This window comes from Pleurodeles waltl, chromosome 4_2 (assembly GCF_031143425.1).
Source record: "Pleurodeles waltl isolate 20211129_DDA chromosome 4_2, aPleWal1.hap1.20221129, whole genome shotgun sequence".
Taxonomy (NCBI): domain Eukaryota; kingdom Metazoa; phylum Chordata; class Amphibia; order Caudata; family Salamandridae; genus Pleurodeles; species Pleurodeles waltl.
This window is the reverse complement of record NC_090443.1, coordinates 804383755-804455843: the sequence shown is the minus strand read 5'-3', so window position 1 is coordinate 804455843 and position 72089 is coordinate 804383755.

Sequence of the window (72089 nt, the reverse complement as noted above, 5' to 3'; positions counted from 1 at the left end):
CACCGCTGAACAGGGCCCCGCCGTGAGAAGCACCGCTGAACAGGGCCCCGCCAAGAGAGGCCCCGCCAAGAGAAGCACCGCTGAACAGGGCCCCGCCAAGAGAAGCACCGCTCAACAGGGCCCCGCCGTGAGAAGCACCGCTGAACAGGGCCCGCCGTGAGAAGCACCGCTCCGCTGGGCCCCTCCTGTCAAGCACCGCTCCGCTGGGCCCTTCATCTCAAGCACCGCTCCGCTGGGCCCCGCCGTCTCTGCACCGCTCCGCTGGGCCCTTCCTGTCAAGCACCGCTCCGCTGGGCCCTTCATCTCAAGCACCGCTCCGCTGGGCCCTTCATCTCAAGCACCGCTCCGCTGGGCCCCGCCGTCTCTGCACTGCTCCGCTGGCCCCTTCCTGTCAAGCACCGCTCCGCTGGGCCCTTCCTGTCAAGCACCGCTCCGCTGGTCCCCTCCTGTCAAGCACCGCTCCGCTGGGCCCTTCCTGTCAAGCACCGCTCCGCTGGGCCCTTCATCTCAAGCACCGCTCCGCTGGGCCCCTCCTGTCAAGCACCGCTCCGCTGGGCCCTTCATCTCAAGCACCGCTCCGCTGGGCCCCGCCGTCTCTGTACCGCTCCGCTGGGCCCTTCCTGTCAAGCACCGCTCCGCTGGGCCCTTCCTGTCAAGCACCGCTCCGCTGGGCCCCTCCTGTCAAGCACCGCTCCGCTGGGCCCTTCATCTCAATCACCGCTGGCCCATTGGCAGGGCCGGATCTGTGTTGGGCAGGGCTTCACAAAGCACTCTGGGCACCATGCCTCCTCCATAACCAGTGGAGTCTGTAATCCACCTGATGGACTGTGGCTTTGCACACCCCAGGATGGTACAGTGGGCAATCCACCCACTGTAGAGACTTGAGAGACTGTGGCTTTGCACTCCCCAGGATGGTACAGTGGGCAATCCACCCACTGTAGAGACTTGAGAGACTGTGGCTTTGCACTCCCCAGGATGGTACAGTGGGCAATCCACCCACTGTAGAGACTTGAGATACTATGGCTTTGCACTCCCCAGGATGGTACAGTGGGCATGGAGGCCCCTCGTGGATCTGGCGTCGTGGACTCATGTGGCTGAGGTGCCCCCCCTTCCCTTCCCCCTAAGGTTCCTGTGGTTTTATTATCTGATGCCCCAGCAGTGTTCTCTCCAATGGAATCGGGTCTCGTGTGTGGGCTTTGCCCATGTGTTTATGCACATTGGCCCACGAACAATGGCATGTAGCCAATATGTGCCGGACTTTTGGACTATGTATACATTGTTCATGTTGTAATTTATTTATTTTATAAATTTCATAATTCACTTAAGTTCAAATATGCTTTAATATAATTCTATTTTAATGATCATTTTATTTTGTCTTTGAATTATTCCGGGGGGTTTGGGGGTGTCACTCTGACTTGTTGCTCTGCATTGGTGTGTGGGGATTTGGGGGGGGGGGGTGTTGCGTATGTGTGTGCCCGTAATCTTTTCTCCTCCCCCCTCCCCTGTGTCGTAGGTGCAGTACTCACCGTTGTCTCCTGCGGTGGCGTTCGTGCTCCTGGTAGAGGAGCAGGTAGACAATAGCTGGTAGGATGTTTAATTCGGGTTCCATGTTGTCCAGATTGCTCGTGGAGTGTATAGAGGTGAGCGTTTTCCCGTTCGTGGTCTGTTTCCGGCGTGTTTTTATCGGTGGGGCTCCCGCCCCGGAAAAGGTGGCGGATTGGTGGGTCGTGATAGGGTGGGCGGTACATTGTCTCCCGCCTGTCTGTTGGCGGTGACCGCCGCGCTGTTTGATTGCCCCGCCGTGGCGGTCGGAGTGTTAAAGTGGCGGCCGTGTTGGCGGTTCCCGCCATGGTCAGAATTCCATTTTTTTTACCGCCTGCCTGTTGGCGGGTTGGGCGCCGCTTTAACACCGACCGCCAGGGTTGGAATGACCCCCTAAATATCTGTCACACTTGTGACATAGTAACCCATCCCCCAAACTCTAAATCAGGCCCTAAATCCTTTGGACAATCAGTGTTGTTTCTGTATGCGTATCATTTGATTTTGAAATTAATTTACATGACTTTAGCATTGTTAATATAGGGAAACAAATATTCTAACTTTTACTAAAAAGGTGTGGTTATTCATGACTAAAAGGTAATGTTGCGTGACAGTTACTGACTCTATTGATTATAAATGTAATTGATTATTATTAATTATTGATATTGTGTATTGGTTGTTAATGATTGATCTGCATGTATTGGAAATATGGTGTGATAATCTTAATTGCGAGTCAAAAGGTTCATCGACCTATTCGTGTCCCCTTTTAAATTTACTTATTAAGGTCAGACGCGCTAACATTATCAAACAAATAATGAAATACAGCACATAAATTAATTGAGTTAACAGTTTACCTTCTTGCTTGACTAGGGAAGACTGCAACTTGTCCCAGTCCTACAACAATAGAAGATAGAGCCAAAGAAGAGAGAACAGGAAAGCAGAGGTGTGAAGATGGAGTCTAGGCCTGGTGATATGAGAGGAACCGTGATGCAGGCTGTAATGAGCAGGTAGGTAGAGGAGAGGTTGGTATAAGTCTGTAAATTTCAGTACGTAGGATTAGGAGAGAACCAAAGGTTTATCGGTACGGAGGGTCAGCGGGGAATGGGAACCGAGAAGGAAGAAAAACAATAAATTGTGTGGCTGAAAGTTTGGCAGGCCAACTGATTCGAAAACAAAAACTAGGGACATTGCCAGGCACTTACAGAGTGTCTGTGAGAGTTCGATATACTGATAATGCTCTACCTACTCAAGAAGTACTGTCCATTACCCAGAATTGGACCTACACTACCTCCCGTGCTAGTTTCCATGTCCCCATCTTTCACAGTTTCCATGTCTTACACCTGCTGATCTTATGACGCTCTAAACCATGGAAATTAGTCCGTATGTACAACATCCCATATTCTGGTCATCTCTCAAGGTCCCTGACAGTGCACTCTAGACATTATTGTAGCCAGTGGCAGAACGAAACTTGAGGGGGGCCCCCTGCAAAGTACCTGGAGGGGCCGCCTCCCCCTGGACAAAGGGAGGGGGTCTGCTGCCGGTGCACAGTGCTGAGAAGGCCCCCAGAACCTCAGCTCCCCCACCCCTCACACCGCAGGGGCTGTGGGGGCCTTTGTTACGCCACTGACTGTAGCAATTAATTGGATATTCGGGGTGTCTTTTATTGAAACTATGCCACAGTTTTTAAACTTTTCAGGCTTCCTTGACACAGATTGAAGGTATTGATCAGTAGCACGAATACTCCTTCTGTTTATTCAAAACCAATGGCTTTTTTTTTAAGCAAATGTAGGTGCAAATTATGCTCGAAATGAACTATTTAGATCAATTTTTACATGTTTTTTTCTGGAGAGAAAACCCTCTCCATTTACCTCCTCTGAACACCACTAAATCAATAATGGCCTGCTTGCTTGCCTCACTCCCGTGCTGTATGTGCTTTATACTGGGTGCTTATGTCACAACATTGGAAGAGTTTTCATGCCATCACTGTTCACTGATATTTATCTCACCTCTAATTTTAAAGTTCAAGAACCATGACTGCCCATGGGGCCCCTCAGTAAGCATTTGTTCTCCTTCGGCATAAAAGCCTGCCCTCACTTCTGGTTCCCCTAATGTAGACACAATTTATTTACAACTGTACTCTCTGGCTCACAGGAAAAGGTAACTGCTTTCAACACGCATGCAGATGGAATGATTAGAGGACAGATGTAGCAAAGGATTTGCGCCTCGCAAACGGCGAAAATCGCTGTTTGCGAGGCGCAAATGCCTCTTTGCTATGCAGAAATGCATTTTGCGAGTCGGAACCGACTCGCAAAATGCATTTCCGACTCGCAAATAGGAAGGGGTGTTCCCTTCCTATTTGCGAGTCTGAGTGGTATGCAATACCATTTGCGACAGCGTACGTGGTCGCAAATCGTATCGCAGTTACCATCCACTTCAAGTGGATGGTAACCCACTCGCAAATTGGAAGGGGTCCCCATGGGACCCCTTCCACTTTGTGAATGGACCCACAAATATTTTTTCAGGGCAGGGAGTGGTCCCAGGGACCACTCCCTGCCCTGAAAAAAAAACGAAACTAAAGGTTTCGTTTTTTTTTTTAAGTGCAGCTCGTTTTCCTTTAAGGAAAACGGGCTACACTTAAAAAAAAAAAAAACTGCTTTATTTAAAGCAGTCACGAACACGGAGGTCTGCAGACTACAGCAGGCCTCCATGTTTGCGAGTGCCTATACTCGCTATGGGGCCGCAATTTGCGACCCACCTCATTAATATTAATGAGGTGGGTCATTGCGACCCCATTGCGAGTTGCAGTCGGTGTCTGAGACACCGTACTGCATACCAATTTGCGAGGTGCAAATTCCGAGTCGCATGGACTCGCACTTTGCAAGTCGCAATTTGGCTTTTTCCTACATCTGGCCCTAGATGTTTGGCGTTGTTGGACGGGGTTAAAGCATTCTGGTAAGAAAATGCAGCGTGAGTTCTCTATCTCCTTTCAAACCAGTTTCAGGGCACCGAATATTTGAATTTACAATTTCTGATGCCACTCCCCATCTGCAACCTCCCATGCAGGACTATCACCCTCCTAGCTCCTATAGTATTTCATGCAGCCATAAGCATTCAACAGCTAGCGTCTCTGTTTTCCCTTCTTGTGTTTACTCATATAGGGACACAGATTTCCTCCTTTTGGAAGTATTTCATCTGTTAAACCTGGAAAGTGCCAGTGGGATATGATGCACACATAACCAGACAAGCACCATGGCTGGATGTGTATGTATATAAACAAATGTTTTTTATTGTCTGATTTGTTTGTCTAGTAGTTCATCTTCCTGTGGTTTTCTGTTGGTGAGGTGTAATGCTGAATTTCCACATAAAGGGTGATGGTTGGACTGAGGAGAATACAATCATTGGTCTGTTTGTGTTTGTTTCCCAGGAAATTATTCTTGGCCATCTTAGTTTCTGTGTAGACACAGACCTTCCCAGTATTGTGGCTGTGATGATTTATAAATTCCCTCATGGCATGTTGTGTGTCACATTCACTGTACCAACGCTAATATGATTGCAATGTACTGCTTATATAAAGTTGAAGGTTTGCTTTGAATGTCCATGGTAGGGAGCCTATATTTATATACAACAAGGGAGACCCAAAGGTATTAAGGGACCCTGGGTCATAAATATTTCCAAAGAACAAGGGTCCCTTACTTAACCATTGTGTTGCAATAAGTCACTCTGGCATGCTTGAGGTTGATTACTTCACTTGAATTTTCACTAGTTTGTTTTCCCACCACCATTTTGTTTCATTTGTATTAGTAAATATCAATAATCTATCCACTTGGAGCCCTACATAGACTTTATTGTATCTCTGTGTATAGTAAGCAACTCTTACTGTCTGATAAGGGACCCTTGCTCCTTAGAAATATAGTAGGGAGCCTGCACGGTCAAAGAGGTTTCCAAAATATTGAGATAATTGCACAATATTTCTGCCTGACTGCACACCAGTCAGTTTTTAAAGGCACTCACGACGTGTCAAGTGAAAATACAAAGAGTTTAATTGGACTTTATGGATACAAATCAGGCATGTGGCATACAACAGATGGTGAAACAGGATGAGGAAGAGCAGCCAAACTGGTCTTCAAAGGAGGGAAGGACATTTGGAGCAGCTCAGGACCTCCTCCAGCCGGGTGCCTTTGTGATTAGATTAGGAGAGGGCAGGAGAGGGGTGTGTAAAGGATATTTAGCCACACCAGTGGGTGTGCTCAGCCAGACCTAACCTCCAAAATTTAATTTCTACCATTTTGGACTTTTAAGGAATGTTGCTCCCTGGGATTGATTTTTGCCACACTTCTCAGGAAGCGGTCATCCAAGAGGGTAGTGGCTTGCCTGTGACTGGACAGTTGCCCTCCTGCTTTTCACCCCAGGAGCAAGGATACATTTGGCAGAGCTGCACCCACACATCAGTTCCCTACAAGGAAGAACTACAGAAGAAGAAGGACTGCCCTGCTGGACCCTCGACTTGCTCCTGGACACTACACTCTGAAGGACTGCACCAGCTGCACACTTAGGCTTCACCACTAAAAGGACTTTGCCTGTCTTCAATCAATTCAAGAAGGGACTCCCTGCTTGCTACAGGTGAAAAATAGCTAACTAGAGTCCCCTGAAATAATGCACAGATCACAAGTTGCTAGTGGTCATTTTTGGATTTAAACCAGGTGCATTCTGGGAGTTGGAGTCCTAAATCTCAATGAGCAACTCAGAGCTTCTGGAACCTTGGGGTGCATTGTGGACTCCTAAAAGACCTTCTAAGAACATCTGGAAGAAGATCCAGGAGTTTAGAGAAGTTTGATGAACTTTTGGAAAAAAGCTCTATAAGGGGACCAACCCACTGGGGTTAGTCAAGCCGACTTACTTCAACCTGTGACCTGGCCTGCTTGCAGTTTAGTCCAGCTGAAAGGTTCCGGAGCCCCAGACTTCAAGGATTTCACCGGGGGCTCCTGGAAAGGTGATCCAACGACCTTGCATTGAAATCAGCTTGCTGTGGACAAAGCACTGATGCAGGCAGGGAAACAGATCAAAACATTGCTCCCTCCAGGAAGGTCCAGCATAAATATCTGCTTTCTGCAGGCAGGAGCAAGGCCAGCTTCAGCAGCATGCAGGGAGCCAGCTGGGGCCACGGGGACACTGGGACTCCCTCCAAAGCCCCCAACATAGAGCATGATGGCAGACTGTGTGGCACCAGGGCACCCACCTAGAAATAATGTAGGCTGTGGGGCTGGGGTCCCCAGGACCTTTTTAAGGCTTGAGGAGGGGGCCGCCCAGCCCTGTTCCTTTTTTTGTTCCCAGAAGTGGGCTCGCAGAGTGTATTATGGCTTGAGGTGGGGGCCCCATGGCCCCCTCCCCTTTTTAAAAAATGCCTAAAGAGTCTTGGACAGGGAGGCCACACTGCCCCTCCCGTTTAAAATATGTATGGTCCTAGATGATGGGTCCCCAGGCTATAACAAAGTGAGGTCTTCAGGGAGAAAATAAAGTGGAGGGGAGCCAGGTGGGGATGTGGGGGCCCTAGGGCTCCCCCCATGGCCCCAATCATTGAGCAAGGTGGGTACCTGGGTGAGCAACAGGGCATCCACATTGAAATAATGTGGGTCTCTGAGGATGGTGTTGCCAGGGCCTTTTTAAGGATTAAGGAGGGGTGATGCACGGCCCTTCTCACCTTTTTTTATAAGTTGCAGCCCTGGGGGTGGGCTCCTCAGGGCATATAATCGCTCAGGAAGGGGGCACCATGGCTCTCGTCCCCTTAGAAAATAGGCCCAAGGGATGGGGACCTTAGGGACTAAAGAGGCTCGGAGGAGGGGTCATACGGCCTTCTCCCATTTAAAATATACATGACCCTGGGAGATAAGTCCCCAGGGCCATAATAAAGGGGAATCCCCAAGGCCATAATAAAGTAAATGGACGAGTGGCCTCCCTCACCTTTAATATACATATATACAGTCATGGGGGACAGGGTCCCCAGGGCTTAAAGAGTGAAATTATATATATATATATATATATATATATATATATATATATATATATATATATATATATATATATAAATATATGTACTGCTTATGGCCTCACATATTAAATCACTTATGACATGTACTATGACATAATTTATCACATCACTCATGACATCTCAAAATATATCTTTGATGACATCACTGATAACATCCAATGAGTATGCAAGTTTGTTCTATAGTTTAGATAATGGGGGTAGCTTCCATATGACACCTCTAACTAATTTTGTACTGCCTGTGTCCAGCTAAAGGGTGTAAGTGTTGAAAAATGATGTGATACTAATGCATCATAGGTGTGTATAGGTAATAAAGACACTATAAGTCTTTGCATTGAAGAGTAACTCTGTATGCAGATGACAGTTGACGACTTGTGTCACTGGGGCCTAAGGAGGGTCGGGTGGGGGGGCCATGCACCCACTTCCCCTTTCTTAAAAATAAGGGGATGGGGCCCAGGGCTGTAAAGGCTTGGGGATGGGGGCTGTGCACACCGTCCCTAATCATTTTATAAAAAAAGAAGGGTGTCCATGGTGGAGACTGGGACCTCAAACCGAATAATAAACGAGAAGCAGGAACTGCTAATTTATTATTCACTGCTCCAGCATAGAGAGCCCCGTAATGTGCTGTAAGGGCTTTTTTATGTAATGTTTTAAGCTTTGTGATGCCCCTCTAATAGGGAGTGGCACCACTAAGCATTTTTTTGATGGTGCCGGGTGGCAGCAGGAAGTGAAGCAGCCTCCTATCAATATAAAACAAAACACTAAGGGCCAGATTAATGAAAAGTGGTGCTACATAACATGTAGCGCCACTTTTCTTGTGGCACCTTGAGCCTCCATACCGCAACAATTTGTGCGCCATATTTAAAATACATCACACCGTTTGGCAGGGTAGGGGGCAATAGAATCTGAATTTCTGATACTATTGATGTACTGTTCAGGGTTAGTCCCAGCTTGTAGGCGCTAACCCTGAACAGTACATTGGGACCCATGGTAAACAATGGTGTGTCCCTTTTAACCTCTGCTCTGAGCAGGCGTTAAAAGTGCAGAAAAAATGATGCAAAGAAATCTCTTAGATTTATTTGTGCTATTTTTTCGGTCCCCCTAACAGGGGAATGCCCCCTTTGCATACATTATGCCTGGCGCAGGCATAATGTAGTGCAAAGGGTTGCAAAGTGATGCAATGCATGCACTTTGTAAATATGGCGCGGGAAAAAGGCCACCTTAGTGCAACCTTAGAGTAAAAAAATGATGCCAAGGCCTCGCTAAAGTGACGCTAGGCCCTCTTAAATCACGGCCTAAGTTTCCTGGGTAATTAAAACCAAGACCAAGGAAAGCTTACAATATTTTTTTTAAGCACTTCTCAAGCTGGAACTTTTGTTCGAAAGCCGGGAATGCAGCACTTTCCACGTGCTGGGTCTCTGGCTGTGTTTTATGTGGTCTGAAGATGCCAGGCCTTTGTATGGTTGTTTTTATGATTGAATTTCTTGGGCTGATAAATGTTAAAATAATTTTACTCAGAGACATATATATATATTTTTTTAAATATGCCTTTGATCATTTACTCTCATATTTTTCACCCACAAAATATAATAATAAAACCATGTAAAAAGAAAGATACCCAGATTTGTTTTTAATAAAACTTGAATACACATTGTTTTAGTAGTAAATAATAATAAACATTGCATTGTGTGAATTATTATTATTTGATTAGGATTACTGCTGTTCTATTTTGGTGCTGCAGAAGGGCGCATGGAGTAGGATTGGGTGCTCAGAGGCCAGGTACTCAGAGGGCCAAGTCCTGTGGCAAACTCTGCTCAGAGGACTGGCCCTGCGGCTACCCCGCCCCACCACAAATGGCCAAAAGCCAACCCCTTGCCATGCACGGCTGAAAGCAGTACTTGACAGGGGGTTGGCTTTACGTATGGCAATACAATATCTTACATTCAAAAACCCTAGAAATTCATTGAAAAAAACAAAGGTTAAAGTGACGTCATAGGTAGGTGAAAATGTCAGATAAAAATGCAGCTATCTTAAACATGGCCGACAGGGGACCCAAAGCAGCCCTGGCAAATGTTGTCAGACCAGCCCCCATAGGGGTGCATAGCGAGCTAGCCAGACCACTACAATGGGGCCTGGGAGGATCTCCTCCAAAGAAAATGTGGGGAAAAATGGTAAAAATGGTGCATTCTGCAACACATTTTTCATAATATATTTTCAATTGTATTAGCTATGAAAGCATAATAAATGGTGACCTTACAATGCACCAGGATACAGCAATTTTTATTGAGGCTCTTCGGTGATTCCTTCACCATCACCCTCTAACAGTGTCTTTCATGTCTCCATAGCCCCTTTCTCACATGTGTTTCATTTGTTTTATAGAGCTTAGTACCATTGTAGGTTGTTGGAGCACTTAGCATCACACACATACAGAGACAATGAATCATACTTGTATAAATCAGTGTATAGAAAATGCTACATAAGTACTGCAAGGTGTAGGATTCACGTGTCAGCATACCAGTAGGTATTTTTTAAGAGTCCTTGGTCTGCGAAGCATAAGCTCAGTATTCAGACCATAACACAGTGGTTAGGGTTGATTTTACTAATAATTATGCATTTCTACTCAAGAAAGTCCTTTTTAGCTAAATTGGGATAATCAAAGACTGAGAAAAAAAAAACTTTCAAACCTGTATCATGCTGTTTGCATGCAGCTTTTTTATGGTAGTTCATAGCTCACTGTGCTAGATTACAATTGTAACTTATGAACTGCACAGTACAAAATGATCTCGGTGACAAAAGCAGTATCCCACTGTGCCCTGCACATAAAAAACAGTTTTATGATCTGCAGAGTACATGGCCCAAAAGACATACCACGTGGTAAATCCTGTTATCTAGCACATCATAAACACTTCACTAGAAGAAGCAACAGTCCCTGCTGAAATGGAAACTGGCAATTGTCAAGCCACTACAGAAGAAACCCTTAGCAGACCCGACCATCCTCTCTAATCTAAGGTCTAGTTCTCTCCTCCTAATGCTTAGTAAGGCCCTGGAACAAACTGTCAACAAACAACTGTCAACCTTTCTAGAGAATCTAAGTCACTTCACACACGGCAATCAGGTTTCAGGTCCAACCACTCCACAGAATCAGCACTCCTTGAAATCTCAGAAATGATCAAAATGGCTTTAGACTCAGGGAATAATGCGGTGCTGGTTTCGCTGCATTTGACACTATCTCCCATGCCATTCTAATGCAGCGGATCAAGAACATCGGAATCTCACACACTGCTTTAGCCTGGCTAAAATATTTTCTGACCAAAAGAAGCCAAATGGTTGCTCTTGGACAATTTGTGTCCCCAGAAAGAAAAGTAATTATGGGAGTACCTCAGGGATCCTCCCTGAGCCAGGCTCTCTTCAATGTCCATATGGACCCGCAGATTTCCCTAATTTCCTTATACGGAATTACCACAACACCTACGCAGATGATACCCAACTGAACCTGTCCCTGGAAAAAGACTTGTTTAAGTCAGAAACAAATTTTCAGGATTGCCTGACTGACTTAATTCAATGGATGCAAGATAACCATCTCAAGTGCAAATTTGACAAGACAGAAATACTCCTCTTTGGAAAATCCAACTGCTTTCCCCTATGAAATGGTGGCCAGGCTCTGTACCTCCTCCCCCCGCTATGGTAATGGTCACAAAGAATCTTGTGGTAAAATTTGACACTGACATCTTTTCTCCCACAAGCATGGTCTTTGCCGGTATGTGTTTCATCCTTTATAAAATCATTGAAATCCTTTTTTAATCTCCTGCCCCTGGCCTCTAGAAAAACAGTTGCCTTTGCGCTAATCTCGTCAAGATTAAACTATTGTAACAGTCTGTATGCAGGCTGTTCAAAATATTTCATCCACAAACTCCAGATGGTACAGAATTCTGCCTAGAAGAAGCTCCGCATCTGCTGCACTTAACAAACTGCATTGGCTCCCAATCCACAAGCGGAACCTTTTAAATGTTTGCTCACTGAGCTTTCAATCATACTGGTCCGAAATATCTCAATTAGTGTTTTTGTCATTACTTGCCCCAATGATGGCTAAGATTCTTCTCCGAGAACCTATTGAAATCATCCTTGTTTCGACTAAAATGCTGTGGTGAGGTGTTTTGCATTTTTTAACTCTAAAGCCTAAAACGTACTTCCTAGCAATATGCACACTATCGGATCAGAAGCATTTTTTTAAAAGATCTCAAAACCTGGCTATTTCAGGCTCCCAGCTCCTTCTGAATCTCATTACTCTAACCCTCTCTGGTACTTCTGGAAATCCACAGTTCTCTAAGTATAGTGCCAGGATGCTCTCTTTTGAGTAACAGTTTGCACTCTACAAATACCCCATTCATTCACTCATTCATTCATTCTTTACAGCAGGCATAATAACCCTCTACGTTACCTTAGGTGAGTCAAAACTGACACTTAACAAAACTCTGATCTCTCACCAGCAGATACATTATCTTGGCACTTTTATTGTTACCTGAAAACTGTTGGATACACAAGGAACTCTGCAGTGCTTTTAAAACTGCTGCACTGCTAACTTAATGAAATTATTGGTGAGAAAACTGAGCATGGCAGGAGCGCGAGTTATAGTTACCCATGTTTGAAAAAAAATCACTGGTTTGCCAAAGCCAGACCTACTGGCTTTGCCAGTGCTTATTTTAACTATGTCAGCTGTTAAGTTTCCCATTCCTAGTGCCTGGCAGTCACTAGTCTTATCAGTTCATATTTATTTACTTAATAGTTGCATATAGTATCTAACTCTCGCAAAGGGTATTTTTGACTTAGGTACAGATCATCCAGGACTCTATAGCTTCACTTCTAGTGAAAGATCTGAAATTCTGCCTTTGGTTATGCATCTATAAAAGCTTCCTGTGAAGGTTTAGTGCATCTTCAAGGTTATACACTTCTTCCACTGTGCTCTATAGTATTACCCCTTGGTTCTTTCCGGTGCACTGAAGAGTCACGCTCCTTCACTCACACTCTGTCCTGCTGATTTACTCTTGCTTCATGCTCATTGTGCTTGTAGATAGATCTACAGCCCTGCCAACTCACATTGCGCCACTGTGTATCACACAGTATTGGCTTTCTTCGCATTTTCTTCCGGTGAAGAGACAATATTACACGGTATGCACACAGAATAGCAGATTTCAGTTTATGTGTGAAGACCTTGCACAGCAAAGCCTCAAAAGCCTTTGTAATTTGTTTCTGGGGGAGAATGCGAGTGTCCTACAGTAGCGGGCTCAAAGTCCTTCCCCAACTCCAGGAATAATTCCTTCACAGCCCTGACCCTCCTCTCACACTGTAAAACTATTTTGAAACTAATTTGAAAGTTGGCCAGCTAAGCATTTTCGTGTGCGATCCCTTAGCTGTAGAATACTCTAGGTACCACCTTGAAGACAAGCTGAAGGCCTGGCATTTTTTAGAAATATTTGTAATGTTATTTTTCCTACCTAATAATTATTCCCTTTGCCCAGAGCTAAGAAACCCCACTTATGTGTGCTGTGATTTATAAAACTGCTTAGCGCTAACATGCTACACCTCAGCCACTGAACCCTTCTACATTTACCCTAGTACAAGTCAGACAGAACGGAATTTACTCATTTTTTGATGTGTTACTTTTATCCTGCCTAATTATTACTTGTTAGGTTTTTCCACACCCGGTTTTCCCAGCAGGTAACTTCAAATCCCACCTTTTGTCAATGAGGGAAACATGCAGGGGCATATTTATGAGCCTCTAGCCCCACCAAAGCATCAATTTTCATGACACTCTGGTGGTGCTATGCCCTGCGCTGTGATTACAAGGTGGCTTTAAGCCACTTTTTGTGGCTTAACGCCACCTTGTAAATACGACCCCTCACATGCAGCCCTTTGCGTTGAAGGGGCATGCAATGGATGTTGCTGTGGGCGGGCCACAGCAACACCCATTGCTTTTTGACGCTGCCTCAGATTTACGAGTTTTAATTATGGGCCTCAATGCTTTCCCTGCTAGTAAAATGTTTCCCCTTCTCTCCAATAATTCTAACGCCTTCCCCCTCACCCCCACCTTACATACAGCCCACAGTATGCAATTACCTCCTGCTCAGACCAGATGGTAAATGTATGCGTTAAACCTCACTGGCCTGTGAATTACATGTGGTTTTATGGTTTGGAAAGTCAGGGCCAAATGGTAATTCCCCATTCAATAGGGTTTAACCTTAATTGCACAGAACTAGATGGATTTACAGCACTCTGACGGTATCTTCACATGCAAACTACAGTGTGGTAAACCGCCCCAGTACCGTGCAACTTGCATTTCGAACCCTACTGTGATGAGCCTTGATTTGTAATAAATTCTGCTACATACTCACGAATTGCTCAACCTGCGGAAAATATATTTGAAATAAAAGTTGATGCCTGAATACACCGTGTTCAGTAAAGCTGACATCACTGAATCAAATATGAGTTGCATTATGTTTCTTCGTGAAGCAGGGCGAGAGGTATGTGTATGCTCTTCATATAAGAGACATCTTCCCCTGCATGATAAACATAGGATTTCTTCTGTGTATGATCAGTATGCAGCTGAAGGCTTTTGTTTTGTAATCACCGTGAGTCATCACTTCTGTTCCAGATATCTTTGCATACAGATGCAAGCTGTCTGCGTGTCTGATCTCTGTTGAATAACATTCGATCGTCCTCAAAGAGAAAATCTGTGTTTTGAATCTTTGCTGCTCCAATAGCACATTGCCATTGAGAACCTTCTAGGTTTCCCTGTTCTATAGCACCGCGGCTGACAAACAATGTTAAATGTTAAATTACAAAATTTATTGGGGTTAAGAATATCAAGATACAAGAATATCACAGGTAACTGCATAGAGAGGAAGCGTAGGCTTACTATTTATTCCTAACTCCACATCTACGTACCTCGAAGCTATATATATATTGTCGAGGTATGTGGTGTGAGGAATGGAAAGTCTGCACAAATTCATCTTTCGATATTCTGCATTCCATATGTTGTCCTTGATATTAGTATGCCTCGATATTCTTTCTTCAATACTAAGAGGGCATACTGTGCCTCTGACTGCTACTACCAACCACGTACATTCAAGGATCTGAAAGGAACGGTCACCCATATTCAGTTTAGCACGATAGTCTCATGTTAGAAGATTTTATTCCTGGATCTGACAAAAAATATCCATTAGGCAGTAGACAAGTATACCAATACAGGGCCATCTGGGAACCAAAAGAAGCCCTGGAAATTCTGTCAAACCAGCCAATATGTTGCGCTTTCGGAGTGAGTGAGCTTTTCTACTGCACGGAAAAATTCTGGAGTTATCCTCCCAAATTTTCTTAAAGAAATGGGGCAACTAGAGCGTTTTACAACATATTTCATTATGTACCCAAATCCCATTACTTTTTGAGTATAGTCAGCCTCCACCAACCAAATCCAACAATACATTTTGGCCCGAGACAGATTTTAAATGTAAGTGCATACATTAGGGTGCTTAAGCAGTGTTTTTCATTTGCTGTGAGAATATTATCATATACATTAAAAAGGGAATGAGTATCTCATGGACAGGGTTAAACGAAAGGTATCAGTCTCCTACCCACCCCAGTGACAACACTGACTGAAGTAAAAAATAGAAGCATATGTAAGACACATTTGGTAACTCGCTTTTCTTAGCACCTGGTAAAAACATTTAACGTCCTCCCAACATGTGACTAGCCCTCTTCACTTCCCTATGTGTGGTGTTTGTGAGTCTTATACATTCATAGCTACATTTTGGAAATGCAGTCATTTTGTTCCCAAACATCCACTTCTCAGTTACTGTAAATATAATCAATTTGCTAGCATGTACATGATTTTTATTTTCAATAAAATTCGCCCAATCCAAAACGTATTATTTTCATGCAAATACTATTTTTATGACACAATGCTAACTTATTATTTTTATCAAATACACACTTGGTCTGAAAACATCACTGTGGCACTTTCATCAATTAGCCCAAAACGCTATATTTGGGCAGATTCTGCTTTTAAGCTTGGACGTTGGCACATCTGGTTCTACAACTAAGGGCCTCATTACGAGTTTGGTGGTCCCTGGACCACAATGGTGGTGGTGCAGTCTGACCATCGTCGGGATGGCGGTGTGACTGCTGTATTATGAGTCATGCTGGCCTATGATGCAAAGACCACTGCGGTGCCGCCGTCACCTCCAGGCAGCACAGACCGTCAAGGTCACCAGGCAGCCCAAACAGGCCCGTGGAGCCTGTGTTGCCGCCGGGTACATTACGAGGTTGCACACTGCCAGTGTGACCGTGGCAGGCCAACCACCACGCCTCAGCAGACGAAAATGAACAGCATAAAGGGAGACACTCACCTGCTGGTAGCCTTACATGTCTGATGCCACCATGGAGACCATCACACACGTCCTGCCGCTGCTGATGATCATCAAAGGACCACCAAATCAACGCTGCTGTGGGCGCTACAGACTGTAAGTACACACACCCACCTGTATCATCAACCTTCAAAACAGATTGTAGAGCCATCGTCCACACCATAAGGGGGGCACGCCACAGGCATCAAGTACAAGTTACATCCTGTACACAGTCCGAAACATACGTTAGAACGGACACATCCACAGTCCCAATACGACCCCATTGAGCAGCCCGCTCACACTGCACTGCAACACTACACAAAAACACACGGCCACACATCTCAAACACAGGGACAGTGAAGGCTACACAACATTGTCTCACATATCATCAACAACACACAAACATCACATATACAAATAAAACTCACACACTCACATTCCTCTCTGGCAAGGGACTGTTGTCACATACAACACACATATGTATCAACGTGGCATGTAACACAAACAGCACTACCATTAAACAACCCTGCAATGGACATATCACAATGGTAGGACAATGGCATGCACAATGCACAGAGAAGAGAGACAGATAGACTGAGTACTATGCTAACAATACCTGAACAATAGGGATGGTGGCATCAGGAACACTCAGGGAACGAGACTGGGCACATATTACTTTGCAAGGGCCCCTCAAACAACATGTGCACAAGAAATGACCCTACATATGTCACAGGGACAAACAGTACTAGACCCAGATGTCATGCCCATTAGCACAATGTGGAAGTGCAACTCAACAAAGCATAAATGACTCCAACTGCATGGGACAAACCTCTACAGGAACGAGCTGCAATGTACACACATCTAAATGGACACATGCACAGTCAATTGCAAACAGAGGTAGCACAACTGAACACACTCCATGTCTGCACAAACTCAGACTGCCACACAGCAGATGAATACATAAGCCGCATCAGGGACACAAGTCTAACACCATATATGCTCACGTTGGACAACACAAGATGAAATACTTACCTGAACAAACAATACACAATGCCATGACGCCACCATTGCATTTGCATCCACATATCCATACACTCAACATATACCCTTGTCTTGGGGGCCACCAGCACTGCCCACAAAATCACCTACTGTGAACAACAGCACATGGACCAGCAAGCAGGCTTAAAAACACATACAACTGTAGGCACAAAACACAAGCCACTCAGGAACAACATAAAGGTAGAAAAGGAATTGCAGGACATAGGTGTACCCAACAAAACAACTGTCTGAATTTATTTTTTGAAGAAAATGTTAAATGTCCAAGGCCATTGACCCATCCGTGATCAAATGTTCATGCACATCACTGTGCTCAAACTTAACTTCTTAACTGCCAGGGAACCTCCATAGGAATGGGCATCAAGGGGACAGGCAGAGACCTCAGGGATTACCCAGAGGTGGGTTTGGGAGGGGTGGTCTTCTCTTTGGGAGGGGTGGGCTTCTTCTTGGGGGGAAAGGTGAGGGTACTTGCAGGGGGCAGGGAAGGTGTTGGAGGTGGAAGGGATGGGATGGGCGCCTTTTGGGTTTAGGATAGGGGTAGAGGCAACAGTGGAAAGGTAGAAAACATACTTAGGGACACGGAGATAGTCATCAGAAGGGGGTCGGGATTTGGAAGTTGAAGGAGTGGTTGTAAGCTGTATTGGTGTGGATGTCCTGGGTGGGTGCTTCTGGGAGGTATGATTGTGTGTGGTGAGTGTCTGTTGGGTGGGTGAGTGAGTGTGTTTGTGTGTCTTGGTGGTATGGGAGGTGTAGGTGCTGAGGGATGGAGTGGTAGATGTGTGTGTGTGTCTGCTGGGGTGGTGACTGTGTTGGCTGGATGTGGTGGATATCTGTGTGTCTGTAGTTGTGTCTGTGGGTGTGGTGCTTGTGGTGGATGTCTGTGGGTCTGCTAGGGTGGTGTCTGTGGGTGTTATGGGGGAGGCGGGTGTGTCACAAACTGTAGGTGTGGTGCCCGTGAGTATGCTGGATGTCGTGTGTGTGATGCTGAGGTGGTGGGTTGCCCAGGGAAGTTGTGACTCTTGTTGTGTCTGTGGGTGGCTGTTGTTTGTGTGAAGGGGTGTTGTGTTTGTAGTGCTTGTATGTGTTCCTCTTGGCTGTTAATGTGGATCCCTGCGGATCTGTCTGTGTGCTTTGGGTAGGTATGGGAAGGAGGAATTTGGATTGGGAAGAGGAAGTTAGAGTTGGAGGGGGGGCAGAAGGTGAGGGGTGACTGGCTGCCATCAGTGAGGAGGCCAGAGCCTGAAAGGATCTCAGTAGGCTAGCCATTACACCATGAATGCTTTCAAGGAAAGGATTGGTTTGTTGAAGTTGGGTGGCCAATCCCTGAATGTCATTAATAATGGCTGACTGACCCACAGAGATTGTTATCAGGAGGTCAAAAGCCTCCTCACTAATGTCAGCAGGGGTAACTGGGGCTAGGGCAGAGGCTCCTGCACTGTAGGAGACGCCCACCCTCTTGGTTGAACGGGCACAGCCAGCTTGGTGTGGAGCAATAAGGGGTGGTGGACAGAGATGTTACAGGGGGATGCCCCGATGGGTCCGCCAACACTAGGGAGTGGCCACTAGAGGAGGAAGCAGATGATGTTGAGGGTGTATATCTGGTCTCTCCCGTGGCACTCCCTTCACCCCCTGGGTCACTGGGTCCCTCTGTGTCAGTGGTGTCTTGACCCAAGGTCCCATGGCCAGATGCTTCCCCACTCGGCTCTGACCCATCTCCTCCGCTTGCCTGTGCTGAAGCTCCCAAGACAAAGAGGAATAGTGTCATCACATGTCCATGATGAAACTTGAAGAACAGCTCTGATTAGCAAACGTTACCATGATGACAAGTAGGCCCAAGCAATAAACTCCACCTAAGTGGCCCATACGTGTGCCATCCGATATGCATGCATGCCATCTGAATTATCAACAGTTGCCCACAGGAAAATCTGGATGTCAGACAACTACAATTGCATGGCTGAAATTCTGTAATCCTAATAACCATCCAACAACTAGGAAACCTCATCTCCCTCAAATTGTTGCCCCATGGAGCAGACCTCAGTCACCTGTTGGCATACAATAGTAGGCCAATGCAAAGTGCATTTCCACAGATCTCACACAATGTCATGCACACATCTATTTGTCACATACATAATGAGCCAACAATAAGAAATGATGCTCCAAAATTTAGCCTGGTTGATGAGAAACGTACAATAGCCCGGAGAAGGTGACATGGAAATACCCATGTCACACTAGAAACATATAAGTAATGTACACTTCACCAAGTGATATTTGCCCTAGTGTAGTAAAGGAGATAGTATTAATATTACTCAGAAAGGCCACACATGTGACATGGAAATTAACACTGTAGACATCATGCCCAATATGTCAGGGAGAGAGGTCCCCAAAATACACAACACAATGAATTAGCAAGCCCCAGGGTAATCACCGCTAATGTCTGGCACCCCTTACAATGACATTCTCTGAGTGCTTCAGTAGAAGTCATTAGTCTTTTGCATGTTGAAGAGACACAGAAGTTGCAAGGACTTGTAGAAGGCCATCAACCTGTTGCCCAATGGGAAGCTACATCACTGTCCCCATCTTGATCATGCAAACCCAGATGTCTGTGGATGAATGCCTGTACCCAAACATGTTTCCAAAACATAACTGCAAGTCACTCCATGATGCAGGCCACCAATCAGGCCACATACCTTGACCATTACACACGTGTAGTGAATGTATTCACCTACTGCTACATCAAGGTCATAGCTATTCACATTGTGGCTCTAAACTCTAGGACTACCTGTCATGTCCTTCATTGCTCATGCAGTAATACATGCCAAATGACATTATGAGGCATGAGGGAATGTGGCAGACAGTACACAATGGTGACACACTGCTGTATGTGGGCACAACCTGAAATGTACCCCCATTGTAAATGTACTATTCCACAGTTTGCCATGCACATATATGTGAGGGAATACAGACATCATCCCATCTACATAGGTAGACCATGCATGAAACTGCAGCTTACAAGTGTTTTCTAAAGAGAAAGGGACACATGTTGACATGTAGGCACAAGTATTGTTTGCAACAGTGATGGCACATAATTCATGTAACATTCCTCATTTACCAAGGGAAAGTAGTGATCTAAAGCTGCATCCAAAGAAAATATAAGCCCTGGCACATGTATGTTGGACACCTTCGCTTTACAGACTGCAGTGAGGCACCAGCACCCATCAATACACTGAAAATACAAGCTTCTAGATGGCAGATACATACACATTTACACAGACATATGGCTCAGGACAGTGATCTATCAACTAATTACCTTTGGCCTGGAACACTGAGGAGTAGTGGTCTGTTGCATAGAAAATACATACACTACAACAACAAACAGTACATGATTGATAACTGTACACAGCCATATGTGATCCTTTCAGAGCAAGTGGTTTGAGGATTCCACCCCATTTTTCCAAGGTCAATGGTACAATAGGCAACGCACAAATTTATAAAACACATGAAATGTCAAAACAAACAATCTTTCATCTACAGTGTGACCTGTGGCTCATCCCTAATTGTCAGAGGGAGCAGTTAGAACCTCACTGAATCAATTGCCAATGTGACAGGTAGGAATGTGCCCTACACTCACCCCCTTGTGGCTGCTGTGCTGCCCTCAAACGCCCATCAAGCTCCAGATAGGTCACCGCCACAATGCGGGCAATGAGAGGGTCATGGTCTGATAGGCACCACGCCCACGTTGGAAGGACATCCCCAGCTGGGCCGCTGTGATCTTCCGGCCCCAACCCTCTGGTCCCCCCACCTCTTGCGACAGTGGCTCCGCCTGCTATGGACCCCCAGGGCCCACACCTTTTTGGCGATGGCTCTCCATATCCCATTCTTTTGATGGGCGTTGACCTGCATGGATGCAAAAGACAAATCAAGAGATCATGATCACAATTTACTTCACAAATGGCTGAGTTACATACATGTCAGTTACATCAAACTTGAACTTTCCTATTTTGGCAATCCTCCCCAAGTGTGACACATACAAGCCAATAAGTACAGGGCTATGACTACAGACATACGTTTCTCAATCTGCAGACCAACCTACCATCCTGCTCAGCCCCTACAATGACTAGGCAGGCTTAATGACATCTAGTGGGACATGCTATATCAACCTGACTGAGATGTGAGCCACTATGAGGCAGATCACGACTCTGTGGCTTCTGAAAGGTATACTCCTTAGGCATGAATGGACCAACATATTCAGACTCTATGAGAATGATTCTCTGCATACAGTCCCTACAGCCTACTGCCAGAGTACAAACTCAAACATCACACATGGGTGACAATGAAGGGACTGGCATGGTGGAAACAGAAAGTGTCTAGCCTGTCCTTGTGTGGACATTTGCAATAACAAATACAGAATAGTGCCATTTCAGAGGGTGGGGTACTGTGTTATGTATCTGTACCACAGAACACACTTTTGAACATATGTGTCCATCCTACAGAGATGGCATTCAACAGACGAAGGCATGCATTGTCCAGTTTCTGCTATGTGACCAAGCTACTGAGTCACATATCATGGTCTCCCAGGAATCAATTATTGTGTAAATGTCAGCTATGCAATGAGCCTGCACAGAACAAATATGGCCTGTATAAAGGTGACAACAGGGCTGTGGGAATAAGGGACCTTTCATGAGTCAGAGGCATACATTGAAAATGATGCTAAGTGCACATCTGTCACAGATCAGTAACTCACCCCTGTAGCCATTCTCAATCTGATCAAAGGAATGAAGCATATTACAACAGAGCACCATATTGTCCACATGCCAGGATCTGCTTGGGTACCGGGGGTGGGCACAGTGCCACATTTGCATAGCCACAGTGACTACCACTCCAGTCTAGACTAGGGCCCATACTGGAAGATACATGTGACAGGCACTAGCTCTGCAGGCTGAACAGACATACCCTACATGGCACAGGCTGAACAGACATAATCTACATGACACCACATTCTCATCAGTTCCATGCATTACAGTACATCATGTAGCCAACAGCAAATTGGCATGTGGTGTGTCTGCTCACATGAAGGGCAGAGAGAGTGATGACATGCCTTACAAACAACAAGGACAGATGTGTGAAGAAATCTCTGAGGAGACATACAAATAGCTCACATTATTCATAACTGACACCTTCAACATGCATACTCAACTTGTGCTCTCATGCACATACATGTTGTCTCACATATCCAACATTCAAGAGATGTCAGTGGATGGCTGTAATGTCACCTCACCTAGTTCTGAGCATCCAACACAAGGTGGATCAGGGTACACAAAAAACACACACACACCTCAATGTGAATGAACTCAACATATGGCACTGGCCACCAATACCTGCACATTGACTCTGCCATTGATGCCACACAGACTTCACCTACAGGCACATGAATATTCAACCTGGCATGCATGGGCACAATAAAGCCTGTGGGGAGGGAAAGGATGGTGAAGTACAGAGAAAACTGTGCTCATAAGGCACTTACCTGCTACTCTGGTCCACCGGCTGTCAATACAAGTGTAGGATCTCAGTCACCAACCTTTCCAACTCCTCTGATGAGAAGGCAGGGTCCTACCACCTGCTGGAAATGGGTCAAGTAAGGGATTTTGCTGAACATGGCGGTCACGTTTTCCACGTACGCAGTCATCTTCGCCGGTGGACACAGCCATTGGCCCATGACCGCCACTGGCAACAACATAACCCTATAGCTGTGTCCGTCGCGGTTGCAACCGCCTTCTGCCATGACGACGTCCGTTCTGGACATCCAGTCACATTCGGAATGGAATTTGTGATGCACAATTTCGATTTAGGTCCAGATACATGATGTGTACTCATGTGGCAAACCAAGGGGGTAACATGTGGCCCTTGTATTATTAGCAGCTGTGATGTGTACTGTTTACCATGTCCATCCCTTCTAAATTGTCTTGCCACATGTTGTCCTTGACGTGAATCATGTATGTTGCTGCGAACATAATGACTAATGTCAGAACTCATTTCTTGTCATATACAGGTACCCAGGGAGAGGGAGGATGCGACATTGTCAGACTGTGTGGAGTAGAGTGTTTTGGCAAAACACTGGGGAGCTAATGCTCTGCAATATCCATCCAAAGGGTGCTTGAAGAGTTAGCCATTGACACATACCCACCTTGATGTAGCTGCTTTGTTTGTGAAGTCTCATTGCAATGTGACCTCATTTCCAGATGCTTGCTATGTAATTTGTGTAATAGGTATGTTTTCAAATCTATACTCCTTGTTTTGTCTTTGTACAGGTACCTTCACCATGACATCCTCATGTAGGCATTTCAAAGTTGTGACATTGGCACGTATCTGATGCTGTTCCGACATAGGAAGTGGACATGGCATGTTCCAGGTAATGTAGGTCACAGATTTGGGGTGTATGAGACCTGTGCCAAGGAAGCATGAACGGTTTTTGGGTGGAAGGTCTGAAGTGCAAGCTGTGTTGGACCGATTTCATTATGTGTGTGATTTTGTGGGCATGAAATATGTTGTCAACAAGTGCAAGCCAGGCATTTACCCTTCACGTAGGCTAAACACTTGTCTTGTATGATCTGTATGTAGCTCTGAATATGTTTCATAATTGCAGGCCACAGTGCCTGTGCCACAACACTGACATATCTTTGTGTCATACCACCAGATGCATGGTCAGAGACTGTTGTACTGCCCTCTGTCTGTATCTTGGTTTATGTGATGTTGGATTACTTGGTTTTGGTATGTGATAAGGCTAAAGCTGGTGATACCATTCAGTTCTCCGTTTGCCTATTCTACAGGTCAATGTCTGACAAGGCCTTTCCTTCCATGGGCTGGGGGAATATACCTCCATATATCTACCTTGACACAATATGAGTCAGCCATTCATGGCTATTACAGTCCAGACATATAGACAGCCTATGTGCTGCACAGTAAAATAAAATGTTTGGTGTGACCAGACACTTGTACCAATGTGTTTGTGTATGTTGGTTGTAATCCTTAGCAGGACACTTTACCTGTAACACATCCCTCCTTGCACTACTATCTTGTGTCTTTGTCATTTGCTTCACACGGTCGTAGATCTTTCCGTAGCAACAATTGAAACAGAAGCAAGCAGACACAAGCTTTCTGATAGGTGGTATTTATTGTGAATTTGGACATAGAAAAAAAGATAAGGGACGTGACAAAACAGGAAAGTGAAGGGTTCAGTCACGATGGATGAAATCATTGTAGTAGATCCCACAACAATGGAAGTCCAAAGTCCAAATTACTCCCATAGGAAATAAAGTGTGAACAAAGTGTATGTGTGGCACACAAAGGAGTTCCTTCAGTAAGTGGTCACTTGCTGGCAGTGGTGGATTTCTGGCCACCTGTACTTCCTGTATTCTTAGCTGGACGTCCCCGCTACAGAGGCATGGGTGTCTGTGGTGGGTTCTTCCCCTGCCAGGGCCTCCCTTCCAGCACCTAAGAAGAAGGGCCAGGTGTTGCTCGCCAAAGGAAGGGGTAGAGTGTTGCTGATGATCCCTGATCAGGGTACTGCTAATGTCCCTCAACACCTCTGTTAGGGTGGCCAGGTTGGTATTGGTAGCCTCCCACAGTTGAAGCATATCCCTATGGATGTTCCTCTGCAGCTGCTTCATTCTCCTGGAGTTCAGAAAGTACCAGGCCTGTCACGCCTGGTGACTCCTGATAGAACCCCAAGACTTGGCTGATGGTGTCCTGGCCAGGGGCATCCCTAGTGGCCTCACCCCAGTGGCCCACAACATCCCTCCCATTCTCACTTCTCCCATGGGCCTGTGCCCTTGACAGAGGGTGCCCCCTACTACTTGTTCCAGGACCATCATTGTCCAAGGTGTTGTGCTACCACTCAGGATCCTGGACTGGGGGACACAATATGATTGCCACTGTCCTCAAGACACAGGTTGTGGGCGAATGGCTGCCTGTGAGGTTGAGGCAACCGGACTGGGAGGTCTTGATGTGGTCACAGCAGGACTCATTTTAAGGGTCTGGCCAGGTTGTCCAGATGGGCCTGAGCCATCCCCCACATCCAGACATCCAGGAGTATCATCATCACTGAAGGCTTCATCCAGGGAAATAGTGGCAGTTCCGTCTATGGCCTCTATGTGCCCAGTTGCAGCTCAACCCGTTGATGTAAAAGATAAATGTTACTGGTTGTATTGCGACGTCTACCTCCAAATGTTTACAGTGACATTTTACAAAGCCTATGTAAATAGTGATTTGCAGGTTATTCTATTGTGACAGGTACCCATGCTATCGGCTGTATTGACCTGTCATTTGTGAAGCATGCAATTCCATTTAAGTCAAGCAGCTACTGATTTTAACAGATCTTTTGCACTTAGAAGGATTGGCAGAGAATTACATCTTGTCACCAGTGCAGGCAAAACAGTGGCTGGGCAGGATTTGGCTTTGACCATTTGAGGCCTAGTTGATTGTTATGCATGCTGACCCAGAAGTTTTTTGTATATGTGATTGGAGTCATCATGGGGTCATTGCATTGTGAATGTGTCTGCAACCAATACCATTCTGATGATGCATCTTAAGGTCTTGATCATTTCTGTTCCATATTGTGTGAGCTGTCCTTCCTGTCCTCAATAGTTTCATATTGGCTTAGCAGTTCAGGATTGAGGTAGGTGACCAGCCACATCTCTGAGTTGCCCAGGATCTGTATCTTCGTCTCTCCGAGGTGAGTAAACATCATTTGAGAGTGATCAGGCAAGGTTTTTGGACAAGTGACCACTTTTCTGCTATTTAGAGTCACTTAAACAGTGCCTCCTAGGAGTTGCATTCAGGTCACTCACTTCCCTAGTTCCCAACTTGAAACAACTCTAACTATAACTATAACTGCTGCATTCCTATGCTTTTGTATGTGTAAATTCAGAACCTAACTATAATGCCCCTGTAACCTTCGTTTTTTCAGTAAATATATACAGGGATGTTATAGTTACGAAATAACATTTAAAACAAACATGGAAATTCACTTAAAAAACAAAGGTTACCGGGACATTATAGTTAGGCTCACATTTTAAACATACAAAACAATAGAAATTCACCTGTTATAGTTAGGGTTATCTCAAATAACTATAACTCGCGCCCTCTCCATGCACACTTTTTTTGACAAAAATGTTACTGCAAAGATTAGATTGATATTATCAGTGATGTTATCACAGGTGTCATGAGTGCCTTATTTTGGAGGGTAATTAGAAGTGCATGGCATGTAGATCATTCTTGTAAAAATGTATATCGCCATGTTTTTATAGTTTATAAACAGCAGTAATTATATTAGGACTTCCTCTTCTATGATTTGTTTCCATTTCTGACTGTACTTATCAATATTTATCTTTGAGTTATCTTATCAGAATGCATCCCTTTTGATTTTCAGTTAAGTAAAAAGATAAAGAAGTTGAAGCCACTATATTTCCACCTTTGCTTAATTGATAAATGTACACTCACACTGCCTTTCGAATTTCAATGCTATCGACAACGATTTATATAATTCAGAAACACTCATCTGAAAACTTAAGCATTGGAGTACAAACATGTATATCTGCAGATGTTTAAACTTCACAAAGAAATCTCGTTCCTTTCTTAAGCCAACTTGCTGCCAATCTGCACAGCCATGTGACAGACATGACTGACATCATTAGGAGCCCTTCAAGGGAAGTCCTACTTTCCACTTTTTATGGATTTAACTATTAATATAGACAATAAAACGGATTGTTTTGACCTGTATTGATATATGTAAAAATCAGTCAAATCTGGGAATCCTAATTATAATGATATGCAAAACGCCTTTAGTAATATTTTTCATTTATGTAGTATTTTGTTACAGAACTGGCAAAACTGGACTATTATGATTAACAAACATGTAAAACTTTTGGGAGAGATGAAGTCATGCATCGGGCTAAAAAACTCCTTTCAAGAAGGTATTTTCCCAGTAAATAGGGAAACTGATCAAGAACCTGTGCTTTCCTTAATCTGCAGAGGCGGGATCTCCTCAGTCTCTAGCGGAATGTATCCTTCCTCTTTGCCTCGTTTGAGCACGCCCTGTTTTGAGGACAACACAAGCAAATCACTATCACCTTCTCACCAAGAGTGAAAGAAACACTTGAGAGAGCCTTGCTCTGCCACCACAACAGGAATTTAGTGAGTGCACTGGGGTGGAGGAGCCCAAGCACTTCAAGATGGCAGCTGCACCCTGATGTTAGAACCAGGAGGTATTACTTCTGGTGAAGGAGGTACTTCCAGATATAGGCAGGGTGCTCCATCAGGTACAGGTGGCAAGCACCCATCAACTATCGCCACCAAGCTACATATACCCAACAGGGCCACATCCCCTTAGGCAATGTGACACGGTATCCATACACAAAACGGAAGGGAAAGGTGAATAGATAGTGTCCTACAAACCGGAGAAGCTGAGCTGGTGAGGTGCATTAAGAGCACAGCATTAGACTCCAACATAAAGTAACTGCACCTTCTTCTTACTCAAGATCTTATGCTACGCACACTGTGGCATACACCACTTGTTACACACGGTTCCTTCTCCATCAGTACTAAGGATGTGTCACTAATAAAATGGCAGACCGAATTGTGGAAATTGTGAATATGTTATGGTAATGTGGACCAGTTTAGAGCAACTGTTAACATAGCTTGGTGATGTAAAGTTAAATGGTGTATTTTGAATCTGACATATGTATACGATATTTATTTGTATTTAAAATTATTATATGTTTTTAGTGCTTTTGGTCAGAGAACTGTACAGAATATAGAAACGTTACAACAGATTAAGGAAACAAGGCAATAAAAGCAACCTTTTGTCTTAGAATCATGTTTGGTTGGCTAACTCAAGGGGTGGAGTTTCTACAATGTTTTAAAACTTGCATCATGTTGGGGTGCAGTGGAGGAGACCTCGTGGTTGGTTCAACAGCCAAGGAGTTAAACTGATAAATGAGCAAAAGGGCATTGGTGCAATTCACATGAGGGGTCTGGGAACATATAAGAGGAAAAGAACAGCGGATGAAGAGTACAAGGGGGGTGTATAAGGACAGGACACAACATAAATGAGTTGGGCAACAAACAAACACAACAACAACAACAGAAGGCAAAGTTGAGCAGTATAGGGATACACGTACTCGGTAAGGGTGAGAACTCAAAAATTAAGCACAAGAGTTTTGGAAAATCTAAGCACTAAGACGCGAGACATCAAGAATTTAAATCCGAGGTTTCAAGAAGGAGAAATTAAACAATGAATATTTTATAGGAGGAGGCCGTCTTCTGTCTCAAAAGAAAAAGTTAAGTGAAGAACCAAATTTGAATTCAACAAAACGAGCCGAGGTAGAAAAGGACAGCTGAGTTGGCAGAATGAAGATGGCAAGAGGGATAAGGGTGTGCGATGCAGCTGAAAAAAGTATATTTTCTAGATTACATTTGAGAAAGTGAATTGGCATCAACGCTTTCACATCAAGGAGGCAAGCCGATACTTACGTTTTGAGTACAGTACTAAAAGACAAAATGTAAATGAATGGAGTCATAAGCCTAGTCACTTGGCTCAAGCTGAAAAGGAAGAGTATATAATTATAGGAGTGCTCTACACATGATGTAATCGCAGCTTTACCAACTGTGGGGCATATTTATGCTCTGTTTGAGCAGAATTTGCGTCAACATTTTGACGGAAATTCAGCGCAAACCTAACATCATATTTATACTTTGACACCCGACCCCGCGAACATCAAAACTCAGCAGTGTGCGTCATTTTCTGGATGGGTGAAACCGCCTCGTGTTAATGACATGCAAGGTAGGCGTTCCTGTCCAAAAATGACTTTAAGGCATGTGCGGCTTTTTTATACTCCCGCGTCATTGTGACACACAGGAGGGGCCGGGCCTTAAAAAATGGCGCACAGCCTGATTTGTGCCGTTTTTTAACGCCTGGGTGAGGGCAGGCTTTAAGGGACCTGCGGGTTCATTTCCATCGTCTCTGACCATGGAAGCAGTCCACAGGTGCCCTTCCCTGCCCCCAGGGACACCCCCTGCCACCCTCGCCCACCCCTGGAGGACACCCATGGATGGGTGGATCCATCCCAGGTAAGTACCGGTAAGTTGAGGTAGTAATTTGTTTTTTTTAAGTGGCATAGGGGGGCCTAACTTAGGCCCCCATACATGCCACGGTGCCCAATGACCATGCCCAGTCCCCTGGGCATGGTCATTGGGCAGGGGGGCATGACTCCTGTCTTTCCTAAGACAGGAGTCATTTCAATGGGGGTTGTGTGTCAAAAAATTGTGAAAGTCACGGTTAGAGCCATGATTTTTTACTCTAACCTGACTTGCACCATTTTTGACGCACAACCGCCATTCTTCCCTACGCCTGCGCTGCCCGGTTAGAGTCATTTTTTTTTCTCTAACCAGCCCGCAGCACTGGCTAACGTCAATCCATGAATAAGGCACCCGCCTGGTGTGTTGGAATGGTGTTAGCCGTCGGTAAATTTGTTTGCGCAAACCAGTGCCGGTGCTGGTTTGTGTCAAAAAGTATAAATATGGGCCTAAATACACAATTATGAGGAACTACAGGCAGGGTAGATGTAGCGATTATTTATAAGATGTCCTATAAGTGCAAAAAAAAGCTCTTGCCACCCAGTGAAGCCCTTAGCTTCTCTATTGTTTTTACACCTAAGATTAATTTCTCTGTGGCCTTGATGTACAGACCACCATGCCCTGCCAGTGGCTGGTCTGCCTTTCTCTCAGATAATTTAGCCCCTCTTGTTTTCAGATCTGCCATCTTCCTGCTCCTGCGGGACCTTAATATCCACCTTGAGGACCCCAGTCAATGCTGGCTCACAACCTGATGGAAGATCTCAATATTCTTAATCTTACATTACATAACTCTCTTCCCACCCATCAAGCCGGCCATCTGCTCGACCCTCTCTTTGCGAACTTACTGGAAATTGAGGTTGATTCACCTATTCCTCTTACCTGGTCTGATCGTAGTGTCATTCATTTTACCATCTCAGGCCCTCGTATCCGTGGTTATAAGCATCACAATCTGCCCACTGCGGTCAGAAAATGATCTAAGCTGGACGTGGATGCTCTTAATCATCAGCTTTTCACCACCAGGCACAGGCTCGCTGACTTGCCTTCCGCAGATGAGGTTGCAGTAGATGGTTAGTTATGCAGCGCTCTAGAAGTGGTCCTCCCCGTAACTCCTAGAAAAACTTCCACCAGTCCCATGGTTTAATGAGTCTTTGGGTACAGAGGAAAAACACTGTAATGCGCAGGAATGTACCTGGATAAGGTCTTATGATATATCTGCCCATAACATCTATAAGACAGCCATCTGGCGCTTTCACAGACTCTGTAAAAAGGTGCATGATTCTTTCTTTGTGAGGGTTACAAAGGCCCAGAATTGCCAGAAGGCTCTGTTTAAGGTGGTAAAAGAACTGTCTGATCCGGGCCACCTGGCTTTTGCACCTTGAATGTCTCAGCCCCAGTGCAAGGAGCTGGATTATTTTTCATTAAAAAAGGTAGCTGACATACATTCTATTTTCATTGAGCTAGCAAGAAGCCCCTTAACAACCACTCCCCCTGGCAGCACGAATCTAATTGTGAATTCCATCCCAATCCTTTCTGACTGTATAGTATCTGAGGCAAAGCCGCTTCAAGCCAATTGAGCTCATGGCCAGCGCTGGACATAGCCTCATTTTTTAGGCTTCTTCAGTCCTTTAAATCAGGATCACCATTGGACCCTTTACCACCTTCTGGTTATGGACTGATAAACTAAGATATCCTGTAGATTATGGTCAATCTGCTCAACTCTTCCTTGCAGAAGAGCTTTATTCCACATTCCTGGAAACACGCAATGGTACTACCGCTTCTGAAGAAGCCAAACTTAAACCCTAACACCTGGTGGAACTGCAGGCCCATCTCTTTGCTGCCTTGCTTTTTGAAGGTCCTGGAAAAACACCTGAATGCCTCCCTGACGTCCTTTGTGGGAAATTCTAAACATACTACCCCCATCTCAGTCTGGTTGCAAGGCTGGATACAGCACTGAATCTGCCCTTCTTGGAGTAACTGACCATCCTAGACAGCTCCTGGATGAGGATGGTTCTGCTGCCCTCGTTCTTTTCGATCTGAGTGCGGCATTCAATACTGTATCACATGCTATTCTGATTGAGAGGCTGACATTAGTGGGGCTTCCAGATCATGGTTTGGCGTGGCTGACCTCTTTCCTGCATAATCAATCCTTTCAGGTGTTTTCTGGCAATGCTGTATCTGACAAGCAGTGTCTAACATCTGGCGACCCACCAAGATCAGTGCTCAGTCCGCTACTATTTAACACTTATATTCATCCACTGGTGAAAAATATAGAGAAGTGTGGCTTGACCCTTTTTTCATGTGCTGACGAGACCCTCTCCAATCATAACCTGGGACTGAAGTCCATTGAAACCTGGATGAGGAACAACTCAATAAAATTAAATGGGGACAAGACGGAGGTGATGATCCTCAGTAAAATTCATCAGCTTTGGGGTCCACAGCATTGGCGTTCTTCCCTGGGTGCACTTCTGACTCCCTCTCCCAAGGTAAAGAATCTGGGTTTCATCCTGGATGAAAAGCTTTCTATGAGCCTTCAAGTGGTCAAGTTGATGTTGCCCTGTTTTGCCATATTGACATGGCTGAGGAAGATTATCTCGATCCTACTCTTCTCTGCTCAAAAAACTGTGATCCAGGCACTGGTTCTGTCCTGGCTGGGTTTATGGAATGCCGTTTATTTTGGCATTGACTATATTGCCATTTGGCATCTTCAGATGCTCCAGAACACAGCTGCTCAGCTTCTTTTCTGCCTCCCACGGTATGGTCCTGTGTCCCAGCTCCTTTGTGAGCTTCATTGGCTCAATATTCCGAAACATATACAGTCCAAGGTACTGTGTTACGTGTTTAAGGCAAGAGCACAAGTCGGCCCACGCTATACCCAGAAGCTCATTCAGCCTTATTCTCCTACTCGCTCCTTGAGATCTCAATACATGGCCGTGTGCACTGTTCCCAGGTTTTGTCAGTTTTGCTTGGGAGGCCGATCGTTCTGGGTTCTGGGTCCCAAACTGTGGGGCTCCCTTCCTTTCTCTCTGAGGAACTGTTCTGTTCTATCGGTCTTCCGTAAGAACTTGAAGACTTGACTGTTTTAGACTTGGGGTTATGCGGTCACTGTATCGTTGGCCTAGCACCGGGAAACCCTATATGGGTAGCTGTGCGCTTTACAAAACTAATTCAGTTCAAATCAGTATAATAAGAAGTAACAGAATAGTCTAAGGAAGAAAATGTAAATAACCTACGACAGAGCCCTGAGGAACCCCATTCTGAACAGGAGCAAGTGAAGACATAGCATCCTCCCACAAAACCATGAAGCTGCAGGGAAATAGGGAATAGTGAAACCAGTCCCTAGCAGAGTGAGTCATAAATAATGTGGAAAATATTTTAATGAATATGGCGTGGGGGGGTGATGTAGGGGCCAGGAACGTTAAGATGCATGTTGAGGATTGAGGTAAAGAATGAGATGGGGGATGAAGGAGAAGACTCGGGCATATGTAGAGAAGATGACTTAATGGAAGAGAAGACAGTTCAGCTTTTGAAGTTATAGTGTACCGAATGAGGGCAAATTATGAGAATTGTGATGCTGGCACAGGGACGTCTGAGTGGTTAGATCACTGTGGAACAGGCACAAGGAATTTGACACACTGGCACATCAGACATCACACTAACAGCAGCACCGACCTTGTTTGAGTACCACCCCAAGGTTTTTGGGATTTTATTCTTTGTAACCTTTATATCACCCAACACAGAAACAAATATGTGCTTCACATCTACAGCTTCAATATGAAATACTGGCTATGTGTTTTTTGCAGTGATGCATTTGCTCTTCCACTTCTTAAGGGCGGTATTCTTAGGTGTGGTATCTGTTTCTGTTTCTTAGGTACAGTGGTACTGGGTATCAGGCAACGCATGAGTAATGCAGGAATATTTCTCTGGTGTTCTTCCTGTGTTTCCATCAAATGCACATTTTTCTGATGGGTACATAAAAGACGTGCTCCTGCAGCTAAATGACGCTCCAGTGTACTGTAGCAAAAATGAAGCAATTAAATATTACTTGAGTTACTCTTCAGCCTATAAAACCCACAGCTTGACTTTACAAAGTTTATATTACATTTAAACGTGTGTACTGTTGCCCAGCATTTGGCCAGCTCGTTTAACAAGCATTCCTAAATGTATTAAGTATGATGTTCGAGAACTGACATAAGCCATTTAAATGCCAATTGAAACGAAAAATTAATGAAAAAATAATATTTTTTCCACAAATTGGATAAGGAATTAAATGTATGTATGCATCCTAATAGCCAATAGAAACAATGTGAGACAAAATACTGGAGGCTAAACCAAATCCCATTACAGTATGTAACATGGAGACACATAACATTTTCTCAATCCCTACACCTCTTAAATTGAGCCGAGGGTGGCACACCCATAATGGGAACATAAAGGTAAATATAAATCAGAGATATGACAGGGTATGGATTTAAAGGATTATGGACTGAATGGGGGCGGAGGCAGAGATAGAGAATGGAAAACACCATCTCTATTTAGTATCAAACCATAATGAATGCTAATACATGGTCGTTCCCAAGGTAGGTGAGAATGGAGAAAAATCGAGTGACACAAATCAATATAACCTATTTAGAACTAAATCAGTTTGTATCATATTGTTGAGATAAGCGTATCCAAAAAAATCCGCACTTTTTCAGGGCGGCAAAATGTTATTCCATCTCATTGCGCCACACTTCTTTCTTCACTCGGTTGGTTTCTCTTCGCTGCCTTAATGCCAAGTACAAAAGCACCATAAAGTGTGTCTAAAGCTGACATTTTGTGTCCTGTCAGTGAAGACATCTTGAAGCCACCCTGAATAGAACAGATTCTCAAAGATCTGGGCCTCAGGACAAGACAATCATACTACCTTCAATTGAAGTTGAACCAGCCCCGAGGACATAGAAAGGAGCTTAAAACTCTCCTTTCAAGTTCTTCACTACCATCTTGGGAAAGCTTCAGATGTTCATGAAAAGAGACATGGATGGATTATCACATTTGGATTAGTCACATTTGATGGCACTGGGCGGAACCCAACACCAGAATACTGACCGCTCTTGTTACATTTCCAACTTGACTTTTGCTTCAGTCACCTTCCCATAAAACTCTCTATGCTCCTGTATCTGTCCTCAAACGAGGCTGACCTGGTTTCCAAGTGTAAGACATTAATATCCCATAACTCCACTGAGGCTTTCACTCCAGTTATTGTAGGTTCCATTTTTGTCCAGTTGAGAATCCACCAAAGATAGAGTTCTTTCTACTTCATATATTTTTTTAACAATAATGCCCAAAATCCCTATAATTTTTTTCTGGACTTTGGGTAGATCAGTTGTTGTTTCAACTTCCTTTTCCTCATCCAGAGCAAGCCATCTTCTTTTAGATGAAACATATTCTCGTTTGTCCTTTTGCTGGGTCTTGTACGACATCAGTGAAACAGACGCTTGGGCACCACTCTGACACAATGGCAAAGCCTGCAGAAAGGCCCAATTTCAAATGCTGTTTTCCTGCTCGTTTCTCCTCCAACTCACACACATGAGTGTCAGACTCTGCTGACTGTGGCTTCATATGCCACTGAGGTTTAGCCTCCATCTCATGAAGTTTTGAGGAGATACGTGTTCCCATTTCTACAGAGAATTGAAGAGGTGCCCTCTGCAGTGCCATATCTGCTTCAAGGCAATCATATTTTGAAAACTGTTAAGAGTGAGTCCTAATTTGCACATTTAATAAAACTACAAGAACAGATGTTTTATCACCAGCAGTGACACAACAGAAAGTGACACCCTTGAAGCGACATTGCAGGAACTGGGAATGATTGTTTTTATCACATCCTAGGTGTTGTCAATGTTTATGTTCCATGTTGTCCTTCACATTAGAACAGGCAGTATATGTTGTAAATAGAAACCTGAAGGAGTCAGGCAGGGAAGCAGATTCAATAGCTACAGAAAACAACATTCAGTGTAACGTAACGCAACACAATGTTTTCGATCTGAATGTAACTACAAGTTATTAGAAAACTCTGATACCAGTCTAGTCGTAGCAATAAATTATAATATGACTGCCTATGTTGGTCCGTAAAAAGCTTGCGAATTCCTTTTGCATCTTAAATCTTGGAGTAGTTTCAAGTAATAAAAGTAGGACAAGGTAGCCCATAATAAGTCACTTATCACAGATTGCCAATTTTAGAGTCAAAAGTAGAACAGGTTCCTATTATTAAGGAATACATTGAGTAGTTCATGTTTAATATGGCTCATGAACTTTCTAATCAGTGCCATCTGGGGATCTTTGGATGAATATTATCTTTGAAAAAGAAATATGTTCTCAACCTCTACTTCAGCTCGGGTTGCCTAAAGACTGATCTAATTTTCTTTACTTAACACATCTGCCAGTGGAAAGAACTCTTCACAAACACCCGCCTTGTGTCCAACACAGACCAAATTCCTTATGGCCTCAAGCTCTTGACCTCACCTTCACCATCCTTCGGGGGCGAAGTCTCTATTTCCATCTAAGGAGTGACACTATTCTGATTCAAGCCACTGACCAAACCTCAGTGCATTTGATCTTCATTTCTCTTCTCTAGCAAACCGACTATTCCCTAAGCAGACTCATGAGCTTCATCTTTTACCCTGCTGCCTCCCCAACCCATCAACCCCCCATCCGTCTCCACTCTCACGTTCCCTGCCACTTAGCTCACCTCCAACGACCACCCCTGCTTCCTTTCTTACTCCTTCCTTCCTTCTTGATTCCCTCGCTCATCCCCCATTCCCATCTAACCCTTCCATCTCCTTGTACATAAACCTCTTTACTCCCACCTAGCCCTGCCTCAACTCCTTCCCTCACAGTCCATCTTAGAATTTCTCTATTGCCTCCAACCACTCCCTCTTCTCCTCCATCTACTCCTCCAACTCCCCTCCCATCTACATGATAACCTGCCTCAACCCACCCCTGACCCATCTCAGTTTACCCACCTCCCAGCCACAGCTCTCTCCTTCTAGGGCCTCCTCTCTTTACCTGAGCTGCCACACAATCTCCTATTTGACCCCAACTACTCCCTCTGCCTCATTATATGCTCCGAGATTAGTTCCTCCCATTCCTCCAGCTCTACAAACTACACTCCCACCAAAAAGCATCCTTACTCATATTCTCTTCCTCTTCTCCTACCTGACTCTCCTACCCAGGCCCCATCCTAACAAGAGTGTGTACCCTTTCCTAGCTCGCACATCAAATCCTCACCCACCTATGAAGACTCAAACAGCACTGCCCACTATACTGTCCCCTTCTCTCTCCCCACTCAGGCATAGGCCCAAGATCATCCCCTTCACCCACCACAAGTCTGTCTTAACCTACCACTCATACCCTTGCATGCAGAATACCTCCCAGTTGCTTCTCTCAGAGTCCCCACCAACGCTCTCCTCAAGATAATAAAGAAACTAGACACTCTGGAGAAGGAAGTGATCTCATTCTTTGCTCACCTAGAATACAAACCCTTGCTACACAAAACACTGGAAAGCCCCTGTGCCCTTTCAAGACCGAGCGCTGTGAACACTACCACTGGGCATCTATGGACCTCAGTCCTTCTGGCCAACAAATCCCGACAAGCTTACAACGACCTCTGAGAAGCAGATGTTGCCCTACCACTTCCGTCATATATTCGGAAACATCACCTCTCACCCTATATCATATGAAATACCAGTGATTGAAGGTCTTCGTAATTGCAGGTTATGCCAGCACAGAAAAAGATTTAACCCTTGTAACCGTATCACTGTTCTGATCAACCCAGAACAAACAACGTGAACAACCAATTCTAACCTCAAATGCATGTTTCACAATTGCATATGTGCAGTGAAACACTGCGCCAAGATAGCAGAATTGATCCTCTCATAAGACATCAAAATCCTTTTCCTCACAGAAAGCTGGTTGTTTGATCTATCCACTTCTTTTATTGGCATCCTGGTCCCCACTGATTTTCCATTAAGCACTTAGGGGGTCATTCTGACAGGCTGGCGGTGCTCCCAAGGGCATTCTGACCGCGGCGGTTTGGCCGCGGTCAGAAACGGAAAACCGGCGGTCTCCCGCCGGTTTTCCGCTGCCCTGAGGAATCCTCCATAGCGGCGCAGCTTGCTGCGCCGCCATGGGGATTCCGACCCCCTCACCGCCATCCTGTTACTGGCGGTTGTGACCGCCAGGAACAGGATGGCGGTGAGGGGTGTCGTGGGGCCCCTGGGGGCCCCTGCAGTGCCCATGCCAATTACATGGGCACTGCAGGGGCCCCCGTAAGAGGGCCCCTAAAAGATTTTCAGTGTCTGCCATGCATTCACTGATAATCACGACGGGTGCTACTGCACCCGTCGCACCCTTCCCACTCCGCCGGCTCCATTCGGAGCCGGCTTCCTCGAGGGAAGGGGTTTCCCGCTGGGCTGGCGGGCGGCCTTCTGGCGGTCGCACGCCAGCCCAGCGGGAAACCCAGAATACCCGCGGCGGTCTTTTGACCGCGCAGCGGTATTCTGGCGGGCCCAGCCAGGCCGGCGGCTTCCGCCGCCGGCCGGGGTCAGAATGACCCCCTTAGACTTGGATGGCCACGTTGGGGCTGGCATTGCTGCCATCCGAAGGGATACAGTCCATTTCAATTGGTTCAAAGATGACAAGTTCTTCACTTTTAAATGCCTGTGTCTTCAATTCCCATCCTCAGGCTCTAAGGCAACTAAGTTCCAAATTATCGACCACCTGTAGGGTGAAAACCAACTCTTTATCGAGCACGTTATGGATCTCATCATTGAACATTCTCTTCTTTCTAACAACAACATCTCCCTGGGGGATTTAATCATTCACTGGATACTACTCAAATGACCAGCAACGGACTCAAACAAAGGAATTTCTCAGTATCAACGACCCTAAGAAAATCTGTTAGAGTCCTAGACCTTGAAAGGATCTACCTCCTGATAGCAAAAGAACGATATCTCTCCGTTCTTCCATTTCCTACACTGCACACTATATCATCCCTTCTATCTCACCTCTAAAAGCCTGCAAACAAAAGGCCAACCCAGTAGATCTAAACAATGGATCGGAGACATAAAACTCAGCAAAGATATCCTGGTTTCAAAAATACTGCTTCAATTACAAGCTATGAACGACCCACTGATTGTAAGAAACCCAATTCCCACTACAATTTAACTACGATTATTATTATGGGCGAGGTAGCCCCTCTGAAAATCAAAAGGCAAAACAAAACTAGCAATCCTGTCTATGGTGGTAGACACTAAACTACAAGCCCCACATCTTTAAGTCAACTAGACTACTTTCAGAAACACCAGAGCAAGCTCTTTCCTATCTTCAGGCAACAAGCCTGCAATACTATTGAATCTCCTATTGTCCCTGACTTACATCCACTACTGAGTACCCCAAAAACAATGCTTCCTGAAATAAATTCCAGCTGGTGTATGAAGATGAAGTCATCAATGTTATAGCCAACCTGAATCTCTCCATGCACATCATAAACCCAATTCGCTCCTCCCCTATCAAGAAGTTCAGCCATCTCATTGCTCCACTCTGCACACAAGTAATACATTTCTGATTGTCCCATGGGATAGTCTGGACAGCTTGAAGGCAAGTAATGTCACCCCTCTAATGAAGAAGACTGGAGCAGACCCCGTTAACCTGCACAAAGAGGGCCAAATAACTAATTTCCCTTTCCTGGTGAAAGTGCTAGAAAAATGTGTCCTGAAGCAACTCACACAGTTTATTGCTGACTTCAACTTACTGGATATCTTCCAATCAGGATTCAGAGTTGGTCACAACACAGAACTAGCCATCATCCATATCATGGATGGTGCACAAATGTTCTCAAAAATGGTGATTCATGCCTCATGATTTATTCTCCTCGACCAGTTTGCAGCTTTTGACTCAGTCTATCATGATATCCTGTTGAACACTGCAAAGGAGTGAATTAAAATACACGGCACAAACCTGAGTTGGTTCTCCTCCTTTCTCAAAAACCTTTCATAACAAATCAAACTGAATGGGCGCCTGTCTGACTTGGCCCCTATCTTGCAAAGGGTGCCACAGAGTTTTCCATACTATCTCCTACTCTATACATGGAGCCCCTAACCTCAGTCCTACAATACTCTATGCTCAAATACTATATATATGGATGATATTCAGCTTTTTCTAAAAATCCTGGCTCTCTCATAACCACTTAGAGCTGAACCCAATGAAAACAGAATTCTTCATTGCCTCACTTCCACGCTGTTCTCTTCCAGTTCGAGTTTGGCTTCACCTTTCTAAACGCACTAGATTGCAGACCAGAAATCATCAACAGCATCACACCTCTGGGGATCACTCTGGAGAGAAATGTGGATCCTCAATTCCACATCAAAAAGTGCTCTATTTCAACTCCTGTTTCTGAAAAGGGTAAAACTTTTCACTCCTTTGCTAGAATTAAAAAATGCAGTCCAGGACCTAGTCCTATCTAGGCCTGACTATGGCAATGCTCTCCTAACTGGTGCCCTGAAATCACACCTAGTGCCAACGAAGGCCACCATAAATATGGCAGCAAGGTTAGTATCCAGAGCAAAGTGATTTGAATACATTGTCTTCCGGGTAGCCTGCACTACTGTTAAAGCTCTGCATTTTAACACCCCAAATTTCCTGAACAAAAAAATCCACCCTATCTGGAGGAAACCACATCCTGCTGAATGCTGATTCACCATTCTGGGACCGCAAATAATGAAGAAAACACTACTCCTTCTCTGGCAGCACTCCTAAAATATAGAACTCACTCCCGCTGGGATACACACAATCCCGTCTCAAGCTGCCTTCAAGAAGATAGTCAAATCCCCTTCTTGCATAGAAATTCTATACAAGCTAATCGCTCTGCCCGCTTGTCCTCTTCCCCCCTCAGAACAGAATATGACTTGGAACTGCCCTCTCTTACGTTATATAAGTGTCCTGTGTACTAATTGGTGTTTCCCATCTTGCTTTTGTCCCTGCGGAATATTCACTGGAAATCCCATTATAATGATCTGTGATTCCTCGTGTGTTCTCTGATCTCAGGGGTGATTACTGGGCTTGTCCTTCAGCTTTGTATTTATTATTATCCTACAGAACGTCTGCTTATACATAATTTGTAAAGTACAGTGCTCTGATACCCCAGAGTCATCATCTTTATTTTGTAAGTACTTAAAATAATTACAAGAAGAATAAATATGACGTAAAACAAAAATGCTAATGCATCGACATAAGGTTTAAAATTAAACTTATTACTTATAAAAAACAAAAATGAACACAATACTTTAAAGCCCAAAAGAAATCAGACTTATTGCGTGTAATGTAGTACGTATGCAGGGGCGTGCTATACACGTGCATGGAATTAAGTGTCAGCTACACCTAGTGTACAACTAAGTCCATATTGGCATAACCAAGTGTAACCAAGCGATTTGATGAAATACCCCAGAATAAGGCTCCTGCACATAATGCCACCAGACAATCAAACCTTAGCTTTCCATAGCCATTCTCAAAATGGAAAGCTTTCAACCTAAGGTGCCACTTGCTGGTTGTAATGTGCTGGTAGGCATACCAGTGGTATGGTGCAGGTTGCCCAGATGGAAACTATCCCTATACTTATCTATCAGGAAAGCAAGCTATTCATTTGAAGTGCCACATGCTAGAACTGAAGTGCATAGATAACACACATAAAAGTGCAATGTACCCTATGGTTAAAATAATCCCATAATAGATACAGACTATTCCCTAAGAATGCCACACGCTAAATCAAGAGCAGTGTGTAAACGGCATGCATGACAAAAGAGTGTGATGTGCCCTGTGAAAAAAGATATCATGAAATGTAACCAAAGTGCTTCAGATCTTAACTTTTATGAGCTTTCTCACTAAATTGCTGAGGGGTATTTCAAAGTTCAGCCCCTCAGTTAGCGTGCGGTGCACAGAGATCTCCTAGCTTTCGCAGAAAACTTGCCAATCCATGCTAGTTCCATTGGGATGGCAGTATTATAGATGAATACCAATGCATCTTTATAAGCCTCTATCCTATTTAAAAAAAAAAAAATCTTAAAAGCACTCGCCTTTGGGGTAACAATGCAGGACACCAAAGATATGAGCTGCAGATTCAGAATGATATAGACACAGACAACATTTCTCTTGGCCAGTGGTATTGTTTTTCCAGTGTAGCCTGTGCTCCCATATGGGCAGGGTTAGAGACCTAGTCCACAAAATGTTCTGTAGGGCTTGCCTTCCCACAGCTGCTTTCGGATATGGATGGCAAGAGGTGTCCTTGTGTGATTTAGCAAGACCCTATGCACCCAGGGTGGTTCTAATTTGTTCTATATCCTGCTCACTTGATACGCACATGCAATGTGCATTTACCAGCCTCTTTAATCTGTACATTGTTATCGATCGATCCATTGTGCACACTAGGGGTATGTTTAATGATGCTCTGGGACTGCTCAAAAACATTGTCAAGCTGCTCTTTGAGTCCAAAAATGTCACAGTCAGTGCACCTCTCATTGAATCCGATCCGATCACACAATACTAATATTTAATCAGGTCTTCTTTACATTCTGTGTCCATATTCACAAGATTAAATTGTAGCCGGATCAATGATTTGATTTTGGGATATTAAATATTTTCTTGTATGCTGCTATATGGCTCTAATGACTCCTCTAAGCAAGGCCGGGAACGCCAGATGACCATAGGTTATCGTTGGTAGTAATTTTTTCCACAGACCTCGTCGGATCCCCTCTACCGAGTGACTTTGCAATTTATGATATAATTGGCATTGTACGTACGTGGTCTTGGCTGCTCTGTCTGCCAACTCCTTATCCTGCAAGGTGGATTTACCTGCGTCTGACAGCCAGACACCTACTGGCAGTACTTTTCCTTAGCAAGACCATTTGCCATTCCAACAGATGTTTCTTTGTTCTATTGCCAAATACCAAAACTTTGGCTTTCGTGGTGTTTGCATGGAGAGAGTTCCTTACGTTATACTGATGTAGTATATCGAAGGCCGTCTTCATCCCAATTCTGGTTTGGTCCAATAAATCAAGATCATCTGCGTACTGCATGATAGGAAGTCTGTTTGGCGCCTAGCTTCGGTGGGAAAATATTTCCTTTTAGCAATTCCATGCCTAAGTCTGCTGTATATAAGTTGACCAGGGTACGAGCAATAACGCAACCCTGCTTTAGCCCTTTATTAGTATAAATCTTGTCAGTGGCGTGGTTCTGGGTGATCTTGGTCTGGACCCATATATCCATATACAGAGCTGTAATGGCCGCAAGAAGCTTCCTCTGTATTCCCCACTTTGTCAGTTTTGACCAGAAGATATTGTGGTTGATGCCATCAAACGTAGCTCTGTAATCGAAAAAGCAGGTATAAAGAGGTGGTGATGTAGTTTCTCTAGCCTTAGCCCCTTAATAGGAGAGGTGGGAGAGTTTGGTCTGAAACCCGTCTGGTAATGAGGTATGATGTTGTTCTCATCGATCCAGGCCTCCAGCTCGTTCAGAATCACCTTCTCAAATGACTTACCATCAACGTCCAGTAAGGCAATCAGCCTGTAATTTTCCGGACTGGAGTTGTCTCCCTTTTTATATGTGGAATGCAGAATGAAGCCCTTCCATGAGTCTGGGGTGGCTGATGTTGAAATACATCCATTGTGCATTGTGTACAGGGAGTAGGGAGTCCAGTATTCCCGGCCTTCGTTAAAGATGTTGCCTCATAGGCCATTTGTTCCCGGGGCTTCATCCTTCTGAATGCCCTTCAAAATACTTGTTATCTCCTTTTCAGGTGCTGTCATATGAGATTCCTCCAGGCCTTCAAGGTTATTTTCAAGAACCTTCTTAACAGATTCCCGAGTTTTGTCCGGATTGAGATAGAATCATTTTACATAGGCCTCCTATTCATTAGCTGGAACGGCGTTCTCCTTTTGGGCTCTGGTTATGAAGCTATTGACATATCTCCAAACTTCCCTTGTCCTACTGGGAACCAATAGGGAGTATATGTGCCCAGAGTCTTGTTTGTGCTTTATAAAACCTCAAAGTAAATTATAAATAAATGAAGAGTGTACCTGTGCCCAGCACCTGAACGGATTAAGCTGCACCTTCTACATAGTTTGATTCCGCATGCCGGTAGGAACAGTTTCTCTTTTTGGTAAAATGTTTAGCTCCTTTCCCTCTGGTGAATATTTGGAAAACAGCAATACTTTATAACAAAGATAACAGGGATCTTAAACCTTTGCTATAGCAAGAGCTCAATATGTTTCATAAAAATAATCCTGAGCTACTAACATAAATTATCAGAGTTAACAATAGTGACCACTTCACCCTAGATGCCATTAGTGGCCAATGCATGCAGGACTACCCGCAGTGATCACCTCACTGCATCAGGTAAGGTCACCAGCAATAATGTCTTCTTAGCTTCACTTACCGCACACCAGGAGTGAGTTTAAATCTGTCTAGAGCACCTTTGGTAGCTTCACATGAGTAGCACAGAGAAGGGCATACTTGTTCTTCTAAGTAGCAGTAGTCAGTATGGTCTTGGAAGTCTTGTAATGGGGTTTTTCTATCGGTTAACATGCTGCAACATGGGTGCCTACTCCCTTATGGGCCCACTATTTGAACCCAATGATAACTGTGATATTAAGTTCCTCGTTAGATAGTCAACGTCTCTTTTCAATAGCACCTCAGCATGATGGGTCAGTGACAGGCTGGCATTATTTTCATCTCAGGCTTTTTGGTGTAACAGAAATATGCTTGTATTTAGAAAACAACCTTTGTTCTTTCGTTTCTCACTTGTCGTTTACGGGAGATCGGTATATGTTTGGCAGACTATTTTGATGGTGTTATATGCAGCTAGGGTTATGACATATTTTTAAAGAAAAAAATCCACCCTTCACCGAGGCTGAAGTGAAGCCCCTGACCTTTTTCAGAACTCTTATTACCATAAATGTCTACTTTTAATTGTTTGCATGCATTAAAACGTTGAAGCCACACCTACTTACTTTGCCAATGCTCGTCATAGTTTGGTGCTACCGGACATCCAATATACATTGCAGTGATGCGGCACCAAAGTGACTAAAAGCATTACTGTGCCCTCTGTTGTCAGTTCTGGCCCCTCGCAAAAGTGCTGTCCTTGCCATGATTGCAGTGCATCACTCTGAGACGTGGCGGAGTGATTCACTTTATAAAAGTGCACCCACCATACTGGAACAGGATGTAGCACTTTCGTTACAGGCTGCTGGCATTTCTTCACTCCACGCCAGTTGCAAAGTCCTATCGTTTGCACCTGGTCACTGTTGCCTTGGCTACGCCCCCACAGTGAACTGTTTTCTTTCTGAGTTAGATCAGGGACAGACTCTCCAGTTTATGGGGGCACCCAGCCTTTCAGCCGCCCGCCTCCCACCCTCCCCCCTGCCGCCCCGACCCACCCCTCCCAAATCTTCAGGGGGCCATTCTGTGAGATACCGGAGACATTTTGGGCACCTTTTCACATTTTGTGGGGCGTGCATCATTTTATGTTAAGCCACTGTGTTAGATAAGTCAATGAGTGTATCAGTCTCATGGTGAAGACACAATGTGCCACACGCAGAGCTGCAAGTACACATGCCCTCCTCTAAGACTGCAATCAAGAGGCCTAGCCCTGCCCTCTATTTCGGGCATGACGCGCGAGCAGCCTCTACAGAAATAACCCAGAGGAAGCAGCCATCCATCCTCTGCCTCAGAGACTGTTTTTAATGAGTTCTCGCAGGGCATCGGAAGCTCTCAGTTGTCGGAGGTGATCAGCCCACCATCGCCATGTTGATTCCTCCCAGTCACCCACATCAGCGTTTGGTTTCTGTTATTAGGTAACTGTTAATTGGTTGAGAAAGGTATTCATGACTTATTAAGAAACAGCAGAAAATGCACACACTTCAGAACGCAGCTAATGACTCATAACTTTAGAATAATAAAAATGCGTTCTTTAAATAGCAGTGTTCCCCAAATTACTTCAAAGAGGACATTCTTTCTGCACATTTTACCGATATAAAACAGCTACCAGGCGCGCACCGCCCACTGGGCTCAAAGCGCTTTAGCTGCTCCCACCCCCGTCAGTTGCCGTGGGCTGGGACCTCTGGGCTGGGACTACTAGCTTGGCCGAGCCGGGTAGTCAGGTAAAGCGTTCGACTCGCATCCTAACATGTTTAGAGTGGGGGAGAGCTTTTTTTGTTTTCATGTTTTAAGGTGCTCCTGCTGTCCCCTCCGCCCTGCCTAATTGTTTCCCCTTCAAGGGAAATGTGTCTGTGGCACAGGTGTGAACTCAGCAGCAGGTGGTGAATACTGTTATTATCCGATTTCACCAAAGGCCCAAATAGACAGTAGGGCAGAGGTCTCCAAACGTTTTAATGCCACGACCCCCCAGTTGAAAAATAAAAATCATTGCCCCCCCCTCAGAATTTTTCACAATTATTTTATAAACATGGCAATGTTTAAATATGTCTAAACCTATTTAAACATTGCAGTTAAGTACTGTTACCTTTTTAAAACTGCAATAACATGCTTCTGCTTAAAACAAAGGCCTGTTATCTGTATAATATTTATTTTGGCCAGAGTCTGGGGCCCCCCCTGGGATCACTTGAGGCCCCCCTAGGGGGGCCCACCCCCCAGTTTGAAGACCTCTGCAGTAGGGTTCCTTTGTAATGCTCCCGGACCAGCAAGATGGAGGAAATAATCGCCATGCCATCACGTGGCTACAAAATATAGAGACAATTACATGGTTTAAAAAAAGGATTGAAATTCGAACAATGCATGACATTAAAACACAGACATTAGAAGCACATTGCTTACTTTTTCGGTTGCAAGCTAACCATTCCTAAGTGCAGTAAATGGGGGGAAATGGCATAACAACTTTAAAACACTCAGTGCTTAATTTGTGCGTGTTGTTTCTGGTGAGGAGCACTAGCACTTATTTTTGAGGACCGGCACTTATTTTATTGCCTCAAGCATTTACTGCGAGCAAAAGTCACATACGGGAAAGACAGAGGAAGAAAAAAAACCCAGAAAAAGCGTCACAACGGGAGAAAGCAGAAAGCTGCAAGGGTGAGCTGAAGGGGCAGTGAGTGGCTATACATGGATTGAAGAGGCCCGAGATGGCTTCAGGATTACTCTGCCTCAGTATTCTGCGTTCGCACGTTTAATTGCGGCAGCCGTGTGTTTAAGAGGAGGGCTTTGGGCACCGGCACGTTTTTATTTACAAACTGAGCACTGAAAGCGCTATATAAATGAAATATCAAATGCACAAATATGCATCTGTATACAACTAGGCATATCTGCCTTCGACAGGGAACTAAAATTCCAGCTTTAATTCCAGCAGTGGCATCTACTGATATCAGTGACTGATGGTTAAAACTACGGACCACTTATGATCTGCAAAAGTGTAAAATATCCTGTAGTAAATGCTATGCAGAACGTAAATTATATAGTCATAAAATGTAAAAACAGTTTTCAAGAAAATTTAGGGCTGCATACTGTACCTATAACATCTATGATTAAAAGGTCTCAGAAGTATTACACGAAATCAGTTAAATTGCTTTTGAAAATCAAACTCCTTTCCAGTTACCTTAATTCTTCCTGAATGCATAGAATTATGTCATGTGTTTGGAGTAATGTTGGTCAGTTGGAATTAGATAAAAGGTTCTATGTTTTTATTCAAAAGTACCTTTATTGATGCACTTCAACATTTTTACAAAATATATTTGTTCTGTGCTGTAGTTTACACTGTTGTACCCTTAACTCTGGTTTAAAGCTTTACAATAAGGAGCTTTCAGTGACTAAGCCCCGGATTGCAATAGGACCAGTTAATTATGATTTGTGTGTTTACTTCTTTTATGGCATATATCTGAATTATAAGTTTTGTGGTAAGCATCAGAATCTCAAAATCGCCAATAGGTAAACTTTGGCTGGGAATCCTGTTGAAATTACTAAGGGAAATGCTGATATTGTGTGGGGAGCACTAAAGTCTGCATGTCATGCCACATGTTTTGGGGGAAAAAAAGCATAATTGTTGCCTTTTATCACACACGACAAGGTAAGATTCCTGTGGTCTCAGATTGTAGCAGGTGGGAGGAGACATTCTCATCCAGGGTATTCGTAATCAGAATGTGGTAGATCTGAATATGTGTCTTTATACACTCTTGTTCAGCAAAGGAAACACACCAACAATATTGCTTTTCCTGAATGGCCATGGCTTTTATATTGTGTTTTAACTCCGTCCACGTTTCCTTACCTGATTTAAATTTGATGCCGTGCAACTCCAATGGTTGTGCTTTGCTGGAACAGTGAGTTAATAGGGTAACTTGGATGGAAAAAGAATTGCTGTCAGCCCTGTGGACTCCTGGGCTGATGGTGTCATGGTGCAGCATATATGAAGTTGTGCTTAAGTTTGGATTGAACCGAAGATGAGGGAGAAATGTAGTCACTAACATTATGCATACCACAGTTGTGCATGTTGGTGGGTTTGAAGTGTGGCCTGGAGGGAGATGTTTTGTTGTGTGGCATGGTAAGGAGAGGGGTTCTATTGTCATCTTGCAGCAATATTGCAGATTTACTTAAGCTTGATATGAAGCCAAGATGAGCGAGATATGCTAATACCTACCATATGTAGCTAGGTGAGTGACGTAGCTCTCTAGGACTGTTAGGGTGAGTACTGCTTTGCAGTATGGACGTCACCTGTTACCTGACAGTTGTCACAAAGTATTGTCTGCCAGAAGAGATGATCTTGTGGTCTAAGGATGGAAGTTGTTTTGAGACTTACTTTTGAGATAGTATTCCAGGATATCAGTTTTCATAACAAGATGGTCCACAAGGGCCTCACACAGGTTAGTAGAGTGTTCTCTGTAGTAGTGTTCACCGTGTTATGGACTTATAATATGAGGCTGTAGTCAAGGTTAGAGTGAAGTATTGTGGTGCTGACAAAAATCCCACAACATCTTTGTAAATAGGTAGCGCGCACACACATCAACCGGGTAACACAAGGGGAAAAGGGTAAGGAGGAAGGGAGACACCAGCATTAATTGTCAGCTTCTTGAGTTCAGCAAGGAGGTTAACAAGCTAGGTAGTGGATGTGATTGTTATTCACAAAGAAATACATATGTCTGATGTGCAGCAATGACAAGATTAGTAACCCAACTAAGTAATAAATATTGAATATTTCTTACCTAACTCCATGGCAGATGTGCTGTAATAATCTCCACACCAACCACAATATAGGTGTGGAACCTCGTGGTGCCAGGAGAGTCAAAGGCAGTGTTAAAGTTAAGGAATCAAAGAACAAGTGGAATTCCAAGGACCCTGTCTAACTCTGCTAGCACACTGCAACAGAAAAAGATCTGTAAGAAATAAAAATCTTTTGCGCGGTGTAGCCACTGATTTTGCCCTGTCTGTTATTGCTGTCTATAGAACTCTGTTTCCTTTACCCCTGCCAACAAGTGGTAAGGTGGCTGTGCACTTCTTTTCAGCAAGATGAAATTGGTATGCTCCTAGCTGGCATTTTAACTTGCCTAAAGGTTCCTGGTATATGCTACAAAGTGTACCTAGGGCTTGTAAGTTAAATGTCACTAGTGGACTGCAGCACCCATTGCCCCATCCATTACAGTGCAAGTATAAAATATGGCTTCAGGCCCACTAATTTGGCATGACCAAAACAACTTTTAAGCTTCAATTTGACTAGGGAAAATAAACACTTTGGACAGGTCTACACTTCCCTTTTACATGTTAATACATCACACCTAAACTGGCCTCAATGCCCATAATGCAAAGTGCTTAGTAAACAAAAGTAGAACACGTAGAAATGTAATGTTGAAGATATCCTTGTAGTAAAAAGCCCAAAAAGCTATTTTCACGGTAGCAAGGTTGGCTTTTCCACAGTAAAATACAAGGATGCACAATTAAATGGGATGACGTTAACTCTGGCTAGGAAACATATAGAAATGTCATACTTGGGCTCTACAATTTTTATTAAAAAGCCCAATTCAATGGTTTGAAGTGACCACAGAGTAGCAGTTGATCGCATCTCTGTGCACACCTCCGCGGAGGACACACAGACTCCGCACAAGTGAAGAAGGGTTTCACCATCTTGGTTTAGACAGCGATGAGCACTATGGGAATGTTTGTTGCAGGGGACATAGGAAATGCTGTAAAAATGGGTAGGGCTGTCTTCTGAACCTTTAACCTATTGTTTAGTTAGGGCAAGAAGTCACCCCTACCCACAAGCTGGTGCCAAACATAAATATGGCACCCACAAATATGACACTTCATCTCTTCTAAACACTACTGGGCCTGTGGAAAATCAGAAGAGCACTGAACTTGTTATCTGAGAGCTGAGAAGAGCTCTGAAAGACTGGACCTGCTCTCATTTTTGTACTCAGGACAAATCAGTGGACTCCAACAGTTATAAGGCTGATTTGTTCAAGTGACAGGGATTCAAAACTACAAGAAACAAGAGGTCTTTCCTGCAGTTTCCCAGCTGACCAGTTTCACACCAGCCTTGGACCCTGCTTCTGACTCCTGCTGGAGTGAGTCTTGACGCCTAAGTGCTGTTCCTGAGATCATGGCACCTTGGGCTGTGTCAAAGTGTACTCCACCTAGCATCCTGAGAAACCTGGGATTTGGAAACCTTTTGACTGCAAAGAGTCAAACCTGCTGAGCAGATCTGTCCCAGATGTGTGGCCACTAGGCTGAGGATTCGGGTTTTCCCACTCAGCCCTTTTTCATAGCACCACATACAATATGAAGGGACCTTGCAAAGAAGGATCTGGCCTCATTGAGCCCTTTTCATCTACAGCCTGCCGCCATGCCCCACTGGAGGAATCGAAGCTTCAAAGAAGAGGATATATGTAAATGTAGAAATATCAATGGACCAGGTGCCAAACTATTTGTGGGTGAGGAACTGCTTTGGGTGCAAAATTTGAATTCCATCCACTTGGAGCTTCTCTGCCAAAAGTCAAAAGCTTCATCAGGACTTTGTCCAACAATTAGGAAACCTCATGGTTCCCTCCTTCGCTACAGCCTCCTGCCTTGACCTGCTAAATATTTTGGACTTCCATTTCAGAGACCGAAGGTAAAACATTTGACTGTGTCATACCTGGAATCTCTAGTCTACCCACGCTTATCGCAGTTGACCTTAAATTGAACCTAGGTCCTGGTCTGCCCTGACCAGTTGACCAAAGTTGGTGCTTAACACTTTTTGCAGCTATTTTTGTTTAAGACTTTAAAGAAAACTCATATCCATTAACTCATATCCATTAAACCCCTTACTGTTTTTTTGTCATCTTGGTGTTATTATATTTCTTAAAATGGACTCTAATTTTCTAAATTCATTTTGGATATTTTTTTACTTTTGACTTTATTATGGTGCTGGTAATACATAAATACTTTACACATTGCCTCTAAGCTAAGTCTGTCTGCTCTATGCCATAGCTACCAGGGGCTTGAGCTCCAGTTTATGTAGTGAAGGAAGCAGTAATGGTGGTGACTGATTGGATTAGGAATCCATACTTCGAAATAGAGAGTTTCCAGATATTTTGCCCAACCTGAAATTAAATACTTCAGCTGCCTAGACTGCACGAGAAGTGAAGGGCCTAACCTTGAAATTAATAAATGATCGAGTTTGTGGTCTGGTTGATGCTCCCAACTTCCATTGCCATGTTCTTCACCGCTTCCAGCCCAGCCTACCTTAAAGCCTCTAATTCTGGTGCTCGTGGGTGCATCTCAGAATTGTAGTCTGACTTGTCTCTTACCTGAACCATCTGCAGTCTCCACTTATGGTTCTTATCCTTTCCTGTAATGTTAACTTGACCCTGCTTCACATTCCTTTCACTTGCAAAGTTATTTCTAGGGACATTATGCTTTGGAGCTCTGTTGGGAGGGGCTGCGTTTTTGCTTTTTTTATGACCAATTTGTAGATCCTTCTGTAACAGTGGAAGCACATGTTGTCACTGTAGTCATTTCACTTCTTCCATTGATGTCTTTACCATTGGAGGAGTCAGATAACCTCCTCTTCTCTTATGCAACTGAGATATCAAAGGAGGCAGGAAGATGATAGTTGAGTGCAATGAAGCTGAACATGTTTGAATGCCTGTGGAGGATATTGTTGGTCTCTTAAATTGCACAACTGGTAGTGGTGGGCAGGTTAACATTGAAAAAACCGAAGTGGTGGTCTCTCAAGATGACAGGAAGATTTACTTTCCAGTCACCGGATAGAATTCTGGTGGGGAAATGATTACATCCAGAGTGTGCCCAGCATTGTTGAAGAGACAGCTTGGAAGAAGCTGATATTCTTCAGTTTGACAGGGTAGTTTGTGTTTGGGTGAGTTTTGATTGGTCAAACCAGATGTTCAAGGTTCTCAAGATGCAGAGGTACTTATGGGATTTGGCCATGTTGAGGATGGCCTAGGTGAAGACGAAGTAGCCTTGTAGATAGTGTAAGTCTTCCCCAAGTCATTGTTATCATGCTAGGCACAGCAAGTAGCTGGCTGCGGGAATGTTGCCAAAAGGTAGCGAGCAATGGAAAATTATTAATGACGCTAGCACGATAGAGTGGTAGAAGGAAAGAGGTAGCTATCATAAGGAAGGGTTACAGTGAGGCAATTGGGAATGCAGAGAGAGAGAGATAGGGACAGAGAAATATAGAAATAATGGAAAAAATATTTGAGCAGGCCAAAGAGAAGCCCCTGAGAAGCCTGAACTGACCACCCGCTCCATAGAGTCTAAATGGAGGCCTCTTCTAACAGGTATGTTTAGCTGAATCGGTACCAGGAGGAAAAGTGGGAGGGAGAGACTGGCTTCTTTGATGACAGAGACCAATAGGGTTAGAAATGTATTGTCTATAACTATGGTTTAAGATGGTGGGAATTGGAAGGCTGGGCTTGCAGGAGAGGAAATGCTTCAAATGGAGATTACTGAGTGAAGGTATTTTCTGTCTTGGAGTTATTGCTTCCTTCTTAGTTAAGCTATTGCTATACCCCTGAAAATAAAATGAGGGTCGGATTAGATTTGCATGCACCATTGCTTAACATTTTCATGAACGGTATTGCTACCTAAGAATTTGATCCTACTAGTATTTAAGAGTGTGTTCCAAATTTCAGTGCCAGTTCTATACTTCAACATGCATTCATTTACTAAAATGCCAGAAGTAGTTGAAGTGTCTTCAGCAACTTTCATCGCCATGGGTAGCAGAGGGTGAGCCTTTGACCCACACCTGGCTCTTCACCGTCTAGGTATTTGTTGCCCAGTCTCTAGGTGGACGGAAAAGCATATAAACTAAATAACATAAAGAAACAGGGCTTTTAGAGTGTTGTTGACATTTTGATCCTGCCATTGTCGCCATGACCCCTGAGACAATTTGTAGGAGAAGCAATACTATGTGTACCAAATGGTAAACTATGGAAGCAATTGCTACACCTGGTAAACCCTAATGGAATTCCATGAATGATCTAGGGCAGCATGGCTAATTCTTCGGGCATGCTGTAGCAGCAAATCTTTCGAAACATCATTACATCTTAATCTATATTCCTACCAAACATTTAAACCAAGAATATTTGATGGGAGTTATATCAGTATTAATAAATACATTTTCAAAATTCTATGTGTTACAGTGCTTGAACATGACGCATTCCCAATCGAAAGCAAGAGGGGTTTATTATACTAAAATCCTATTCAGGAAATGCAGCACTAACAGTACAGTAGCTCAAATGTGCTTGAACCGCACTGTTTGTCCCACTCTTCTAAAGCTTATTTTAGGGAATGATACTCCAATATCTTGTTAAGTGTGTGTTTCTTTTTAAGTCCTATTGCATTGGTGCAACTGGCCCAGTGTGCTTAGAATAAATAATTTGTCATAGACTGACGTTTACAGTAGAACCTGGCATTCTATATCTTACTACCTCTAATGTACAAATATGTAACAAATTGGAATATTTGCCACTCATTGTGCTACAATTCATTGAAAATCCTAAACCCTAACTTACTAATGTTTCTTGCCCAGTGTGCTTTTAAATGCTTACTTGCCAATGAAGTCCCCCCGTGTTATACGGTGCCCCACAATAACAAAGGGAGTCCCCGATAGGTAATTTTGGCATGACTATAATGATGTCTTCTAGCCGCTGCTTGACATGTTAACCCCCGAAGTTTGAGTCTAGTTGCACCCCTAACTGGTACTCGTGTTATTCAGACGCCTTCTTGTGCACAACCAGAAAACGAAATGCTGTGCAAAGTAAAACATGTATAATCTCCATCTTGTATCAAACTCCTGAAAGCAACTAGACACTCTATCGCACCACCTGCCAGTGCACTAAAAGGCATTACCACTGCCACGTTTTCAGTCCCCACACCTTCCCAGTATGGCATTCAGTTACCTTTAGCAATCCCACCATCCCTGTCTGTGTCCAATTCACTCTCAATCATGATTCTGTGTACCCTGTCATATTCCCCTCCCCCTCTTCAGATTGATATACTACCGGGATCTCCCACCTTTTCTATAGTAAAAGCGACCTACGTTCCCTAAAAATAATCCTGAGATACTAACATAAATTACCGTTTAAATGTTAGCCTCATATTTGTTTTTCTGCAAAAATAAATTTATTAGTTTCGAAAATACACACTTTTTTACATTTAAACACAACCGTTTCAAAATTGGTAACATTCCTAATTCAACCAAACAAAAGCCTATGATTTACTACGTTTGGCTACAGATAGGGGAGTTACTCACAGTAGCTGGAGACCTGCAAGACCCTGATATAAAATCTGCCTGCTGAAAAGTGAAGAGGGGTATGGGAAGCCGTTCATGTCAAAACTACAGAAATCCATATAGGATACATCCTGAAATACATAGCTACTGCAAAATGAATATGGCACCCACCAGAATAAACATAATATGTGTTAAAATAGATTTGATATCTGGCAGAGTGAATCTGACTTGAACCAAAACAAATATGAAACCTGCCAGAGTGAAAATGCTACTTAGTGATTAATATGAATAACCCACACTTCGAATTTAATAAGAGAGATACTGAATTATATATCAATCATACTGAAATAAATATGGCCTGCACTGTAAACAATAAAGTAGTCATTGAAACATGCACAATATTCATAAAAAGAATAGGACATTTCTTAAAATGACTGACATATGCCAAGAGGAATGTGGCATACATTGAAATGAATGTGACAGGTTGAAATGAATATAAGGTACTGAAATGAATATATTAGATTTTGTAAAGAATATAATGCACATCAAAAGTAATATTTCATACAGTGACATGAGCATTACATGTTGAAATGAATATGAACTGCATTGAAATGAATATTACCCATATTGCAATGAATGAGATATACAGAAATGAACAGGAGATGATTTAAAATGAATATGGTTTGTGTTGAAATTGATATAACCCCCATTGAATTCAATTTGACATGCCTTCAAATGAGTATGACCACAGCTGAAATTGTCATGACATTTGTCAAAATGAATATGGCATGCATTGAAAGTAAAATGATACATATTCAAATGAATATGATATATGTTAAAATATATAAGTTGCATGTTAAAATGAATATGACAAGCGTTAATGTGAATATAACTTCATTTGAAATAAATCTAACAGTGATTGAAAGGAATGTAACACATATTAAAATGAATATAACATGAGTTTAAATGAATATGAGCTTCATTGAAATAAATCTGACATGTCTTAAAATGGATATGAGCGACGTTAAAATTAACATGCCATTTATCAAAATGAATACGGCTTGAATTGAAAGTAATAAGGAACACGTTGACATTATTATGATATGTGTTGCAATGGATATAATTCATGTTAAAATTAATATGATGTGTTAACATGAATGAGACATCCATCGACTGGAATACAACACATGCTAAGATGAATATGATTTGGATTGAAATTAATATGAGCCCCTTTGAAATTAATTCAACATGCCTTAAACGGAATATGACCAATGCTGAAATTAAGATGAAACGTGTCAAAATGAATACGTAATGCTTTGAAATTAATATGACACACATCAAAATGAATATGGCATTATTGAAATGAACATGACTTATGTTGAAATGGATATGACCCCTGTTAAAATTATTATGTCGGGTGTGAAGGTGAATATGACACCCATTGAGAAAAATATGGCATGAATTGAAAGGAATATGACACCTTGTGAAATTAATATGGCCCTGTTGGACCTGGCCCTTTTTGCAGGGTCACCTCCAAAGGTTTTGCCTCCTTCCTCCTAATTTTTCTGACCTGTTTTTGTTGGCGTTAGGACTCTGGGCACTTTACCACTGCTAACCAGTTCTAAAGTACATATGCTCTCTGTGTAAATTGTATTGGTGATTGCTTTATCCATGATTGGCATATTTGAGTAAGTCCCTATTAAAGTGCACTAGATGTGCCCAGGGCCTGTATATCAAATGCTACTAGTGGGCCTGCAGCACTGATTGTGCCACCCACATGAGTAGCCCTGTAAACATGGCTCAGACCTGCCACTGCAGCTGTATTCATGTGTGCAGTTTTAAACTGCCAATTTGACCTGGCAAGTGTAAACACTTGCCAGGCCCAAACCTTCCCTTTTTATACATGTAAGGCACCTCTACGGTAGGCCCCAGTTAGCCCCATGGTCAGGGTGCAGTGTATGGTAAAGGTGGGACATGTACTGTTGTTTTTTACATGTCCTAACAGTAAAAAACTGCCACATTCAGTTTTCACTGTTGCAAGGCCTGTCTCTATAATAGGTTTACGTGGGGTTACCTTTAAATATCCTTAACGTGCAGTTTCCCTTGGAGAGCAAATAGAAAAATTCAGTTTGGGGTCCCTGAACTCACAATTTAAAAATACACCTTTTAGTAAAATTGGTTTTTAAATTGGCTGTTTGAAAATGTCACTTTTAGGAAGTGGGTATTTTCTTGCTTAAACCATTCTGTGACTGTGCCTACTTGTGTATTCCCTGTCTGGTTCAGACTGACAGTTGGGCTGTTTGTGAACCCCCTCTAGACAGTAACTCAAAGGGAGCTGGGGTGTGGCCTGCATATCCTGATGAGCCATCTGGGCTAGAGTGGAGGGAGGAGTGGTTTTTTATCCCTCAGCCCTTCCCTTCTTCTTTTCTCCCCATTCTTTACTTCTCTTCTATGACGTTTAGGGCCAATTTTACATTTTTTGTGGAGGGGAACAGTGGTAACTGTCAATTGGGCCAACAGACATTTTAAAATGTGGGGGTTGGCTCCTCCTCCTGGGCAACGTGGTAATTTTGTCCATCTCCCCGGCGGAGGACAGGCCAACCGCCAAAATATAAAGGAGGCCCTAAATGCCCTACTTCTTCCTCTAACCTCACTCCTCATCCCCCACCAGCCATTAGCCATCCTCAAATTCCCCAAACATAAGTCAGCTCTCACTTCTGATTTCTAATAATCACCTCATATTCCTCACTGTGCATCACTCAATCTACTTTTTATGTTTCATCCCTTCACCTGTCATTTGATCCTTCACATCCTTTGCCCCTTATTCCACCCCTTTTTCTCCCACTCTTTTCTATTCACTCCACATCGCTTATTTGTCACACTTCATTCCTCATCTCTCCCTATTCTTCTTTCCTCATCCCTTACTGCTCATACTTTCCCCTCTGAGAAATACATGGAATGGACAATGATGATAACTTAAAATGAATACCACGCTGTCCATTTTAGGGCATGCTGCCCCCTTACATCTCATGCCTCAGTTTTCATTCCTCACTTGTACCCTCTTGACCTCACTCCTCTTTCCTCAAATCTCATCCTTTTTTTAATCTTTTAGTCAACCATCATTCCTCATTACCATCCCACATTCTACAATGTTCAGCCCTGATTTCCAACTACTCATCCTTCATTTCTCATTTGTCATCTCTAATCCCTCACTTTTAATCGCTATTTCCTCAAGTCTCAATCCCCAGCCCTCACTCTCACCCTTTCTCACATCTGTCACTCGCCATCTTCTCCTCCTTCACTCCTCATCCTCACAACTCAAACCTCCTCCCTTATTCCTCTCATCGCTCCTCCTTTCAACTCATTCATCTATCCATCTTTCACTCAGCCATCTAATCATCCATCCTTCCTTTCTTCCTTTGTCCCAACCTCTCATCCATCCACCCATTGACTCTTTCTCTCATCCATCAATCCACTCACTCATCCACCCATGCTTTCATTCCTCTGCCCACACACTTTTTCTTAAATCCACCCTTCCTTTCACTCATCCATCCATCACCCTTTTCATTCATCCATCCATCAATCCATTCATTCATCCACCCTCCAATTCAGTCTCTCACCTATTCTTAACTTATCCATCCTCTCTCATCTATCCTTTATTTTATCCTTCCATCCTTTCACTCATCCATCCATATTTTGATTACATCCATCCACCCTTTCACTGTATCCATCTGTCCATCCTCCTTTTCATTCATCTCATCCATCAATTCACCCACCCTCCCTTTCACTCAGCCATCAATCCTTTCACTCACTCATCTATCCATCTTTCTTTTTTCTCACCATCCATCGCCCTTTCACTTATACATCCATCCACCCTACCTTTCATTCTTTCATCATTTTTACTCATATATCCATCCATGCATCCACCCTTTAACTCACCCATCTATTTTTTCACTCATCGACTCATCCCTTCTCTGCCAAGTTGCACACAGAAGAGACCCATTAATTACTCCACCCTGCTGTAGCTTCTAAAGTTGGGGGGGGGGGGGTTCACAAAGCCCCAGCATAATCCTTTTACTCATCCATCCCTCCATCCATTTACCCATCCATCCTTTTGCTCATTCAGCTATCCATCCTTTCATTCCATCCATCTATCCACTCTATCACTTCACCCATCCATCCATCCTTTCACTAATGCATCTTTCCTCATCATCCCACCACCTTCAGTCATCCATCTACTTGCCCTTTCAAAAATACATCCACCCTCTTTCATTCATCTATCCATCCTTCACTTATCTATCATGCACACTTTTATCCATCCATGCATCCACCATCCCTTTCACTCATCCATTCATTCTTTCACTTATCCATACTTTGACTCATACATTCATCCTTCCATCCACCATTTCACTCATCCATCCACCCTTTCATGTCCCCACCTATCCATTAGTCCTTTCACTCACTCAACCATCTACCCACCCACCCTTTCAGGTTATGAGCCTTTGTCTGCTGAGCTGTGGACGGAAGAGGCCCATTAAGAGCCCCACCCCTCTGTTAGCTGCTAAAGCAGGGGGTTCACAACATACTTGCCTCCAGTCCGTCATCCCTCAGTAGTAAGTCCCTAGCTCTTGGACCTCAGCACTCACTCTTCTTCCCACCCCTCTTGGCTGTAATTGTTCATTCTATCTATCCTGTGATTCACCCTTTCTCCTCACTTTGTGTAATGAGTGAAATTGATTAACAATGATGTCCTAAAATGTACTCACCCCTGTCTATTTTAGGATAATCTAATCACTCATGCTGCTGTTTTCATTCTTCATTCCTTATCACTCATCCCTATTTCCAGCTTCCTTTTGTTATAATTCACTGATGACCCCTCATGCATCAAACCTCTCCTTAACCCTCATTATCACCCATCAGCTCTTATTTATCAATCCTAATTCCTGACCCCTAATTATTTATCCCACACTCTTTTGCTCTCACACCCATACCTCATTCTTCATCTTTCATTCATTACTTCTCATTCTTTTTTTCCTTATTGTTCTTTGTTCCTTGCTTCCTGTCCATAAACTTTCATTTTTCACTTCTCATTCTTCATTCCGCATCCCTCACCTCTCATCTTTTCTTTATTAGCCCTCATCACTCTCGCCTCAGTCCTTACTTCTCATGCCATATTCCTTGTCCCTCACTCTTCACAGACTTTCTTTGGTTTCAGGCCTCAAACCGCAGTCATCATCCCCCAACTTTTAACTCTCACATCTCATTCTTTACCTCCCTTCGCTCACTGCTTGTCCTACAATACTACTCTCTTACTCTTCATCCTCAGTCATTACCACTTGTCCCTTAATCACCATTCGCACCTCTGTCTTAAGCTTTCACTCACCATTTCTGACTTTTTAACTCTCATCCCTTTCTCCTCATTCCTTATTTCCTCTTCCTTTATCCTTCATGTTTGTTTTTGTGTTTTTACTCTTCAGTCTTTATTGCTGCCTTACCTTTACTAACCTTTAAACTCTAAAAGCATCCTTACCTCCCTTTACCTCTATGGCCACATAAAAAATTGTTATTTACAAAGAGACTTACCTGCATGATAAATTACTTTGTATGAAATGTAAAAATACTTATCTGCACTGTAAATGGATGCATGTTATGGATACATTGTAAAAGCTGGTTCTTTGTTTTATATTTTGTTAACTGTGTGATGTATAAATTTTTGTTAATCTATTTTAGTCCATATCATATCCTTTCACAATATGGGCCTCATTATGAGTGTGACAGTCTTCAGACCGCCACACTCGCAGTCAGGGCCGCCGCTGTTGCAGTGGTCCGTCGGCCACATTAAGACTGCCAGCACCACCAGGATCCATGATCCCGGAGTCCCAGCGGTTGCGGAGATCATAATCCGCCAGGGCAGCGATGCATGACCCTGTTCTCTGCCAGCCTTTACATGACGGTTACACCGTCATGGAAAGGCTGGTGGAGAACAGGTGCAGGGGGCTCCCTGCACTGCCCATGCACTTAGAATGGTCAGTGCTGGGACCCCCCTGCTCTGCACTGTTGCAATGTTCATTGTCTGCTTTGAAGACAGTAAACATTGAGAGGGTGCTGGTGCACCCTGCAGGCAAAAGCATTGCCGCTGGCCCGATTATGAGCTGGAGACAATGCTGTAGCCTGTTTCCTTCTAGGCCTGCAGGTGGAAACCGAGGTTTCCGCTCACTGACCTAGCAGGAAACTCTTAATAGCTCTGGTGGGGTTGTCGCCATGAAGGCAGCGGCCCCCCTGTCGGGAGTTTGGCAGACGAGCTTTCCCGTTCGCCAAACTCGTAATAAGGCCCTATGTAATAACAATTTCAATATGTAATAATAATTTTAAAGCAAATCAAGATAATTTCAATGCAAGCCATATTAATTTAAACAGGGGTCATATTCAGTTAAACATGGCTTGTGTTCATTTCAATATGTGCTTTGTTCATTTCAAAGCATACTACATTTATCTCACATAGTTTCATATTCATTCAAAAATCAGTCATTCATTTTGGTGTGGGCCATATTTTTTTCACCAGGTGTCATATTCATTTCAAAGTGATTGATATTCATCTTAAAATGTGTCCTATTCCTTTCAATGAATATCATATTCATTTTAATGGATCTTATATTCTCCTTAACCCTTGTCATAATAATTTTTAGATGGGTCATCCATTTTGACATAGGTCATATTCATTTCAATATATACAAGATGCAGTTCGATGTGTATCATATTAATTTCAAAGCATAACATATTAATTTTGACAGGTTTCATTTTAATTTCAGCATTGCTCATATTCATTTTAAAGCATGCTGAACTAATTTCAGTAGGGCTCATATTCATTTCAGTTCATGTCATATTCATCTTAGCATGTCATATTCCTTTCAATTTGTCTCATTAAAATTAACACATCATTTTAATCTTAACATTAATCATATCCACTGCAACATGTATCATAATCACGTCAATGTGTATCATACTACTTTCAATGCAAGCCATATTAATTTTGATAAATGTCATGTTCATTTTAACATATCTCGCATTCATTATAAAACATGTCAAATTTTTTTCAATGTAGCCCGTATTCATTTAAACTCATGTCATATTCATTTTAACATGTGCTATATTGCTTTCAATCAATGTTATTTTTATTTCAATGGATGTCGTATTCATATTAACACTTGTTATATTCATTTTAAGATGCAACATATCCATTTTAACATATATCATATTCATTTGAATATGTTTCAGACTAATTTCAATGCACACCATATTAATTTTGGCAAATGTCATGACAATTTCAACTTTGGTCATACTCATTTGAAGGCATTTCATATTAGTTTCAATGGGGCTTATATTGATAATGGAAGATGACATGTATGTAAATGAATATGGTGCGTCTTGAAATGCTTCTTTTGCATATAGAAATTAACATGGCCTGTGTTGTAATTACTTTGACACATGTATAAGTGAATATGACATATGTTGAAATGAATATGGCAGACACAGTAGTCTACATGACACACATTGAAAGAAATATGACTTATGCTAAAATTAATATGGCACTTTTGCAAATAAATATAATCTACATCTAGATTAATATGATTTGCATTGAGATGAATGTGACTACTATTACATTGAAAATAATATGACATTTGTTGAAACCAATATGGCATGGATTGAAGGTAATGTGGAGCATTGAAAGCTATTCTGCATAATTTGAAATGAATGACACATTAAAAAGAAAATGACACCCAGTCAAGTACATTTTGCGTATCTAAAAATAATATGACCGAGTCTGGAATGAATATCACATTGTTAAAAATGAATACAACACACATTAAATACCATGCAATGAAATAAATATTATGTAATTTGAAACAAGTATGAAACATTTTGAAATTAATATGACCTACATTGAAATCTGTATGACATATCGTAGAATTGATATAGCACCTGCTAAACTAATAATAAAGTCAAATTAAGTAAATAAAAAATGTACTGAAATAATGATGGCATGCACTGAAATTGATGTGCATTTCACATACTTAACTATGAAGTCCTGTGATAAATATGACATGCACATAAAAGAAAAGAGACCAACACACTGGATCAGCAACCACCTAGGTCAATAAATAGTAATGAGGTGGCTGATTTAGCAACACTAGAAAGCACATGACATTGAGGCCCAATCAAATCACAGTAGAAATGAAACAGGAAAACCAATTCCTAAAAATTCTCAGTCCTTGATATTTTTGCCCTTATTGAGCATGGCTTTAACAAGTGCATCTAGATTTTGTTTTATGCTCATTTTGCTTCTTTGTTTCTTTGGTGCAGCCTTATCAGATGATCTTGTGGACTATTTCACTTCTTTAAAATCATGCTTTTTTGCTTTAGAACGAGCTTTGATGTCTGTTGATATTAACTATTTGGAACACCTGCAGAGAAAACTGGAGAGCCATTTGGAAATTCTAATTGCCATATTAACAGCTTACAATCTTTCTGGAATTTCAACTATCCCTGTGAGCTTAATTTTAGAAGAGTTGTGTAGATTCACTTCTGTTTCAATTACAAACATTGAAAACAAGATCACCAGTTTGTCACCTGTTTCTGCAAGTACTTTCCGTACACTCGTCGTAAATCAAGGTGTAGGAAGACCAAGGTCAGTTCAGTTTTATTATTTCTTTCACACTATTTTACAAATAGCTCCTTATATCCTATTTTATTTCTGTTTCTGCAGGTTTCTTGTTCCAAAAGAAAACATTGAGTACCTATGGGAGATTGGATTTTCATGGGCATCAATTGCATCATGTTTGAACATAAGTTCCTCCACTCTTTACCGACGAAGAGTAGAAATGGGTTTGTGTACATCTTCTGAAAATAGGTTTACCAATATAAGTGATGCAGAACTTGATCAACAAATCGTAAACATTCTAAGTTCAACACCTGATTCGGGAGAAAGTTATGTTTGCGGAAGCTTGAGAAGTAAAGGACTAAGAATTCAAAGATGGAGAGTGAGAACTAGACTTCATCTTCTTGACCCTGTTGGTAGAGCAATTAGACAACGTACAGCTATTCGGCGAAGGGTGTACCATGTGCAGGGTCCAAATCATTTATGGTAAATCATTTCAGATGAATTATCTATCTATCTATCTATCTATCTATCTATCTATCTATCTATCTATCTATCTATCTATCTATCTATCTATCATTTATAGGTTGCTTCTCTCGCAAAGAATGTGAATGGTTCACTTTAACAATGTATTATAAGTGATTTATTTAGGCCAGAGCAATGAAAATCTACCAACATCTTTGGCCCGCAGCAACAACTCTTAGCTTCAGATAATGCCCTGTGTCCGGGGGTTTTGCACCAAGCCCATGTCCCCATAGAATCCATTGACGTAGCCTTCAGCCTTCAGCCTTACATAGTAATCTCTATAATCCTCCAATCATATTGAACATGACTGTGTTTAGTGCTTAAAAGCATTGACCTTTGTAGTATTATTATTTTCTGTTGTGTTCGTGTGGTTTTGTATGTTGTAGTGTTGTTGTGCCATGTTTGCTGCTTTGCTTTTATTATGTGCTTTTGATACATTTTCTGATTTTGTTATTTTCTGCAATGTTGCTGGTTTTTGCTGTGTTCTTGTGTGTTCCAGTTGTGTTTATATTGTCACACTATCCACATGAATGGGTCTGGACACAGGGACTGCTCTTGGAGACCATAGTGAGGCTGTACAAAGTTGAATGCAATTTCCAGTCAGCACAATGTCTGTGACTGCTTTTTAAATAAAACAGTTTTTGTTTTTTGAAATACTGCCTGTTTTTATTAAAGGACAACAGCATGCTTCAAGCGCGATGCGGAAGAGAAATGCTCAGCATTTCTCTTCTGCTTCAGAGGAGGATGCAGGCAGATGGATGGAAGGAAAGGAAAGGCCTTTCCTTTCCTTTCATGTCTCTGCAAGCATTTCTGCAAGCAAGCTTAGCGCCATTATCTAGGCCTGCCTCCCTCATGTGCACCATTTTTGCATGGGAGGATAAATAGGGCGCTAGAGCCTTTGAGTAATTTTTTTGCCCAGGAATGCCTACCTTGCATTTCATTGACGCAAGGTAGTTTTCCGCTTGCAAAATATGATGTTAACTCCAATATTTTGACGTTAGACTACTCTAGCATCAAAATACCAATATAGAGTTAAGTTTGCGCTGAATTAGCGTAAAAAAAAAATGACGCTAATTCAGCAGAGAGTATAAATCTGGGCCTAAATTTCATACTCTAGGACCACTCTCTGAGAAAGCTATTGGGAACCTTTTGTTTATCTTCAAGGGTGGGGTCTACAGTAGGAGAGAGTCTGCACTCTGCACTATACTTGGCCCACCAGAGAAACTTGTCAGTGAAATAGCTGCGGGGGAGGTGTTGTGTAAAGAGCAATGGACAGTGAGAGCTATTTTGTAAATACCTCTGTTTTCTATGAGAATCTGTTTGAATGAGTCCAATGGAGTGATCTGGTATGATCAGACATCAACCAAGTTTCGGCGTAGAGGGCTGCTTTTAATGGAGCAAAGAGAATTAACAAAATTCAGAAAGTAAGGAAACATGCTAAGAAATCATAGAGAGGACAAAGGTTTGTACCACTGATCTGAGGGTATTTTGTGGAATGATTCATTTAATGCCTCCTACTAGCCTGGTTTGGTAGTGAGCATTTTTAGCTTGGGAATTGATGTTATTATTTAAGTTCATTTTTCCAAGTGTCAAGCACTCATTACAATTGTTTTCAATTCAGCAAGTTATTTACATTTAACCATGTTTTCCCTGGAGTTGTGCATGTCAATGCAGAGAAGGAGGTGAATTCACTTTTCAGAGTGTTTAGTTTAAGGTGGCGGTGTCAAATTAATGATTAAAAGAATTTTAGTATCGCTGCTACTTCACATATTGCATTGTAGTTAGGAGACTTTTAAACAGAGCTGCCTGTGGTTCACATTGAGGCAACAGGAGATGTTTGAATGATTGAGAAGTAATGAAAGGTGTTTTGTGTATGCTTTAAAGAGAGTCAGGGAAGGATTGGACTGTTTGACTACTCCCTGGTAGTGAGGTTTGACAGTATGTTTGTCAGTTTTATTTTCAGAAATCAGTTTTTCTCAGTGTTTTTCAACCACCGTTCAATTGTTTACAAAAGGCTAGCATGATGGAATCTATTAAGTAACTCTGTCAAACTGGGAAGAATGAGACAACATCATTCAACGTAGACCAGGATTTTGACAGCATCATCTGCTATTTGTACCACAGTGGTTGTTGTGTTACTGCCAACACAGAATCTTGACTGAAGATCATCCAGAGGCTGGTTGCATTTCATTGTTAAAAGGCAGTAATTATTTAATTATGTAGCTTTCCAGGAGTTGGCTAGGACATCCACATTGAAAAATAGTCAGAAATTATGTGGGTTTTCTGAATTGGATCACTTGAGCACAAGAATGACTTGGCTGATTTTTACATTTTCTTCCACTATGTGCTGCCCTATGGAGATTGACTAGGATTGTTATGTGTGGACTATATGCTTCATTAGCTTGGTTGGTATAGAATGGCAGAAGTAAGAAGAAGGTCTTAGTTCAGTGTCAGTCTTTGTCTATTCTGTCTGCTTTATCTCATACAATGGAGACCATATCTATGCAGACTTGCAGACTAGTGCGAAAGAGAGTATCTCATGAATGTCAGGTATCAGAGTTCTATTTTTCCTATTTTTTCCTGGAAGAAGGTAGATAATGTTTCCCAATTTGTTCATTAGTTTGGTAATGATCTTCTATTCAGGATAGAGCTGCATGAGTCTCTGAGGTTTCTTGATCAAATCATTTGTTTCTTTTTATTGACCCATTACATATATTTTGGTAAGTAGAAGGTTAAAACATAGGGGGAGATGGTGAAAGCCGTCAATCGAAATTGGGTTTTGACTCTTAATGCAGCCAGTTTTGAGTATTGGGAAGTTGTGAGTCGTACTTTGACATGTGTGGGTGCTGAGCAAATGTCATTGAGTCATTGTATAAGGTTAAGTTGGGTCCCTCCAGTGACGACCAAAGATACCTATGAAGATGCATTTTACCACAGAACGTATTCAGTTTTGTCTTTTCCATAAAAATGATTTAACTTCTGGGCATTCCTTATCTTCTGGATAAATTCTTCCTAGTCAGAAGATGATGAGATAATAAGAGAAGGTCTGATTTGACCCCACCTTTTCATCTGCAAATGTAATAATCAGCAATCAATGTTTACAGTACTGCTTTCTACGGACCAAAACACATGATGAGTGATTTAGTTATAGTGGTAGAGGCCACAACAGGAGATTTCCCCCCATATCCGCCTATAAATCCAGTCAATTCATAGTGAAGGTTATAGTGCCATTTTTCTTTTTTTTTAAAGTATGAAATATTTATTCACCAATCTAAAACATTTTTGTTTCATTTATTAGGCACGTTGACAGTAACCACAAGCTGATACGGTGGAGGTTTGTTTTCCATGGCTGCATCGATGGCTACAGCAGAGCAATTATATATGTGAAATGTTGCACTAACAATCGTGCAGGCACAGTTCTTAATCTTTTCAGAGATGGAATATCCAGATTTGGACTACCATTGAGGGTTAGGGGAGACATGGGTGTTGAAAACGTTGATGTTGCACGTTACATGGTACATAGAAGAGGTTTAAACAGAGGCAGTTTTATTTGTGGCCGAAGTGTTCACAATCAACGTATTGAACGATTGTGGGCAGAGTTAAACAGAGTTGTTGTTCGTTATTTCAAAAATGTGTTCCTTTGGATGGAACAAAATGGAATACTAGATATTCAAAATGAAGTCCATCTTTTTGCAATGTACTATATTTACCTAAAGAGACTAAATAAAGCAGTTGTTGAGTTTGTAAACCAATGGAATAATCACCATATGCGTACAACAGGGCATTTAACTCCTTTACAGCTATGGACCGCTGGCATGCTCAGTGCTACCTCAATGTTAGACACCTTCTGTGAGGGAGATGATTATGGGGTTGATAACTATGGTTACACATTTACTGCTGAAGGAAACAATTGTGTACAGGTCCAGGAAAATATTTTAATTTTAAGTGAAGAAGACAGGGTGGCATTAGAGACTTTAATAGACCCTGACACCAATGATTCTAATCATGCAGTAGACATTTTCATTAACACATGTCATTTTCTTGCAAATCTGAACTATAATGTAGCCAATGATTAAAATCTAATTCGTTTGTTCTGCTTTTCAATATACTCCAATGTCTTGTTTTCCTTTAAAAAATACTGTTCTTGTTTCTATGCATCAATGAGCAAGGTATATAGCATTTTATTTACTAATGTAAAAATTACACATTTTGTATAACACATTTAAATATCTGTGATGTCAATGATTGTATTCAATACTGTGGACCTAGAATTACTGTACCAATGAAGAAATTGTTATAAAACTTGGTCCATGAGGGTCTCATTAATCAAAATAATAAACTGTGGGAACCGCGAGCTGGATAGTAAGCGGAAACTCCTTTAAGCTTTACAATGTTGGTGCAAGTTGCGATTGTGTGTTTCAATGATCACTAAACATGCAGTAATTGTAAATATATTCTGAGTGCAAAGTCAGTTTCAGATTATTGTCAGCAGAAGATCTAACTGAAACACATGCCTTTCATGGTACCATGACTGATGACATGTTCTACCGATGCAGAAATAAAGTTAAATCAAATATCTATATTCTGCATAACTCATTAAAACTATGAGGAAAATGTCCAGGCACTCTAAATTAAAATAAAACACACAAACATACAAATGTAATAGTGAACCTTAATGGCTTAATGTATTGGCTCGAAAGGGCAGGGCTTTTAATGGTCACACCATGGAATTTATAACAAAAACATTCAAATATGGGTGACTGATTGAAGGCACAAACAGGGCATTTGAGCCCAGAGAGAGTAGGAAATAATTGTCTTTTCCCGTTGTGATTTTATGAACTGGTGTTTGGAGACTAAAGTGCAATCAACCAATCAATCAAATATAGTATTTGTAAAGCTCAGCACTATTACCCCTAAGGGTATCTGGGTGCTGAGGGTGCTGTTTCTTCTTTGAAAAGCCATGTCTTGAGTCCCCTTCTAAAGATCACCAGGGAGAGAGCTGTTCGGAGGTCGAGGAGAAGGCTATTACAGGACTTGGCTGCTATGTTGGAAAAGGAGCGACCTCTGTTGTGGCCTAGATGAATGAGGGGTGTGTGGGCAGGATTTCGCGAGGTGGAGCATAGTTGTCTTGCTGGGACATAGAAGCTCAGTCGATGGTTGATGTAGGATGGCCCTAGGTTGTGTAGAGCCTTGCATGCTAGTGTGACCTGCAGATATTATGTGAGTTGGATACATTGTCATACTTCCAAATTGTCGGGAATGGAGTATAGATTCTGAGCTTTGCTTTTGTAAGGGTGTGTTCCTATTTCACTATTCTTTAAATTATTTTTTGCTGGTTGTTTCCGTGATACTTTTTGTCAGAAATTATCCTCCTTGAGCGAAGGTGATACCATGTTTTGGCCTCTTCAAAATGGGAAATTATTCTATGTCTTGCACGATACTTGCTTGTCAAGAAGACACCAATGAATGTTTCCTATTGAAAGACACATTTTTTGCAACTATCCCATACACATATACCAGTATTATCCCCATGCGCATTGTTAAAGGTATGTAATTTATCTGATCGCCTATTAGCATTGTTTTCATTCAGGTGTTTACTTTCATCTGCTGCCGGAAATAGTGAAAGAACATATTGTTAATGCATTTTCCTGAGAAAAACATTCACAAGCTCCGTGGAGTGCTCAACAACTAAGGTGACCCTTTTGGAAATGTCCTCAGAAAGTGTTTACATGCACCTTAGTTGTACATACAGTGATGAAATCCTCTTTTTGCTGCAAGACAAACTCTTGTTTAAAATGATAAGGGGGCATTAGAAATAAATAATTTTTACATACTCACCCTATTTGTTGCTGCATTTACTGCTGTCCAGTGTATGTGCTCTGAACCCTAAAACATTTATAATTTTACTAATCATTCGCTGTCATGCTAAGGCTATAGTTAGTGTCTGATGTAGAAACTGGGGCCATGGCATGGAAATGTAAAAGTTAGTTCAGGACTGAAACACTTATTCTACCCTTCACTCATTATAAAAAAGGAAACAAGACGTCAGGGCTACTATTGTAGCCTGACTGCTGCAGTGTAAAAAGTCCTATTAAAATAACCCTTTTTAATAGGTAAAATCCTCCTTTTTAAATATTAGGAAGTCACCTCTATGTAAGTGTTGCTGTCAACAAATTAGAGTGCATGGTATTTAATAGTGCCACATGTTGAAAATTAACATTGCAATGTCACTATAGCAACAAGTCCCTAAGGCCCTCATTATGAGATTGGCGGCAAATGCCACCTACTGCCACAGTGACAGCCATCAAGATACCATCGCCGTGCCTACTGACCATCCCTGGCATTATGACCGTAGCCCGAATCCCGCCAGCATGCCAGCAGAATTCCGGCTACAGTCATGGCGGCAGACGGAGGTAAGGTGGCACTGCTGCGAGCAGCAGCACCACGCCAGCAAAACACCGCCTACCGTATCATTTTACATGATATGTCCTGGCAGTGTTTTGCTGGCGGATGCTTCTGCTGGCAGCAGCGCTGCATCCCATCTCCTGTCAGAGGACCCCTGCAAGCAGGTAAGTTGGGTTCTCCGACTAGAGAGGGGTGTGGGGGGTGTTGTGGGCATGTGTGGGGGTGCACGTGACTGTGTTTGAATGCGTGCATGCGTGTGTAATGCATGTGTGCATGAGTGGGTGTGTGTGTACAAGCATGTAGTGTCATGTGTTTCGTGTGTCCCTGGATGTATGTCCGTGAGTGTTGCTCTGAGTGTGTATGAATGTATGCATGTGGTAAAGCGTCCCAATCTAGCTAATTTATTCACTCTGGGACTCGTTTTAGGCCAATGAATCTTTTGACCCTGATTGAAGACACTTTAGGACGAGATAACTAATCAACATGTCAATCAACAAATCAATAACATTATCAATAAGACTCGGAAACCACCATGACCTTTCAGTCATGAATAACCACACCAGTTTAGTAAGATTATATGATGTTTATTCCCTATTGGTTACAATTCTACCAGTAAGTTTATTAGTCTCAAAACCATGAAACACATCAAAATAGTCATAATATGGCAACTTGAATAGGATTTCATCAAAGCAAAGATCATGAACATTAGAATATAGCACGACGTCAACATGGATTAACCTCAGCAGAGTATCATTAGAGCATTGTTCAGCAAAGCATTGATTCAGTCACTTGTCTATTTGTGTCCGTTTAGTGAGCCTCTTAACTAACTTCGAATTAGCATTGGCATGTTGGGCTTCATGCAAAATAATTTGGTAACACTAATTTGGAAAACATCTAACTATGGTCTCTGTCAAAAGGAAGCAGTTGGTACCTAGAAAGGAAAGGCAAACAGACAATTACAATTTCATCATCATATAGTTACCCTCCGTATTGGGTCAGCATACAGGGTCAGTCTTCGTCCTCAGGACATGAGTTGATTCGCCATCAGCCAGGGGATTCAGCAAGACGGGTAAGGAAGGGACACTTCACTCATAAGGAGGAAAAGTATAGAACGGGCAAGATAAGGGCGAGGATGGTTTGAACAACCAAACAGCAAAGTCTCTAGGCAGAGTGACAAAGTGTCTGGGTCATATCAAAAGTTCGCAATGGCATCTCCCTAATGCAGGCGACCTTGTACCTGTAACTAGTCTACACTGTTGCATTCAGCAAAAATGTTTCTCTGAGCAAGTCGAATTTCATGGGAACGGATCCACTACGGTTACATACATCCTCTAGCTTTGGAAACATACGAGTTCATGTCCTTCAGCAAGTCAGCACACTGCACATTAGAAAAACACATTTAATATGAAACCGGGCAGCTCGGCCTCGACTCATGCTAACTAAGGCCTAATGATTTACTAGCAAATCCTTAACATATAACTCTTAATATTAGTGTAGAATCATTCATTAACGCATTAGTCAATTTTATTAGTCATTGTATACATTGGGGCCACTCCCCATGGGCACATTTCAAGTGCACGTTTAGCAAAACACATTAATACATTTTCTATGCGGCATTATTATACATTAGTTCATAAACATTTCATGTTAACTTTGAGTATAAATCTATGCTCCCTCACATGCGTGGGTGAATGTGTGTATGCGTGTGTGTATGTGGGGGGTCAGGAGGGGGCGGAGACCCCTATCAGTGCCAGGGAAGGAATTTCATGGCAGTGATAGTGCCTACCATCATGGTTTCCGTGGTAGTACAGAACCCACAGAAACCATTGCGGTGGGCGGGGTCAAAATGCCATGGACGGCCTAGTGACGGCCGCTGGGCTGGAGACTGTAGTCTACAGCCTGGCGGTCGTTACCACCATGGCAGTCGGTGTGTTAACTTGGCGGTTTGGCTTTGGCCAAACGGCCAGTGTCATAATAGTGGAGGTATGTACCGCAAGCCTGTTGGCGGTAATACCTCTACTATAACACCGACCACCAGGGTTATAATGGCCCCCTAAAACCTATTTTCATTTTTCAAGGTCTTGCTGTCATATGTATAAGACCATATTGAATTCTGATTTTTAATAAAAATAAATAATTGCCTGAGCTGTCAGAAGGCTTAATAGCATTAACCTTTGCAAACTCCCAGTCTGTGCTCAAGCCCGGGAGTATGTGAGAAAAATGTCCAAACGGCCTCCCAGAAGCAAACAATAGGCTGACCTTAATAAACAGAGATGACCCCTAGGAATCCCATAGAATATTCAGAGGGTAGGTTGTGGACATCATTTTGACACTGTAATGTCAAGCCCTGCTTAACAGCTCTGTTGGGAAACATCCCCAACCATGACTCCTGAACAACGAAGTCGTGAAAAACTAAAGTGGAACAACGCTTTCATTAACCACGACTTTGTTGTTCTGTGCCTTAACCACGCATGTGCTGAACCACACACATGCGTGGTTAAGGCACAGAGGAAGGGAGTCGGCATAGTCGGAGGACACGATCAGGTAAGTGGGGCTGGGACCGTTTTAGGGGCAGGGGTGGGGGTC